We start from the raw sequence: 59,966 nt of genomic DNA on the forward strand, positions 1-59,966 counted from the left end.
TCCAAAAAATTTCTGCCTGAAACTCATCATCAAAGGCATTTCTAGATTTTTTTTTTCTTCCTCCTCCAGCAGCAGAGTCAATTGTTGTGCCCCCTGCTGTACAATTATGAAATATTCAAGAAAAAAGTGAAAAATGAAACAATGTCTTTCCGAATCAGGACCCTCAGCCTACAGTTTGAAGTCGGCTCAGTAATAAATACGAGTTCTTGCAAGAGTCTTCTGTATCGTTGAAACTAAAAAATATATGTTTTCTGCGAGACCATGTGTCGATCGGCTTTGCTGTGTCTCAGTTGCATCTCGTTATTTTGTTTACAACAGGAAGAAAGTGAGGGAAGGTGCATTGGATATGTGGAACGAATCCACCTAATAGACACTATAATACATGTGACGTGTGTAGAATTAGTGTGATGTGTTTCTCATACAAAGTCTCATACACATGATACAGATTATGCAGATAAGTCTGATGGCCTGAGAGAAGATACTGTTCATGAATGGGTCAGACTTGACTGTGCAGACTTTTTTTTTCTCCAAAATTGGAGGATTGTGAGATCCATGGGAGGGGTTTGAGGGAGAGATCAGTCACGTCTCAGTGTCCTCAAAGTCAGGAAAAACGTGAATTTCCTATTGTGTTTCTTTGGAGAACTAATGAACGTATAACATTTTTTTTTGGATCAGCAACAAAAATAGCATAATGAACAAAACTACACTAATGCAAAATCTTTTCTACATTTCCATGCATTTCATTGGGTTATTGGTTATTGGGGAGTTGAGGTAAGGAGGACTGGGGTGCAGTCAGGGTTCCAATTAGTCCCAAAGGTGTTCAATAGGAATCAGTATAAAGCTCCATCGCAGGCCATTTAAGATCTTCTACTTCAACCTATGTGAACCAGATGTTCATGGAACAGGTTTGCTCTCCTAGTTCAAGTGAAGGATACATTTCTTCCAAAGTTCATCCAAAGACACCCGATGCAATTTTGTGCTTTTCTGACAATCAAGTGCCAAAGCTTCCTTGTTTTAAAAACACACTTTAAGCAAAAAGGGATTTTGATTATCCGAATACGTCGGAAATCAAATACTAAATTGTGAGGAACTCTCTGTGAAACATGAGTGCACTGGTTTTAGCATCAGATTTGTCTGTAGCTTACGCGAACTCCTGCGAGCGAGTAAATGGAGTTTAGGAGATTATAAAACCCAAACGCGAAATTGTCTTACATAACCTATTGCGGCTCCGCCACACACAATTTAGCATCAGTCCCAAGAGGTCTGATTACATCAGCAGCTTTGACCTCATCAGGGTCACTGGCTCCTGTGCTGAAGAAAAAGATTCGCTGGGGATTACACTTAGTGCTTTATACAGGCACACACACATATACACACACATTCAACCACACACACACACCCATCACTCAGTGCACTGAAACCTTGGAGTGTTTCCAATCATCCAGGTTAAGGGTTATTTTATTATGTATGGTTTGTCAGCTCAGCCGCTGGAGGTTAAAGGTCATTCTGTTTTGAGACTGCAGCTCAGTAAGTGTGTGTGTGTGTGTGTGTGTGTGTGGGGAGATTAGTTTTGTACAAAGAACATGGCAGAACACTGCTGCTGGCTGTTCAAGAAAAAAATTGAACAGAAACTACAAGTTGTTATTGGGGCTCATTTAATCAAACTATTGTTCCTTTTATCTCATTATTTCAAGTTGTATGTTGGTATTTTTTGCCTATAGATCTTGTTATTTCAAGAAATAACGCTGCTACTTCGAATGACTTCAAAAATACACGATTTCCTACAATGTTGCTATTTTGCATCGTCCTATTAATTCAGTGTTATAACCTTTGAACTTCTCATTTTTATTTAGTAGTATCTCGTTCTTTTGAATGAATCTCCTGTTATTTCAAGAGATGTGATTACTCTTGATATCCTCTAACTGTTTATGGATATTACACTGCTATTTTGGTTGATTCCATTCTTTCAGGATATGTTGCTCCTACTTTTGACGTAGTATCTCATTATCTCAAGATAACATGCTGCTATTTTTTATTATTTTATCTTGTGGTATTGTGTTGTTACTTTGACTTTTTTCTTGCTGTTTTATAACACGAATATCTTAATATAATGTTTTTTTTTTTAAATATGATCTTACTTTTAATTATGATTTCATTATTTCAAGATATTGTGGTACTATTTTGACTTACTATCTCATTATTTAAAAATAAAGTATTGCTTTTATGACCTTATATCTCAGTATTATAGAATTTTATTTACTATCTCTATTTTATATTTATGCAGCTACTGTTGTCATTTTAAATTCTTTTTCCTTCATACTTTTTAGAATTTTGTGTTGCCTTATTATATATTTTGTTATTTTGACTTACTATCTCATTATTTCAAGATATCGTGCTGCTACTTTGACTTACTATTTCATTATTTTAATACTTCGTGGTGCTACTTTGACTATCTCCTTATATCAACATAAAATGTTGCTCTTTTGACCTCATATCCCATTATTATAAAATTTGCCTTTTACCTACTATCTCATTATTTCAAGCTAATAAGTTGTATTTTTACCTTCATATCAAATTATAAAAAAAGTTGCTATACTGAAACAAAGTCTTGCTATTTTATGTTTTTTGAACCCATTTTTCATTATTTCAAAATATTTAGCTATTTTTTTATTTTAATATTTTAAAATATTTTGGTGTTACTTTGACTTACAATCTGAAGGCAGTATGTTGCCATTTTGTATGTTGCCATGTAGTTAATTTATTTCCAATCAAATTTTGTATTTATTATATTTTATGATTTTAACTGATTGACTTATTTTGACTATCTCATTATTTCAAAATAGAACATTGCTCGTTTGACCTCATATCTCATTATTTATACCTACTAGGTTACTATTTTGACTTCCCATGAAATTATTTTGTATTATTACCTCGACGCTTCTAAGGAAATGTTCTGAAAGACTTTGGAGATGTTCATGTAGCGGACTTTGTGTACAGGGGCATTGCCATGCTGGAACAAAGTTTGAGTCTCCTAGTTCAAGTGACTTGAAGATGTAATCCTATACAATTGTGTGCCTCCAAATTTGTTGTTTGAGGAAGAACCACATATGGCTGGATAAATCACGTGTTGCAATTCTTTTTCCATATAGTGTATTAATAAAGAGCAAACTATTATAGTCCAAAAACAAGATATTATCATAATGACAATATTAACTTAAAATAACAGCATAATGTATCTATCTTGAAGATTAATAATATCTAACTATCTTGAAAATAATATTAACAAGATAGCATTTTATCATATATTGTTAAAATGTATTCGTTTTATATTAAAAGATATATATAAAAAAATTCTTGTGGCTCAAGGCTTCGGTTAAAAAAATAAAAATAAAAAATAAATAAATAAATAAATAAACCGTATGTTTTGCCCTCCGGCGAAAGCTTGAGAATTTCTATGTGGAACCATATAGAAGAGTTTCTAAATCAAAATTTTCTAGCACTTCAAACAGGGAATTTCAGCTCTTGCATCCGCAATCCGCTATGATTCGCACTTACATTACATGACAAGATGGGACCATTTTATTAATAAAGATCTTCTTTATTAATAGTACAAATAAACTTTTTTTTTTTTTTTTTTATGATTTAGCGCTTAATAAACAGTGAGTATAAAGAGCTGAACACAGATTTGTTTTAAAAATACTTCGTTTCAAATTAGTTTCCAACAAAAAACTACTGTCAAACGACTTAAATTAAGGCTTTGTATGTGACTATGTAAATCACACATATGAACGTTGAATATAGTGTTACAACAACAACTGAAAATTAGATATCAGTACTAAAGCAGTTATATCAGCATTTAACTAAATGCAAGAATTTCACACAAACCTAAATAAATATACATTTACAAACTTTTTAACTTCTACTTCCTTGTAACTGAATTTTTACTGTAACATTTCTTGAATGATATTTTACAACTTTTTAATGGGAAAACAGAAAAAAAAGGATATATACATATACATATACAGTATATGTACAGTATCTTACAAAAGTGGGTACACCCTCACATTTCAGCAAACATAGTATTGTTCCTTGAGAACATATAAAATGATTACTGAAATGTGAGGGGTGTACAAAATGTATTTATTTTAGATACTGTACAAATACTGTATATGACAGATATGTACAGGAGTGAAGTTTATTTTTAAGAGCAAAAGTAGTAGAAAAGAAGAGATTATAAAAAAAAAACGATGTACTTTCAACATTCGACTTTTTCCAAACATTTCTTTTTAAGTATTTTCTTTTTCAATCTTCAAGCTACAATTTATTCAAAAACAAACCCTGATTTCTCCCAATTGTAGCAAATAAATATAGGCTTTGTTCAAAATGTGTTCATTTTGAAGCTACAAGACTCAAGTAACTAACACTTAGGACATTTCTGTCAACTCTACACTAGTTCCAAATACAACACATTGCCACATGTTCTCCTTAACATTTGATTAATTCTGTATGTCAGATTTGTTTAAATTTCTAGCTTTGTATAACACTGATATCATTAAACCAGTACAAAAGGATGTCACCAGACTGAAAGCAAACATTGAGTATTTTAAAGGTTTAATATGTCATTAATCAGCAGTGTTTGCTATCACTTCCTGCAATAGAATCGCTTTTGAGCTCATATCCAGGGCTAAGCCGATCTTGTTTTTTTTCCCCAGATGCTAAAATGGTGGAAAAAACTTCCAAATGCTGCTTTATATCAAGGATTCTTCATCTAATGTACTTTCAGATCATAAACCATCTGTCAAGACATATATTATTATTATTACTATTATGATGATAATGATTATTAGTATTGTTATTGCACTGGTATATTTCTATTCCTTGTTCCAGCAGCCTTAAAAATAATTTCTGGTTCGACAATTACATTTAACTGTGCCTGAGAAAACAGTGATATCAATAATATTGTGATTTAGCTACAAAAAGATGACCTGACAATTTTTATAATTACCGCTCAATTATCTCAACTGTTCTGTGTGACTGTTTAGATGCAAATTACTTTTCTGATCCAGGCTTCAGCTGAAGCTAGACGGTACACTGGTAGCTATAAGCGTTCGTTAATCTTTGATCACGTGCCAACAAATTGATTTTTGTAGGTAATTCTCCTGAAATCAGTTTGTATATGGCAATTCAGTTGGAGTAGTCTCTAAAGCCACATGGACAAAAGTTTGAAGACACCCGAGTATGGGATTTGTATTTGCTTTTTGAAGATTTCATTCCACATTTAGTTCCTGTCGGCTGTTATATTGTCCTCCGCTTTTATGGGAAGATGGTCCACTATATTTTGGATTTTACAAATTCATAAAATGGTGTTCAATGATGTCAGAGCGCTATAAGAGCCCATGCAAACTCCTTAGCTGGCTTTGTGCTTAGGAGTTCAAGTAAAAAGAAGATGTAAAGGTAGCACATCCAAAACATCCTATACAATCGTGTGCCTGCAATTTGACTGGAAGAATCAGGTGTTTCAACATTTTGTCCATTTAGCATATGTATATACACATACACACACACACACACACACACACACACACACACACACACACACACACACACACACACACACACAATTCTTATCTTTTCTCTTAACATTAACTTGCATTACCCTCATCAATCTACTACCACCACACACTGAAAAAACTAATATTAATAAAAAAATAATGACTGATATTAGAAAATCTGATAACACACCCAGAATTAAAATAGCTAGTGAATCTATTTTGTATGAATCCTCTGGCTTGGTTTTATTCCTAACATTGTGTTTAGTCAGTGCTGCTGAGTGTGGGTCCCGTTCGGGACGCTCTGCTTGCTCCACCTCCTCTGGCTCCAAAGTTTGCGCTTCCTCTGGCCTTTCAGCCGCAGGTCGAACACTTCCTCGATGGCCTTCTTGAAACAGTGAAAGTTGTAGTCGATGAGTCCTAAAAAAATGGAAGAATTAACGAAGGTCGGGTTAACAGTTGTGGGGAAACGAACAAACAAAATAAAACAAGAATAAAGCCGGAAATTTCTGAAGTTATGCTGGATTTTAAACTGAAGGCTTTTCTTTTTCATCTAAGGACTGCTAGATTGCTTTTTTTTCATTTAAAGCACTGCAGTTTTATTATAACTGGAAATTAGCTTTAAAGAAAAACATACCCTCCCCCCCACCACTACCACATCTGAACACTAAACACTACACAAAATACATCCTCCTTTTTGTAATAACATCTGAATCAGAGTGTGTTGTCACCAAAGATAACGCAAGTCCTGATTAAGTTTGCTGAATAATTAACACTTCGATTAGCTTCAGACAACAAACCATTTCAGTGGCAAATATTCTCACAGTCAAAAAATGACACAAAATATTCCATTTATTTGGAATAAAGGCTCAAACCTGTCCCAACATAACAATGTCTATGTGCACAAACTCAGCTAATTAAAGATATGCATTACATGAGTTAGAATGGAAGATCTCCTGCAATAAATCTCCAATCCTATTGAACACCTTTGGGATGAACGTGAATGCTGACTGCACCCCAGACCTCCTCACCTCAATTGCATCAGTACCTGATTTTACTAACACCCTTGTGGATGAATGAGCACAAATCTAGAAAAGCAAACTCCAAAATCTAGTGGAACATCCAAGAAGATTGGAGGTTATTATAACATCATCATAATGTTGCTACGATTATGAACGATCGAGTGACAAAGCTATTCATGGCAATTGTATTTCTAATCCGTTGTAGTAAAACCATAAAAATTAAGCGCAGTCCAACTCTGTTTCACCTCATATTGGGTTTTGTTTGGGTTCTTATAGAAAGTCCAACCAAACAAGATTTTCCTCAGATCGTTTCCTCACCATTTTTAAAAAGCCACTGCCACTAACGTTTCAGAGAACATGTTCCTTTTCCTTCTTTTTGGTTATACCAAATACTCTGACCAAATACTTGACAAAAAAACAAACAATTAAACAAATAAATAAAAATTAGGTAAAAAAAAAAAAAAAAAGTACTACTTTGTTTTTTTTGTTTTTTTATTTATTTTTATTATTAATTAATTATTAATATTTTCTGCGCACTAAAACTAACAAATAAAAAAAATTTTTTTTTGGACCATTTGGTATCAAGTTAAATTTTGCGAGTTTAAAATGCAATTTCTATTAATTATGGATTTATATGCTGTTTGGCGTATCTGCGGGTTTGATTAAAAAACGAAAGCCAACCTAGCCTTTTTTTTTTTACATTGCAGTGATAAATCACCATCTGCTGGTGTTTACACAAAATATGCAAAAAAAAAAAAAAAAAGCTGTCAGTCAAAAAAAAAAAAAAGAAACAAACATTAATGGTCATATTGGTTCCCGGTTCAACCGTACCATATTTCTCAGTTTTTTTTTTTATTAACCTATAATTTTATTCTAAACCCTCAGATGAATCGTCCCGAAACGGATTTAATAATTAAAAAAGATAAAAGTTGCAGGTTGATGCTAACAGTAGCACGGGTGAGTATAATGATAAGGTTTTGCGTGCTTATATACAACACTGTGACCACGACCCCTCAACAGCTCAGCGCTTTAGTTCTTGGCAAGATTCTGCCGCCGCAACTTAGACTTTGCCTCACGGAAACGCATTAGCTAAATAATAAAAAAAATAGTAGTGCAATAAACTTTTAACGATCGACGAAGGGACGCCAAAACGGCGTTCAAAAAATCCTTAAATCCTACAATTTTAAAGATGTTAAATCAGTGAAGGTAAATAGTTTTAGTGAGAAATATTCTCTGAATATTGCAAGATCTATGAGCTATAAAAAACACGGCACTAAAAAAACGGATAAGAGCACTAAAGTGCCGCTGCATCGCTCTCTTTAGATAGTAATAAAATGAAGGCTAACTCCCAATGGAGCACAGCCTTCACGGCAGGTCGTCGAATAGTATTAAAGGTAATGTGACGGGACACAGGAAAAAAGAATGCATTCTGTTCTATTCAAACACTCATAGTCAAGGCAACTTAACTGGTTATTAAGACGTTCCATTAATGATCAGAAGGTTAAGATTTAAAATCGAAACACTACTAAGCTGCCACTGCTGGGCCCTTAAACAAGGCCCTTAACCCTGCTCAGATAATTCGCTCCGGATAAAGGCATCTGGCAAATTCTGCAAATGTAAATGTTCTCCCACGTCTGTGTTTCGCCAGGTTAAATTTCTTTTAATTATCTAGATTATGAGGAAGAGATGCAATTAAATAGCTGTATGATCCATAAAAGAAATACTACTAACAATAAAATAAATAAAATCTGTATTCACCTACAACAATATGTCTAAAGGAATTGGAATTTAAATCGAGAATAACTGGTACAACTCTAAAATCTTTCGTTAGCACCTCGCTGGCATGGTGTTAATTGAAGGGATCGTAATAAAAAGCAAAAAAAAAAAAAAGTATACAGATCGCGCCCTGAGTTTTGAAGGTGCAGGCGAATCAGCGTGACCATGAAACTTCCTCGATTCCCCGTCTCTCCTGCAGTGCTGCCAGATCCCCACATGAATATTTCAGCAATCATTAACTCCACCAAAATCCTTCAGCGATATAATACTTTTATTCTCGAATCTCAGCGGAACCACGTTATGCTCTTAGGTTGCAGCAGATCTACCACGTTTTTGGCCCAGATTTATTTCCACAAACAGCACAGAAGTCGTGGCTGTAACTCCAAACTACGGTCCCACAGGATAAGTTCGGAAGTATGCCACTTTCCAAACTATTTCAAACAATATTTACTGTACGCAACAAAAAAAAACTATGCTTTATATTCAAGGGCAGTGCATTATACTTCAGATATGTTGATTACCCAGGATGCACGGCGTGCCAAACACCCGACCGTGCATACTGATGCAATGCTGAGAACTTTTTCCACATTAATACCAGGGGGTGCTTATTGTATTTTCAGCTTACAAATGACACAAAAATAGAAATTCCTTAAGAAACTTTACACTATATAGACAAAAGTATTGGGACACCTGAATTTTACAGCCATATGGGTTTTTTTTCCAAAACTTTTACCTCAGAGTTGAAGGCACATAATTGTATAGGATGTCTTTAAATTTGCTAGCATAAAATTTTCCCTTCACTTCTGTTCCTGTTCCAGCATGACGATACCCCTGTGCACAAGAAGATATAGTGATGATATGGTGTACATGGATTGGAGTGGAAGATCTTGAGTGGCTAGAGCTCTGACCTCAAACCTATTAAACACATTTAGGATGAATTGCAACACTGACTGCACCCCAAGGGCTCCACAAACACACTTCAAAATCTAGTGGAACACCTTCCCAGAAGAGTGGAGGGAATTATAACTGGGACTAGGGACTAAATGTGGAGTGGGGTGTACAAAAAACACATTCCAATCTTCCAGTCAGGTGTCCACAAACTTTTGTTTATACAGTCTAAATCAGTAGCAATAATTATTATCAGAAGATTTTGTGCTCACCTTTCCTCTCGAAATTCTCTTCCCTGAGAAAACAGACGAGCGCCAGGAATTTGGTGACCTCTTTAAGATACATGACCGTGGTGTTGTTGAGGTGGATGATGGCCATGGATTCCTTATCATACGGAGAAACGGCTACATCCTCACTCAGACTGACATGGACAAAGAGGAAAAAAAATGAAAAGGTTTTTTTTTTTTTTTTTAATGGCTGGAATCACAATTGTGAAATCACTCGAATTATATAATTCAACATCACTAAAGGCACATTGTACAACAGATCCCGTCACTTAGCAACATTAATTCTGGAATTCTCTACACAATATAGAAAAGCGCAGGTGAATAATAAATATAAAATATATTATAATTAATTTTTTCCCCTTTCTGAGTGTGATGAGCAAAATGTGGCAAATGGAAAGAATGTTCTTGAATGTTCTAATATTAAACGTTCAATGTTCAAACATTCTAATATCTTCTAGCCAAACACTTGTGTTTAGTGATTAATTTAAAGCTAATGGTGCTATTTTCTTGTACTGAAATGTCAAGATTGAATGTCTACAAGTATGTCGTTTGAAATATGACACAGAAAAAAAAAAAGACACCTCTCTACATTTACAAGAGCACTTTTAGGGTGAAAAGAAAGAAATACTGAAGGCAAACACAAACCGACACTCATATACAGTACACAGGTGATTATTTAAATATATTCCCAAGAGCACAGTGGCCTCCGTTATGCTCAAATTGAGGGTGTGGTACAATCAGAACGTTTCTAAGAGCTGGTTGATGGTACAATGTTCCAGAAGGACAACCATCACTGCAGCCCCTATAACTGAGGGCGATGCGATTTGCATCTCAGGGCATAGTCAACGATACGATATATTACGATACATATAAAGCAGCTACCAATGTGATACGATTCCCCCGTTACAGTGCGATCCAATTTAGATTCGATTCAACACAATGTGATGTAATGGAAAAAATATGATACAATGCAATTTAATATGGTACAGAATGGTCGCTTTCAGTTCTTTGGGTCAGACAGCCAGCAAATCATATAATAAAAAAAAAAAATGCCTTCTTACTTCTAATACAAACAGGTCTTTGTAGTGCCCAAAAAAAAAAAAAAAAAAAAAAAAAAAAGATCCAGGAAGTTACAGCTCTACCTCTGCCAGGTTAATCTGTATTCTATGTGACTCTTAGGACACGCCTCGGTCTCGGAAGTGTTGCGATACGTCATATTCACGCAGAAGCAGCGGTGCTGAGGGAACGCGCTCGAGAAACGGTTTAGTGAGGTCAAACATATGTGGACACCTGACCAACATCCATAAATGTGCCTCCAACTTTGTAGTAACAGTTTGTGGAAGAACCACATGTGGTTGGAAAAGTCAGAGGTCTCAATACTTTTTTTTCATATAGTGTTTAAAGCAAAACAAGCCGAAATTATTCACTATAACTGATATTCAATAAGCAAAGAAAACATACAAAGAGTCCACGTGATCTATGCACCAGTTGGTGAATTTCAATGAGTTGTGCTTGTCAGAGTATGAGGAAAGAGGCTTGAGTAAACATATCAGTCCTTCTTCATCTTCTGAGATCCACCTCCACACCGAATACAAAGCGATAACTGGTTCTCGCCAGTATTAAACTCGTTGATGTGTTCAGCTCGATTTGACAAATGACAAAACAAATAAAAAAAACAATGCCATGGCTGGAACCCTATAATAAACATCGTTTGTTTGCTTTTTATGCAATTTTAATATGCTCATTAAACTCTTTCCAAAAAATTGAATGTGACTTCTCAATCCAAAGAGTCAAACCCAATTCCTGATCATTCTCAAGATTCTATTAAAATGACTGGTAGATGTGGGATACACAAGTTTGGTCCTATTGTCATCCAATTTGGCTTTAAATCTATAAAAGACGTTTATATATATGTAGACAGATAAACTTTGTTTTTTGGTAAAAAATAGTGCCACCATGTAATATGTTATTCATCCAAGGTTGTATTGAACTAATTTTAAGACCTGGTTAGAGGAGAAGATTATTATTATTACCTGATATGTAAAACTATAGACTTTAGATGTCTATGATTTAACTTTCTTTTTCAGACAACTGTATAAACATTGGTTAAGTGGCTTTATGTCATTAAGCATTTTATTTCAGGATCATGTTAAAGTGTGTCTGTAATTTATACGAATAGGAAGCACTGCTGGGTCTTTACACTTCGCTTTAGTTGTACAGCTTGTTGAAAAGTGAGCAGAACAGCAGGACTTAGATGATGTTCTGTATGGTCTCTTAAGCATAGGCCTAGACTCATCTGTTCTGCAGGTCAGCGTGGGCAGACAGCTGGCATGCCCCAAGTCTCGCCTGAAAGCCCACACCTTCCTGCGCGTCAGCGTCCAGATTGCACAGGGTCAACGGTGCCCGAGGTGATCCACTTCGCCCTTTTGTTTACAGATACTTTTCAAACACACTGCCAGTGGGGATTAAATTGAAATGAGGCCAGAGAAGAGAAATGGTCACTGCATACCAAATACTCCATTCACGTCGACTTCCACATTCATTATCCCCCAAAGAAGAATAAAATTAGCCTGGTGTTTATTTTTTTCATTAAAAACTGTATTTTAGTAGGGAAGAATATATTTTGTGTAAATGAGAGAATTGAGTTATTTTACAAGCCATTTTTTTGCCGATTTTAACTCAAGGTTTTTCATGCGACATCCAATATTTACTATGGTTTATTAGCATGCGTATATGTACTTTCTATTTTTTTTAGGGTTTTTGCATTTGTAAAAACTTGCCACATCAGCAGTCTAAAGTCTGCTGATTACATCAAATATAGATCGTTATATCATGGTCGATCAAAATACTGGATTAGGATTGGCTGGACGATCACACAGTGTTGAACATACAGGTGGGCTGTGGTCAGTTTAATCAGCGTTTCTAATGAATGTGCTGCTTATAAACAGTTGTTACCATAGTGACACACAATTCAAGTTCCATACAGAGTGATATATACAGTATATTTATTAAACATTTTCCTAATGACCTCATTGAGCTACTGTAAATGGAGGATTTTTGTGTGGGGTTTGATTTATATGGTGAATAAAATGAACAAAATTAACATGATGAACTGAAAAGAAAAAAATGTTTCCATTGAGAAATATGTTAAATAACATCACCAGGAGTTAACACCAACAGCATTCATTATTAGTTGACAAGACACACACACACACACACACACACACACACACACACACACACACACACACACACACACACACACACACTAATTCTCTCTTCATAACTATTTATTAACTCAATGCCATTTTTGACGGCACTAATTTATCTCTATGCTTTGATCTGATAGTTAATTTTATACATTTAGTTTCACTGCAAATTTCAGAGAATGCGTTAAATTATCCATAAGATGTGTATAAAAAATACAAATAAAAAACATTGCAAGAGTTTTTACCTCTCATGGTATAAAAGTAAAAGTAAAGATTTTTAATAGAAACTTATAATACATTGGACTGTTTAACTATTTGTATTAAACTATCTGGCATGTTGTTGAGGAAAATTTCTGTTATCTCTTTTTTTTTGTAGAAATAAAGTTAAAATAAAGCAGTTCACGTCATGAGAAAACTACAAAATGCAACAACTGACTGTTAAAAAGCATTGACACCTAAGACCATGTCCAGACTGATACGTTTTCATTTGAAAACGCGTATTTTTCTCTTGGTTTTGGCCTCCCGTCCACAATAAGGCGATATTTTTTAAAGAGCCGGAGACGTAACTAAACGGCAGGCGGAAATGACGCAGGTCCAAGAGGCTTGCGTTTTTGACGTAAACATTTTCAGACGTTTTTAGTGTGGATGAGCAACTTTTTTTTTAAAACGATTAAAAATGAAAGTGTGGATGCAGAAAACACTGTTTTGAAATAGATCTGGTTTAGTGTACACATATGAGCCTAAGACTCATTCATTTCTGCATCGCAACAGATTGAACTTATTAAAGCTTCGACTGAAGAATTGCTAGAAGAGTTCAAAAGCTCTCAATTCGATGAGTTCGCATATTAAATCCACTTACCCGTAGATGCAGGAAATATCAATGACGACATCGATCATGTCGCAGCACAGCTCGTACGTCTGCATGTCCACTGGACTGCTGTCTGTGGCAATGTAGATCTTGCTGACCACGTCGAACAGAAACGCCTTTTCAATCCCTGAATTCTGCAACGAAAGCCAACGAGAATTTATCTTTCACCTCAAAGCTTTTCCTTTAACAATGCACCTTTTCCATTTGTTTCAAATTTCAAAACTTCTGCTGGCTAACAATTTCCTGGCTTTCTTTTATCAGAATGAAGCGTTATTTAGGAGATTTAACGAAACTCATAAATAAAAAAAAAATTCAATTCACTAAATATTGAAATCAACAAAAGTTATGACTAAACATTTTGTTTGTAAAAAAATCTTATAAACAGTTGGTCTTATAATTAAAAAGAAGAAAGTACTTTGTTATATTTCGCCAAACAGTTTGAATAAATACACAAAGGGCCTCATGTAGGTAATGAAAATGATCAAATATAATGAGGCCTAAAGCAGAAATAGAGCTCCAAAGTTGGCTAAAATGCCCAACTTCCGCTACACTATTCTCAGACACCATGGTGTTATTTGAAAGCTCTTTTTCAGTAATATAATGTGGTCATGGAAGTGTTTTAATGCATTATGATTTATAATCATTGCAATCCAACATTCTCATGCTTTCGGACACTTCACAAGTACAAACAGGATCCTGGGGCAAAACAGTGTAATTGCATTATATGCATTAATAATATAACACTAATGCACATGTAATCAAGACAAGGTGAATATTTTGGATTGGGAAAAGACCAACATTTTCCAGCAAGGCAATGCACCTGTGCACAAATCAAACCCTATTAAGACAAAGTTTTCTAAGATCATGTGAAAACAAGTGTCTTATACAGAATCCTACAAGAAGCCTTGAAGTGAGTCCTGAATTGAGCACTAAGGAAGTAATAGCTCAGTGGTTAAGATGTTGGACTTCTGTTAAGGTGGTCACAAGTCATATTTCCCATGACTTCTCACCCATGATTGGAGCCTTCATTCTTCAATAGACTGAATAAGCACATTATAGTGTTATTTATGTCTGTACAGTGTCTCGAACAGCTGAAACCAAATTCCTTGTGTGCGTCAACACACTTGGCCAATAAACCTGATTCTGAACATAAGTCCAGTGTAAAGTCCTTCCAAAAGATTAATGTTGAATGTTTTGAAAGGAGATTTTTATCAAGCAGACTTGAATTTAAGTGTCAGGTGTTGTTAACTTTTTGGCCATATGTTAGCAACAACTTATTTCCCAATGGTAGGCTTTGATCAATCAATTCAATTCAATTCATTGTTATTTGTATAGCGCTTTTAACAATGAACATTGTCTCAAAGCAGCTTTACATAGATAATGTGGCGATAAAAAAATGTATATGTTCTTTATAAGTGTAAGTTTGTCCCTGATTAGCGAGCCGGTGGCGACTGTGGCAAGGAAAATCTCCCCGAGATGACATAAGGAAGAAACCTTAAGAGGAACCAGACTCAAGAGGGAAACCCATCCTCATCTGGGTTGCACCGAATGTCCATTATTTACAGATAAACGATGTTGCGAGGTACAGTGATGGTGATCAGAAGCAAACTGTAGTCCTGAGTCAGTGTAGCAAACTGCTGGCATTAACTACCATCCAAATCCATCCTCAAAGCACCCGTTCTTACTCTGGAATTTCATGGAACCACCCAAGGCATACTTACTAGATCACAGTCTGAAGGGTAGTGTACAGATAATAAAGATGGCTTTCCTATAGATCGATTACATTTGGTTTCTGTTTGTCTAATACTGGGTACCAATACAGTCTGCATTGAGGACCAAAATACTTAGAAAAGTACTCCAACATTCCATGGAGTGCCAAATAAATGGTACACTTTTCAGTATTTTGTTCCTACTGGGGTAAAGGATACACCCCAAAGGGCATAACAATGTATCCATGATTGTACCACCAATGCAGCAAGGAACACTACAGAGCTTTGTGCAATAAAATAAGTCTTATTGCTTTTTGTCTAGTGCTTTTCCCTGCACTTCCAGCCTGGCTTGGGTGGGTGGGCTGGCTGGTGCGTGAATAGATGGTGCCATTTAGTTGATGCCATTTACCAGGAGCCAACCATATGTGTACAATCTGTGTGCAAGTCTCATGTTTATCTCAAACATCGCCATCTGTCATCTGAAAATCTCAGGAAATGTGAATAAATAAAGATGCTCACGGATTCATATTTTTCCAGGTGGGCTTTATTAATAGGTTGAGAGTTTCATCTCATGGTATTTGTTTTTCAAACTCTATATTAGTTCAGAAGAGTCAGAGTTTTCAACAGGAACCGATTGGCTTTTTTCCTTTTCTTAATCACCACGCCAGACCCCAAAAAATATCTCAGAGAGCACAATTTGTTTTTTTCCACTACCATAATGAAATATTCATATTGAAAAACACTGAGCTTTGCTGAGGCGCACAGAAGAGCCAGAAGAACTGTTACTATTTGAGCATTATGCAACGTTTTTATGCAATCTTTTATATAAATTACACTTGAAGGTTTTTTCGTTTATGTTATGTATCCTTTCATTTTTGTTTGGCCAATACAAGATATCAATTACGATATTTAAGTTTGAAATGTAACTTTAACTCAAGGATTCTTTTAGATTATAATAAATTTTTCTGTGTACAATGAAAGAACATAAGCACTCATACAATTTAATACAAAATTGATTAAAAATGCACTATTTGGACCAGGGGTTGTGGACATCGGAGATGCTTTCTGAACATCCCATCCCACATTTAGTCCCCATTTGCTGTTATAATAACATCCATTTTTTCTGGGAAATTGTCCCACTAAAGTGGGGTATTTGTGCTCATTCAGCCACAAGGGTGTTTAGTAAAGTCAGGGACTGTTGAAGAGTGAGAAGGCCTGCTGTGCTCTCTGCATTCTGATTCATCCCAGAGGAGTTCAATAGGGTTGAAATCAAAGCTCTATAGAAAGTCACTGAAACCATGTAAAGCATATCCTTATAGAGATGGGTTTGTGTACCGGAGCATCGTCATGCTGGAAGAGGTTTGGGTCACGTAGCTCACATGAGGAGAAGCTGTAATGCTACAGAATCCAAAGCCTTCTATTCAATTGCATGCATTCAAATTTATGGTAACTGTTTGAAGAAGATCTACATATGGCTAATCATGTGTTCAAATACTTTTGTATGCACGATATCTAAGATAAAAAAAAAAAAGTTTTTTAATGATCTATTTGTTGGATTGCTCGAAATTTATTTTATTATTAATTACCAAATATCCACAGTAATTTGTGTAAAAAAAACAAAGATATAGAGACATGATTTTTTTCACCTTCTTTGAGTTCGTTGCTGAATTTTTGCTGCCATCAGCTGGCTGGTATAAAACATTTGATTCGCACACATTCAGCACATGCATACTCAATCATGACTATTCTCTACAGGTGGGATAAAGAGTCGGTGTGGGTTTTCAGGACTCACAGATATGAAAATGTTGAGGAGATTTTCCAGAGTTGGGAGCTGTGGAATGAGCTTCTGTACCACTTTGCTGAACGCCTCGAAGATGGAGTGATCGTAGATGCTGGTCAGGTAGAAGCTGAAACGAGAGTGAGAGTAAACAGGTTTTTTTTTGCAGTGCCAACCATATGATTTGAATTTATCTGAATTGTAGTTTGTTTATTATGGCCTGCAAAGCAATTGTAGTATTGGGACAACTCACGTTTCCAGTTACCTACTGTAACCACAAAGTTGGTGGCACACAATTGTATAGGGTCTCTATGGATTTCGTAGTATTACATTTTCACTTCACTTGAACTACGACAGTGATTCTTAAACGTTTTCCTGCCATTCCCCACTTTAGAGAGGTACCCTAACAAATGTACTTGCATTAATGACCTCATTTGACCTCATTTGGTTGTGGTTGCTTGAAGTGTAAGAACTTAATTTTTCTATAGAGGAAATTAAAAATGAAGATTAAGACCCTAAGTTAACATGTCAAAACTGTCTCCAAAGTGGAGATTCCTAAACTCCTCCACCTTCTCCACTTCTTCTCCCTGCAACCGCACCTCTCCACTGCCCTCCCTCTCATTCACACACATGCACTCTGTTTTCATTCCCCTTCTCTCCAGCGCTTACCTCCACCTCTCCAGGCTCTTCTCAACCTGCTCCCTACTTTTACAACAAATCACAATATCATCCACAAACATCATAGTCCACAGAGACTCCTGTCTGACCTCGTCCGTCAACCTGTCCATCACCACTGCAAACAAGAAAGGGCTTAGAGCCGATCCTTGATGTAGACCAACCTCCACCTTGAACCAGTCTGTCGTTCCTACTGCACACTTCACTGCTGTCACACTGTCCTCATACATGTCCTGCACCACCCTCACATACTTCTCTGATACACCTGACTTCCTCATACAATACCACATCTCCTCTTTCGGCACCCTGTCGTACTCTTTCTCTAAATCCACAAATACACAATGCAACTCCTTCTGACCTTGTCTATACTCCTCCATCAACATTCTCAAATCAAATTCTCTTGATTATACGTATGATTTGATTTGAGTACACTTATCTGGAACCGAGGTTCCACCGTACATACTGTCAGTATCAGTCTGATAGAAGTTGCCCTTTACCTTATGGTGCATTTTTTAATACAAAACACAAATATACACACAAAAAAACCACCATACACGAGCCCAACCTTAAGTGTATCCTCTCTAACCCGGCGTCTGCCAGGTCATCGTTGGCACGTTTGAGGATATCTCTTTGTTTCTCGATCTTGTGATCATCGGACAGGCCGTCCACTTTATGGATAAACACTTCGAAGTTGATATCCGGGTTGACTTTGTAGGCTCGGGTCACAGTGAGGTGGAGTCTGCTCAATGCTTCCACGTAGTCATCCTAAACAAAAAAGTGTCCATAAAAATTTTTTTAAATCGTGACAAATTCACACTGAAGATTTGACGAGTTCTGTGAGATGTTTATGGAACACCTATGGAAGGAGTCTCCAGTGTTGGTAGTTTGGGATAAAGGTCAAAGTATAACTTCAAATGACAAATGAGAAAGAAGCCACCGACAAAAAGTCGTGTTCTGTCTGAAAACCCTCTTCTTGGTCGTGTTTCTATTTAACTAATAAAAATGAATAAAATCGACTCATTTCATCTTTAACCATTTTCCTCATAGATACACTATATGAATGAAAGTTCTAAGTTATAAGGTCTGTGAAGATGTTCCACTAGATTTTGGAGTGTGCTTGTTGACATTTGTAGATATTCGTTCAGCCACAAGGGCAGCTGATGTTGTAAGTGAGGTGAGGAGGTTTTAGGTTCTGTTCCAATTCATACCAAAGGGTTGAGGTCATAACTGTTTAGCAGGCCACTCACATCTAAAGCATATCTTTATAGAGCTATCTTTAAGCACAGGAACATTGTCATGCTGGAACAGGTTTGGGTCAATTACTTCAAATGATTTTTTCAATAAAGCACCTGAGAATCAATGACGAAAATGAGTGCCCCTGTGCCCCGGAATATCATCTCGTAATCGAAGGTGGGGTCGAAGAAATCGATCTGCCCAGGAAAGTCCCAGATCTGGAAGCTGACGAACGAGCTGTTGGAAACGTCCTCTCTGCAGATCTTATTGGTGCTCTCTAGGAACAGAGTCTCGTTGGGGGACATCTTGTGGAAGACCACTTTTTGGATGGAAGACTTGCCGCTGCGCCGTAAACCCATCAGCAGGATCCGAGGCTTCACCTCGCTGCAGAAAGGATCTTGGAAGCCCAATACTACACACAAAAAAAGGTTAAAAATCTTCCTGACACGAGAAAACCAGGAAATTAAAGCTCAAGTGAATTAAAGATCACAACATGTATGGAATAACACATATATATATATATATATATATATATCCTGTACTTTTTTTTTATTTAAAACTTTGTTGTTTCAAAATGTCCGATACACACAGCCAGCACAAACACACTCTCTCCCGATCACATGTTCAGCCCTGGGATGTCCAGCAGCTCTTGGCTGAGGAATGTGGAGAGCTTTTCACAGACACTTCCAGGACCAAAATACTGCCCTTGCAATTCATGGTATGTTTGTCAGTGGAACACTTCTGGGAAAAGGGAGTAAACATACTGTACACCGGAGGTAGAAGAAGTAGAAACACAGTATAGCGTGTGTGTACTTTTACACCATTACATGAATACAGAACAATCCAGTTCGTCTTAATGCTGTCGTGATAAAAACAGCGGCGCAATAAAGGTTATGGGTTTCAGTGTGACATCCACAAACACATAGCGAAACCTTCTGTGACATTTTTGGACCAATTACCACTTCTTCAAAAAAAACAAAAAACAAAAAAAAAACCACAATCACTGATCATTGGTGTTTCCTAGCAACCAATCTTTAGCAATTGTTGGTTCCTAGTAACCAAATCACTAATTATTGTTGTTTCTTAGCAACAAATCGCACGTTATTGTTGTTTCCTAGCAACCAATCACTGACTATAGTTGTTTCCTAGAAACTAGTGAGTGATTATTGATTTTCCAAGCAAACAATCACTGATTATAGCTTTATCCTAGTAACTAATCACTAGTGAGTTGTTTCTAACAACAAATCAATAGCCAATGTTGTTTCCTAACAACCAATCACTGATTGTAGTTATTTCCTAACAACCAATGACAAGTTGTTGGGGTTTCCTAGCAACCAATTAATTTTCAATGTTGTTTCCTAACAACCAATCACTGATTATAGTTATTTCCTAACAACCAATGACAAGTTGTTGGGGTTTCCTAGCAACCAATTAATGATCAATGTTGTTTCCTAACAATCAATCACTGATTATAGTTATTTCCTAACAACCAATGACAAGTTGTTGGGGTTTCCTAGCAACCAATTAATGATCAATGTTGTTTCCTAACTATCAATCACTGATTATAGTTATTTCCTAACAACCAATGACAAGTTGTTGGGGTTTCCTAGCAACCAATTAATGATCAATGTTGTTTCCTAACTATCAATCACTGATTATAGTTATTTCCTAACAACCAATGAAAAGTTGTTGGGGTTTCCTAGCAACCAATTAATGATTAATGTTGTTTCCTAACAACCAATCACTGATTACAAACATTGTTTACAAACATCCTAACCTTCTAACCTAGAATCAATAACACAAATGTAATGACTTGATGACGTCATCTGGAGACATCTCGAGACCAGCTCGATGCTTTCCAGTGCAGCACGTGACACAGATTTCACGCTTTTCCCAGCACGCGACCCTCTACAACCGCGATTAAAATCAATCAGGGAAATGCAATGTACATCTCAGACCTGGTGGCACCTCCTGGTGTGGTTCCTCAGCACGTTACTGAAAGTGAGTGGGTGAAAAGTTCAGGCATGTAAGTTATGCATGAATGATTCTGACTTGGGAAACTTCATGTTGTTTGCATGCATCAAGGTTGTCCTTGAGGAAACACTATAACCTTGCAACAGACCTTTCCAGAGACCATTAGAAGTGTAAAAGCAGGGGGCTGACCTCCTTCATCGCAGCCACACACTCCATCCTCCACAAACGCCCCTAAATCATCATCATCATCATCTTCATCATCATAATATCCAAACGACATGGCTTCATCGGGCTCCTCCGCTGTGCTGTACGACTTCCCCTGGCTTGTCATCCTTTTCCCCCCTGAAGTTTAGTGCAATTTCGCGTGAAAAGTCTCCAAGCAGCCCGACTGTCACCTGATCAGCGAGAGCCATGGTGACCTTTCACCTCCCTCCCTCCTTCTTGCTCTTCTGCCCTCCTGCATTCAGGATCCATTTTACACAACAAACCCGCTATAAATAATTTTAAAACTTCCCTGCAGCACCGACACGAAGAGCTTATTCCCTGATCAGCCTGAGTTTCCTCTGTAAACAAGCTGCCAGGGTTGAAAACTCTCCGGAAACATGCACCCCACCCATTTCCCTCATTCTGGAATGCAGGGAATCATGGGAAACGTAGTTCTGGCCATCTCGCTTGCACATGGACGCACGAGATAAAAAAAATTAAATCAAACACTGCGTTAATTCATTTTTTCATCATTTATAAGTGTGTGTGACCAAATTATAAATAAAAAAATTATATTTGGGACTTCATTTAAAAGAGAACAAAATGGACAAGTTTCTGTCAGATGCTCCCAATCAGCCCAGAAGGTTCTCCTGGGTGTTCCTCAAGTTTTGCAGGTGTACAGACCTGGTCCACTGTTCCATCTCCTCAGTGGAACTTGTTCTAGTGAATTGTTCCTCTTATATCTTGACATAGACTTTTCCTGCGAGGTTAAGGAGTCTTATAAATCAACCACAGTCTCAGCTTGCAGTTCCTAAAATATCTATAGAATATCTATAGAACTCGTAGGAGGCTAAAGAAGATGCCCTCTCAAAGACCTGCAACACCTTACATTACTATTTGGTGCATATGCAGTCCAAGGCTTTCTTCTTGAGGCAGGAAATAGTGAGCCCCTCAAGCTTGGACTGGTATCTCTAGGATACTACACACCATCTGACTGGTAAGACATCAAGAAATCTTCAACTATAAGAACACGCATACTACAGACCAAATAGTTACAAGTTCACACACAGCCCAGTTTATAGAAACCGTATCTATTCCTCGTGTAGTAAAACTAAGAATTACATACACAAGATCCAGAAATAATCTTATTGCAGTTAAAACTGAAAAATGCCAGATAAACAAACACAACAAAGTTCTAAAGTTCGGTCTTTTAAACATTAGATCACTTGCACCCAAAGCACTGATTGTAAATGAGATGATCATAGAGAATAATCTCGATGCACTCTGTCTCACTGAGACCTGGATTAAACCAGGTGATTATATGGGTCTAAACGAGTCGACACCGTCAGGATATGTTTATAAGCATGAGCCCCGTCAGACTGGTCGTGGGGGGGGGTGTAGGAACCATTTATAGTGCTTCTCTTAATGTTAGTCAGAGATTAGGATTCAGCTTTAAATCATTTGAAGTGCTCGTTCTTAAAATTGCACTTTCAGAGATGCATAGAAAACTCGCTCTGGTCACCGTGTACAGACCCCCAGGACCCTACGCTGATTTTCTTCATGAGTTTGCTTGTTTTCTCTCAGACCTCCTGATCAGCTTTGATAAAGTGCTGCTTGTAGGAGATTTTAATATTCATGTAGATGATGAAAACGATGCCCTAGGATTATCATTTGTCGATTTACTAAACTCTTTTGGAGTTAAACAAAACGTCACCAGACCAACCCACCGTTTTAACCACACACTAGACTTAATAATATCCCACGGAGCAGACGTCACTGATATAAATATTTTACCTCAGAATGATGACATCACAGACCATTATCTCCTACTGTACACACTACCGGTAGAGCAGATTAACCGTGTTTCACCACGGTATCGACTTGGTAGGACTATTATTCCAACCACTAAGGACAGATTCATAAATAACCTGCCTGATTTATCTCAGTTTCACATTAAACCCATAACTGCTGATCATCTTGATGAGATGGCGAACAACATAGACCTTATCCTCACTAGCACTTTAGACACTGTTGCCCCCATCCGGTTAAAAAAGGTTCGAGAACAAGCACCTGCACCTTGGTATAATAGTCATACGCATGCCCTAAAGAGAACAACACGTAATCTGGAGAGAAAATGGAGGAAAACTAAATTGGAGGTATTTAGAATTGCGTATAAAGACAGTATGCTTAGCTACAGACAGGCGCTAAAAGCTGCTAGAGCTAAACACCTGAGCAAACTCATAGAAAATAACAAAAACAATCCCAGGTTCCTTTTCAGTACAGTCGCTAAATTAACAACAAATCAGGGATCTGAAAAATGTGTTCCATCACAGTTTAGTAGTGAAGACTTTATGAATTTCTTCACTGAAAAAATAGATAACATTCGAAAAACAATTGTGGCAGTTCAACCTCTGACAGCATCTCCCGACACAATCGTACTTACAACCCCACAACTACACTGTTTTACATGTATAGGACAGGAAGAGCTGTATGATGCTATTATGAAAGCTAAATCAACAACATGTCAGTTAGATCCAATTCCCACTAAACTACTGAAGGAAGTGTTATATACAGCTGGTGAGCCTCTTTTAAATATTATTAACTCCTCACTATCGTTAGGTCATGTCCCTAAATCCCTCAAGTTAGCAGTTATTAAGCCCCTCATTAAAAAACCTAATCTGGATCCAAACACGCTATCGAATTACAGACCAATTTCAAATCTCCCATTTATGTCTAAGATTTTAGAAAAGATTGTCGCTGCCCAGTTATGTAACCACTTGCAGGAGAACAATATCTTTGAAGAGTTTCAGTCAGGTTTTAGGCCCCATCATAGCACAGAAACTGCTCTAGTTAAAATCACTAATGACCTGCTTTTAGCTTCAGACCAAGGCTACATCTCCCTATTAGTTTTACTAGATCTTAGTGCTGCGTTCGACACTATAGATCATGATCTTCTCCTCGATCGCTTACAGAATTACATCGGTATTCAGGGACAGGCATTAAGCTGGTTTAAATCCTACCTGTCCAATCGTTACCATTTCGTAGATTTAAATGGAGAGCTATCCAGGATAATGCTAGTAAATTATGGCGTGCCACAAGGGTCAGTTCTGGGACCCCTGCTTTTTACAATATACATGCTTCCATTAGGAAATATTATTAGAAGGCATGGAATTAGCTTCCATTGTTATGCTGATGATACCCAGCTATATATTTCATCCAAACCAGGCGCTACAGCTCAATTAGCTCGCATAACTGAGTGTGTTGAAGAAATAAGAGATTGGATGACCCATAACTTTCTGCTATTAAATCCTGATAAAACGGAGATTTTGCTCATCGGCCCAAAAAATAGTACACAGAAGCTCCAGCATCTCAGCCTGCATTTAGACGGTTGTTCTGTAACTACTAGTTCAACGGTAAAAGACCTGGGAGTTATTTTAGACAGCAACTTATCTTTTAAAAATCACATCAATCAAGTTACAAAAACAGCCTTCTTTCACCTTAGAAATATTTCTAAGCTAAGAAATATGTTATCTATATCTGATGCAGAGAAGCTCGTCCATGCGTTTATGACCTCTAGAATAGACTACTGTAATGCATTACTAGGTGGATGTCCTGCATCATTAATAAACAAGCTTCAGTTAGTTCAGAATGCCGCAGCAAGAGTTCTTACTAGGTCAAGAAAATACGATCATATAACCCCAATCTTATCGTCCCTACATTGGCTTCCTATTAAGTTTCGAATAGACTACAAACTACTGCTACTCACTTATAAAGCACTAAATGGTTTGGCTCCCATGTATCTATCCAGTCTCTTAACACGCTACAATCCGTCACGCTCCCTGAGATCTCAAAACTCTGGGCTTCTAGTAGTTCCTAGAATAGCAAAGTCCACTAAAGGCGGTAGAGCATTTTCACATTTAGCTCCTAAACTCTGGAATAGTCTTCCTGACAGTGTTCGGGGTTCAGATACACTCTCCCAGTTTAAGTGTAGATTAAAAACATATCTTTTTAGCAAAGCCTACACATAACACACATCACGCACATCACATCACAACCTTGTGCTCCAGAACATCTGATCACATGCACATTATCAACTTGTGCTGTTAATATCATGAACAGCAGCTACGCTAATTCCTCTCCACTGCTTCTCTTTCTCTCCCCATCCCGAGGCTTCCTGAGGTTTGGCCAGCTCCAGTCACGTCCCACCTCGTGAAGATTATGGACCTATGGATGATCATGGAGAAGTAGATGCCGAGTGTTTAAAGGCCCTGGCATGGAGAAGCTGATGCTGGATCTATGATGATCACAAATTGTTCTGTATTGTTGAAAGATTTATGACCAAACTTTTGATGTCACCCATATGAGGATGGGTTCCCCTTTGAGTCTGGTTCCTCTCAAGGTTTCTTCCTCATATCATCTAAGGGAGTTTTTCCTTGCCACTGTCGCCACGGCTGCTCATCAGGGACAAACGCACACCATTCACCTTCACTGTTGTTTTCTGTAAAGCTGCTTTGAGACAATGTCTGTTGTGAAAAGCGCTATACAAATAAACTTGACTTGACTGACTTGACTATGTACCCCCAAACCTGCCTGAGCTTATTTTCTGGAGGTACTTGATCAGGAGGTTTAGTACCAGACACATTATTGTATATGATTATACACTGATCAGGCATACACATAATGATCACCTGCCTCATATGGTGTTGGTCCCCCTTTTGCTGCCAAAACAGTTCTGACCCATCGAGCATTACCAGCATTAACTTTTTCAGCAATTTGAGCTACAGGAGCTCAGCTGTTGGATCGGACCACACGGGCCAGCCTTCGCTCACCACGTGCATCAATGAACCCTGTCGCTGCAGTTTTGGAGATGTTATGACCTGGTCGTCTAGACGTCACAATTTATTTAAACTCACTTAAATCCTTACACTTGCCCATTTTTCCTGCTTCTAACACGTCAACTTTGAAAACTAAATGTTCACTTGTATAAAAAAAAAAAAATGTGTTATACATTTCACCAGTCATAATTTTATAATGCCATAATGTTACACCTGACGTAAATTGGATTATGTCTAATCCACGTACCATTTCATCTCGCACACCAATTCAGGTTTTCCACTTGGTGAAGTCACATTCCAAAATTTAGTTCTCCTTTGCAATGGTCCAGTTGGGCTGCACTGTCCATCACATTACATAAAAATGTATTAGTATTGTTCCATTTAATTGTGAACTGAAGCTGTATTAGGTGCACGAACATCAAACAATATTTGTGGTAGAGAAATATATGGTGTGCATATACAACGACCACCCGCCCCATTGGAGCTAATTTGTCTTTCAGTCAGAACCATTAGATCTGATACAAAGACAAGCTAATAGTTTTCTACAAATCTCTGAAGCTGTTGTGTAAGAGGTCATCCACTGTGACATCTGGCACTCGTGAGGGAAAATCAAATCAATTCTTCATTGACTCTGTCAGAGGGTGATGGAAAGCTAATTAAACGCCTTGGGCATGGTCGGTCGTTTTTTATGAGTGTGTATCCAACATAGGGCATGTCAGGATAACAGAATCACTTGCACACATTGATTTAATGGAGGGTATTCTCTTTTTTGTTGCATTTACAGTACATTAAGGTAAATTTGCTATGCTTTTAAATGCTGCCTGATTCAGTCTGGTACAAAGTCTTCATCCAGAACTGTTTACTGTGATTTATACTCTTCGAGTGAAAGTTTAACACCAAGTCGGATGATTCAGTCAACTATAAAAAAAACAGATTATACATCCGATGAATCAAATATATTTGAGCAATGCACAGAAATGAGAAGTCCTTTTTATATTTGAGCCACCATACTAAAATCTCAATAATAGGACAACTAGGTTTTTTTACGTTAGTTTTTGTGGGCAGTAACACTATGGTGTAAAAGCTACTCTGTTGGTTGTCATCTGCCATTGGGTATTGTCCAGGTCCTTGCAGATCAATTTGTTCATCCCGTAAACTCTGCATTCAACAAGCGTGTGGAGCATTCAGTGTGGCCAGTGTTATGCTCAGAGAGAAGTGTGTTCATACGACAACTTCATAGGAACATAACTTTGTTGTTTTTTTGCAGTAAACATGAGCATCTTTCTGGCAAGAAAGGTGAAGGATGCGCCCTGTTGAGAAGTAACTCGTTTATTTTTGTGTGAATTTGAATGCTATTATTTTGTTTTGAGATTTCTGAAACCTGTTAAAAAGAAGACCTTCGAAATACTTGGGGAAAAAATGGATTTGCAAATGCTGGTTGCAAAGCGACTGATCGTGTTTGGAAATTTGGGTAAAGATAACGACAAAATTCAGTTTTAAATCATAAATCAACAAGACACTGAAGCAAGGATACTTTTTACGTCAAGCTTCACTTGTGGTAGGCTTTATTTTAATATAACCTGAACATGTGGCTGTAAAAATGGGAGACTGGAACTTGTTAGGAAGCATCTTGGAGGAGGTGCACATTCACTCCACCATCGTGGGCAAAATCTGGCTCACCATCCTGTTCATATTCCGGATGCTCGTGCTCGGTGTGGCGGCAGAGGACGTTTGGGTGGACGAGCAAAGCGATTTCATTTGCAACACGGAGCAGCCAGGCTGCAAGAACGTCTGCTATGACCAGGCATTTCCGATCTCACTCATCCGCTTCTGGGTGCTGCAGATAATCTTTGTCTCGTCTCCTTCGCTGGTGTACATGGGGCATGCATTGTACCATCTCCGAGCTCTGGATAAAGAGAGGCACAAGAAGAAACTTCAACTGCGAGCTGAGCTGGAAGAGACAGAGTTCTTACTGGAGGAGCACAAGCGTCTGGAGCGAGAGATTCGCAAGCTGGAGGAGCATAAAAAAATCAGAAAGGCTCCTTTGAGAGGTTCTTTACTCTGCACATACATCATCCATATCCTTACCAGATCTGTGCTGGAGGTTGGCTTCATTGTGGGCCAGTATATCTTATATGGAATAGGGCTGGATCCTTTGTTCAAGTGCGACAGGCTGCCTTGCCCAAACACTGTGGACTGTTATGTGTCCAGACCAACTGAGAAGACCATCTTTATGGTGTTTATGATGGTCATTTCTGGGGTTTCTCTGTTCCTGAACTTCCTCGAGATATCTCATTTAGGGACAAAGAAAATCAAACAGGCTTTATCTGGCTTGCACTTCGCAGAGGACGACAGTCTTTACAAAGCAAAGCAGGCAGCAATGGCGGAATTAGCAATGAGGAAAACTGCAAAAATCAGCATTCATTCTGGCCCGATGAATCCTCTGTATTTATCCAATATGGGTACAAATACCATAATAGCCGAGCAGAGACATAGCATCTTTACAGGTACGACTCTTCCCGTGTCTTGCATAATCCAGGCATGCCAGGAAAGCCAAGGATTGATCCACAATGGACGCCTTCAAAGTCTTACAGAGCAACATAATGCTGAGGATGATCCAAATGATGACTTGCCTCCAGACAGCAGCACTGGTTCATGCAAAGACAGCAGACTTTCAAACTCTGGCCAACAAACTCTTGAAGGTCAGCTCACTCAAAGGCCAAGCCATAGCGAGATACCAGGCATTCGGAACATTATGCACCGACCAAGCCATATACCAGAACCAACTGAGGGCGATGCAGAATCCTCAGATAGTGACTTCTACCCTGCCCCTCGAAAAGCCAGCTTCATGGCACGGATGCCTTCAGACAGCGCCTCGGCCAGCCCGTCCTGCCCCAGCACAAGGAGCTCTGAGTCTGAACTCGGCTCACTTAATGACCTACCCATGAACACACCGCAAGGAGGAAGGAGGATGTCAATGGCAAGTAGAGCCAAAAGACACACGGCCTCTGACCTGCTGGTTTAGAGACTCAGTAATTCAGTCTTCTGTGAGTAGCTCGTAACCACTGTAAGACAGAGAAGTTTCATAATAGAAATTTTAGATACACAAACCAGTTATTGTTCAAATTCTCAAGGATTCTTTTAAAAGCCACAAAACTAGAATATTTCCTTTGCTACGTATAATGACAAGGCTACCTCGTTGTTTAGTTTCGAGGTTTTAGCCAAAGTGGGCCTTCACAAAGAGAAATACAGCCATAATCACTTGATATTAAAACTGTTTCACCAATTTTTAGATCTGGACATCCTTACAAAACATCATGTAGGCACGAGATAACAAATTGAGGTTATACAATCATCAGGATCAGATATCTATAATTACAGTGGATTTTAAAGGTCTCATGTGTTTAATACAGTTTGTTTAGTGTATGTACACCTCGGATTAGTCCATATTGATGGATTAACACTGACCCAAGCCCTAGATTAAAAACAAAAAAAACATTTTAGCTTCTGTTTTGTCACATATGGTTATATGTGAGTTCTGAATGGTGTGCAATTTTTGTTTGATTTCTAAATATCATGCAAACCAATGTGATGTAATGCACAAGTTGATAAAGCCACAAATATCTGGGTTACTTATGAGTAGAGGTATCGTTTTTTCCGATACCAGAGCTAGGTTGGATCCTGTTTAAAAAAGCAAACAAACTAAAAAAGCAGTATTTAATCATGAAAATGTGCTAAATGAAATAAATATGAATATATTCATTATATCAACAAATATTGAGGAAAATTAAAGATGCATTTAAACTAAAACAAAAAGTTACGCTCCAAATAAAAAAGTACAGTTACATCCTAAATAAATAAAAACCACTACAAATAAAATGAGATGTGGTGTCAGTGATTCGCCTCTAGAGGCCGCTCTCGTATTGTATAACGCAACCCGGAAAAACTGTCGGTATGGATTTTTGCCGATAGTTCCAGCAATTAACAACCATTGCTAATGAATCAGCAAAAAAAGATTAATTAGTTGACCTCTAGTTATGGTAAAGTAAAACATTTGTGAATTACAAATATGATCAAAATCTTTAGATTGAAGCAGATGGATGATGTAATGTATCTTGACATTCAAATAATTTGACTAATATTTCCAACACTGTTTTCCTTCCCTGTACACTACCTTTTGTCTTTCAGAGTGTATTCCTGGATATTTCTTCCCTCATGAAAAAGTAAAAATATACAAAAGATCCAGGGGAATACAGGACACGCTGTTGGGGCATCAACCTAATATGACTCTATCTTTTTTTTTTATAAAAATTGGTTCCAAAAGGAGAAAGTCTTCAAAGGAATATGCTGAAAAAGAGAATGGTGAAATACTATACATTTTATTCATTTATTATCCTAAACAAATAGCTTCATATATTATCTATGGCTGAAGATGGAAGAATGTGTGAACACCAGAAAGCTCTTTTCAATGCTCTGTACAGTTCTTGCAGTTCTGAACAGAATAAATTGGTTTAGTGTGTATGTCCTTTATAAATATTATTTTGTTTTACTGCTCATTAAAAAAATTATAAACACAGTTTCTTCACCTTGACACAAACAAATCTGGAAATAATATTAAGAATAACATAAGTAGAATTAACCACAATAAAACACTTGAAAATGTATTTAGATATGACATATGTATTAATGAATGCACAGTGTGAGTGTGTGCCATATTGATTACACAATATGTACGTTCAAATGCTATTATGACTGTTGACCACAAGATGGCGCTGCAGCCCGTTTTTGTACCTTTTTTCTTTTTTGAACAAGAAGCTTGAAAATGTGGCAAATTATGATCCTTCTTTGTATAAAAAAATTTTTTTTCCACTCTAAAAATACACTAATTGGACAAAAGTATTGGGACACCTGACTTTTCCAGGTATATATATTACACATATATACTGTATATTCTCCTGAAACACACAATCTGAGGCACACAATTTGATTGAATGTCTGGATGAGGTAGCATGAAATTTTGCCTTTACTTGAACATGGAGACCCAAAGCTGTTCCAGCTGCATGATATATAAATATGCTTTATATTAGCTTAATTGGAAGATCTTGACTGGCCTGCAATAGAACTCTGAATAGCACCCTAGGCCTCCTCCTGAGGATATATTCTTCTTTTGAGTCTGTTTCTTCTCCAGGTTTCTTCCTCATACCATCTAAGGGAGTATTTCCTTGCCACAGTCACCCTAGGATAAACACACATCATTCGATTCAATTTTTCAAATTCTGTAAAGCTGCTTTGAGACAATGTCCATTGTGAAACTTGAACTCCTCACCTCACCTACATCAGCACCTGACCCAGTATGTTTCATCACCCTTGTGGCTGAATGAGCAGAAATCTCCACAAAATCTAGTGGAACATCTTCCCAGAAGAGCGGAGGTCATTATAACAGCAAAGAGAGACTAAATGTGAAATGGGATCTCCAAAAAGATCTTATGATGAGGTGTCCACAAACTTTTGCTTGTATATGTGAATAGTGTGCAGTTTTCTTCTAGCCTAATGTGAGTGAAACATGCAGCTTGGAGATTTTATCTTTCCTTTTTTTTTTTCTTTTCTTTTTCTCCACCACCTCTCTTTCTCACAGTCCTCCGTTGTTGGGCTCGAGCTCTATATTTATTCTTTCCATCACTATAATAAGGTTCCTGTGACAGACTGGGGCTTTCAGTGACACAATTTTATGCCACTAACAGTCACTTCATTTCTCAAAAAAAAGGAAGTAGGGCTGTCAGACAGGAAGGTTGAGGTAAAGTCGATGAAGGCATATTGTCGTCATCATCATCATCACCATTATCATGAGCATCTGCGACTGGAGACCTGAACAACTGTTATCGGGCTAAAAAGCTTCTCTGAGGTAGGACAGTAAAATAATAAGATACTTTGTTTAGATTCGAGGCAAAGTGTCCTTTAAAGTAACCTGATAAATAAATGAAGGAATATACAGTATTTATTAAAATATTATCATTATAATTATAACGATAGAACGTCTTAATTCGTCAAGTTATGAAAAAACTTTCCCCGAGGTTCACTAGAATCATTACATGAACAATTGTACCCATAGTAAATATATGGAATATTCCAAAAGTCAGGAATACAACAGGAAATGAATAAACCAGATTTCCATAAGATCATGGAAAGTAAGAAAAGTGCATTCTTTGATCCTTTTTTCTATTTCATGACAAAAAATAAAGAAATACTCTCGAAGTGAATCATATAGTAAATATCATTTAAATACCAGCTAACCACATTTTGTGTAATTGACCAATGGCGTTGCTTAAAAAACGAGATAAATGATTATTGTTTTGAATGCGGAATGCGGGCATTGTTGACGATAATGATCCTGAAAGCTTCAGGAATTCTTTTCTTTTTGTTTTCTTCTTATTTTGATTTTGCTTCTTCATCTTCTAGGCTGGGATGAATCAGGCGGTCCATAGAACCGTCTGGTAAAAAGGGTTTGAAATTTGTAAGACTGCTTGGAAAGAGTTTGAAGAACATTTATACCAAATTTAGACCAAGTACTTCTTATGCTGTAGTGCCACCATTTGGTCAAATTTTAGACTAATTTGGAAGCAAGTTTGTGGTCAGAACTTGAATCGTGTGTCCAAAGGCCTGACATTCCTGCATTTCCATGGTCGAAATCAATTAAAAACACTATGACATCAATTTCCACCATTTGGGATTTTATCTGAAGTCACTACATATGCCAAACTCAAACTCTCACAAATCCTCAGGACAATAAAGCTGACAAAAAGCAAAGCCACCACATAGGATGTGAGCATCTGAAACAACTTTGCATGCTGATAAAATGTTAGAAATGCTTACTGCTAATAACTAATGCTATTTTGCTTCAAATCTTCATCATCAGATTTGGCTCACATCACGTTCAGGCTGTTTGAATGGAAGTTATTGAAGGAATTTCAATATTCATAACCATTCTTTTGTAAAGTGCTGATCAATAATAATACTAAAAAGAATAAACAGTGTGATTGTGTTCTTCAGAAATGCATCTATGTATGTATCATCACAATTATTATATACAAGCGCATGCTCAGAATGGACCCAAGCTGTTTTGTGATTGTGCCACCTTCTGGCCAAGAACTGAACTAACTTTCTTTTTTTCTTCCCTTGTACAGGAACTGTCAAAAATTTGGAAACTTGAAGTCTTTTATCGCTTTTTAGGGACACGTGCATGTCTTACCATGACCAAAGTAATATATATAAATGTTCAGATATTCAAATTTATTTTCAATGAAAATCCTCCTTGAAGAATGAAGAACAGCTTTACACACTATCAGTATCCGGACAGTTTGTATGATTGTATGATGAACACGATTCCAATGAGCTGCAGCCCAGGCGAGTTGCATGGTGTTGAAGTATAGAATGGTAACCATATTGGTTTCTTTCACCTGAAATACACCTTTGACCTTCCCTGCTTCAAGACAACCCCAAACCATTAAACTTCCACCCTCATGTTTGATTAAAAATATCATATTTAGACTCCTCTATCCACAAAGCATTGTTCCATTCATTCACTATCCAATTTTGGTGTTTTTTTGCCTGCCTAGTTTGTTGCATGTAAACAAAAGGAACATGCATATGTCTCAAGAAATGATAAAAGATTAGTTTTTTCCAAATAATTGAGGAATTTGGGATTAATTGACATGACCTAAAGTACGCCGAAGTAAAGAAACACCAACATTCGAAATTCTTAAGACGAATTTGTAGTGTAGATCTTAAAAGTCACCAAATTTACCTTATTCAATGTAAACATCACAAAACACCACACAGGAAGTAAGGCTGCATCTCAGGAACCACTGATCAAGTGTTTCCTGATTTAAAAATTTGAGCTGTAAAATCAAGATAAGTAAGCATTTGCATCCAATCAAACATTGGAAATGTGTATAAAATGAAAGATAAATGGAAGAAGGCATATTCATCACCTTCTTTAAACTGAAGGATTAACAGGGTTAAAGCACGTGTTTCACTGAAGGTTTGAAGCGTGGTTCAGGTGAATTTCTTAGTTAATGGCTTCTCTTTCTGGTAGTGTAGGTGTTATAATAAATGGTTCAACGGGTTAAACATCTACACTGGTCTCACCCCTGAACCTTGGTTCAAGTCCTGCATTGATCAATTTAGTTTTCAGGATTTGACCTGAGTTGTTGCATTACTCCTTCATACCTGGTCTTTCTTAAGTGATAGTAGTATAATAATGAAATATAAACATCATAAAAAATAAGACTAATGCTGTCAGACAACATGCAACAAAAGCTTGTTGCATTCTGGTGGCTGGGAAGTATGTTTCATGTCCCAATTTTGCTGGTATTCAAGCTTCTCTCTTTCTATATCAACAATTTCCTGGTCAGCTGGTTTAAAAAAAAAAAAAAAAAAGATAAAACTCACCAAGAAAAGATGTACTTGGGTGGCTTTGTGGTAAAAGTCTTGCCTCTGAGCTTAGAGGTTGTTGGTTTGAATCTAGCATGTCCATACATTGGTTGTGTTCCTTGAAGGATGGAATGGTGTGGTGAACGGATGGTAATGGTGGCTGAAAGCTAGTGAAGCCACTGCTTTACAACCCCACAAAAGGAATGGGTATGTGTTGGGGAATCAAATGGATATGGTGTCTCTCAGTGGGGAGAGAAGACTAGTTGGGTGAACAGGAGTCTGAAAAGTGAACCTCTGCTCAAAGGCTGTGATGTGATGGATATGAGGCTTGAAAGGGAATAGGTACTGTGTCTAAATATGTACAAAAATAAGTCAAAACTCTGCTTCTAATCACACCTTTGGAGAATCACCCACATATTGTGCCCTTCTTTCAAGTTACCATTAACAACATCTTTCAGCATTCGTCCAGGCAATTATTTAACTCATCGACCATTCAGAACTTACAGCTGTTTTGTTAAAAAGCCATTCCAAATGCTCCACACAACTGTTTCAGTGTATAGCTGTTTCATTAATCGTCCTTTCAGAACAGTGTTTCCTATGATATCCTGTATATATCCAGCTATGGATTTGAACCAGCAACCTCTCAATCCAAGGGCATCGTTCATCCTGTTGAACCATAGGATCTTGAATGGAGCTTTGCTTTTAGAGAACCTTTGATTGTTCTATTCTTCAATAATGATAATACTAATAAACAACACCTAACCCTCAGATTCAACCCAGGCACGATTTGAGCAAAAACCATGACACTAAGCACTACATCACAGAGGAAGAGGAGAAGCAGCAACAAAATCATACTTGTGTCATTCGAGAGAAAAAACAACAACACACAAATAAAAGAAACTTGAGTTAGCATTTCTTTTCTAACACAGGCACCAAACACACTCCAACGCACTTACATCATTAACCCACAGAGCTACCAATACTAGATATGCCTTTTTAAAACATTTATCTTGCACCAAATAAAAAGGTAAAGAATTCCAGCCAGACCAGGGTCCAAACCCCAGAAATCTTAACCACAACCATCATTAACGTTACTTAACCTGCTGTGTCACAAGCTCATATATAAGTGAGCTGTATTTTTTTTTAACATTTGAATAAATACATAAGGCAGGACCATCAAAATTAGCATGTTTTGGAATGCTCCAAACCCTCAGCATTTGTAGAGCAAACCCTCTTAAGTTGAGGCTTCTAGTTTTCCATTTATCATTTATATTATGAGCTTTGATGACCAGTAGCAGAGGTGACAAACATACACACATCCTTTACTTAAGTAGAAGTACAGATCCTCATGTTTTAAAATACTCGGGTAAAAGTTGAAGTTCTGATTATACTTTTTTACTAAAGTGAAAGTAAAGAAGTTTTGGCTCAGACAAGTAAAAAGTAGTTATTACTGCTACCTGTTTTAGCTGTTAACTGGACCTCACATCATATAAGATAGATAGATAGATAGCTCGATAGATAGATGTGACAGCCTAGTGGGTTAATGTCAGGGTCCCCAAAAGGAAGAGTTTGAGAGTTTGATTATTGCTTGAGCTGGTAGTTGCTGTGTTGGTAAATAAAACTTCTGGGCCTTGTCCACTCTGAAAACATTTCAATTCTGTCCCTTTTGTGTTGGATTAGTTTCTTGATTTCCTGGTCTTTAATCAAAGATAACCCCACCAAAAAAAAAAAAAAAAAAAAAAAAAAAAAAAAAAAAAAAAAAAAAGGCACTTCTGTGGTAGCTCAGTGGGTTAAGGCTTGTGCCTGAACATGGTCCTTAATATAGTCCACGCTGGTGATAAAGTTTCAAAGCCAGTCCTACATGCCTTCTTTCTTACTGCGCTGGCATGAAACAAAGTATGAACCCTCCAAAAAAGCACACATGCTTTTCAGCAGTGGTCGCTCAGTGGTTTAAGGCTTGTGCCTCATCTAAACATACATCCCAGTCTGATCTCTTCCATGGTTCATTGGATTAAGGCTGGTGACTTGCTGATGGTGAGGATCAGGGTTTGAATCCTGCTTTCTGCCTGCTAGTTGCGATGTTGGTTATGTTCCTGCTTTCTTTAGCTTTATATTCTTGTGTTGATGGTTTAAAGGTAGATAGACCTGCTCTAAACATACTTCCTGGCCTCTCTTTCCTGATGGTTCAGTGGGTTAAATCAAGTGTCGTGCTTTTGGTGGGGTTCAGGGTTCGAATCCTGCTTTCTGCCTTCCAGTCACGATCAGGATTCACTTCCTACATTTTTCTTTAGCGATATATTTTTGTTTTTAATGGGTTGAAAAGAAAGATAGACCTGCTCTAAACAAGCTTCCTAGCCTGTCCTCACCGATGGTTCATTGAGTTAGTGTTGGTATCTTGCTGGTGGTGGGGATCTTGGTTCAAATCCTGCTATTTACAGTGTGGGTTTAACTTGTGCTACTTACATTTGTGCTACTTCTGTATTCGCTTCCTACATCTTTCTTTAGCGTTAAATTATTGTGTTGATGGGTTGAAAAGAAAGATAGACCTGCTCTAAACAAGCTTCCCATCCTGTTTTTTCCTGATAGCTTAGTGGGTTAAGGCTGGTACTTTGCTAATGTTGGTGGTCAGGTTTCAAACCTGGCTTTCTGTCTGCTAGTCCTGAGGTAGGTTAAATTCCTACTTCCTACATCTTCATGTTCTTGTTTTGATGTGTTAGAAAGATAGACCTGCTCTAAAGAAACTTCCCAGGTTGTCCTTCCTGATGGTTCAGTGGGTTAATGCTGGTGCCTCACTGACGGTGTGAATCAGGGTTTAAATCCTGAATTGTCCCTGCTCGTTACGATATGGGTTTACTTCCTAAGTCTGTCTTTAGCATTATATTCTTGTGTTGATGGTTTGAAAAAAAAAAAAATAGACCTGCTATAAAAAATCTTTGCAGCCTGTCCTTCTGGATGGTTCAGTGGGTTAAGACTGGTATTTTGCTGAAAATGAAATAAAATTTTTCTACGGAGCCTAGTTTGAAACTTTTTGCTTTATAACCCCCTGTTTTCAGCTTCTCAGACGCCAGGGGGGCTGACGCCTGAATATTGCCACCCTGGTTCAGGATACGCCCTCTGAAACCGGCCACATCTGACCTTCCACACAGCCATTTCTGACACCTTCCTCACTATGGTGACCGGAACCTTCCACACTCTTAACTTTGAGCCCTGGCCGGGGTTTGAACCAGCAACCTCTCAACCTCTCAATTAGTGTGTGGTGAGCAATGGAGTGGGTGACTGTGAACAAAGGTTGTGAAGACCTGCTGGCTTACAGCCTCAGAAAAAACCCAGAAGCAAAGCTCTTCCAATTGAGCCACAGGATCTCCTGCAAGAACCTGATTTTTAGGACCTTTTTTGGTTCGTTTATAAAACTTTTTAAACAATTTAAAGGAAAGCAAAGGGGTAGGAATCGAACCGGGTGAGTCAGATAGCAGAGGCCACATCACTAACCACTACACTACCACAGGGGCGGCAAACAAGGCTTTGCTTATTGGACTCTTGGTTTTTTTCTATAGTTAAGAGACCACTGTTTTCTCTTAGATCATGATGGTAGAGGGTCAAAACTTCTCCTTCCTGTACATTCTCTCAGTTACTCGAAGTCTATGAGAAGTGACTCTGGTACAAGAACCACATCTCCAACACCTGCACCACTGATATACCATGATTTACCAGCAACCAATTTTAATGACCTTTTATTTTTCTGTTTTTAAAAACTTCTTATAATGTTCAATATGAAACTAGTGGTGAAAATCGAACCAGGAAAGTCTTTCATCATAGATCGCTAATGGCATTACTTCAAAACTCAAAACTTTGTTAGACATGTAAATAAGCAGGAAATACAGAGACAAAGACAAAGAGACACAGACACAGCTTTAGAAAGAGTGAGAAACAAATAGAGAGACAGCAAGAGAGAAACATATACAGTGAGACAGAGACATTTACTAAAAGAGACACAGACACACTTCGATAGAGAAAATAGAGAGACAAAGATAGTGAGATATAGCCACTTCCTGTTGGAAGTGTTTATCCCGAGCGACTCTTAATGATCCCATTTACTAAATGAGCAGTAGTGAGTTAAGGGCTTGCTCAGGTGCCCAAAACTGGCAGCTTGGAGGTGTTAAACATGTATCATATTTACAGCATGTGATATGTATGTAAGCATATGTACAGTGATTAAATATAAAGGCTATATCAGTGCAGAGATGTGTGGACATCATTAAGAGCCTTTGCTATGTTTCCACACGGACAGTTAATGAGGTGATACCGGAGAAACTGCACCTCTTCAAGTCAAGTCAGGAAGCTTATATATAGAAAATTATAGACATTTTACAGATTTGAATTATTGTTTTTATCAGTACGATCAATAAAGACAGTAATTTAAGTTTGTGTCAACATTATGAGGTAAAAACCCACAAAACGCCACCCAGAGGGTTAATTGTGTGAATGATGGCGGATTTGGTGTTTGATTTAAGACTTGGCGCAGAAATAAAACAAAAGTTTACTGATTAAAAATATTTTTATCTGGAGTTTATTTATTTATTTAATATCTAAGAAAGGATTAAAAATGTTGTTACCTAATGAATGTGTCCAGGCTGAAGATCCACATATAGAACACAAGTAGAGAAAAGATGATGATGATCAGGAATGTGTCTGTTCTCAGTCATGTTTACATCACTGACTCCCTCTGTCTCATCCACATTAACCCCAAACTTCTTACTGCCTTCTGCCTGCTGATTCTTAGCTCCGTAAACTAGTCTACATCTGTGGTGAGTGAGGGTCAGGACTTTATACACCAGTGGATTGAAAAAGACACGCAATGACAGGAAATCGGTTGTTCGTCTGAAATCGGCGCGCAGTGAAAATAAAAAAAATATTTCACCAAATCAATGGATTAAAACTAAAGTAACGAGTCTGTTTTTGGAAATGTAAGAAAGTACAGATATTGGTGTAAAAATTTAATGAGTAAAAGTAAAAAGTTGTCTGAAAAATAAATAGTGGAGTAAAGTACTGATACCAAAAAAATCTACTGAAGTACAGTAACGAAGTATTTGTACTCCGTTACTTCCCACCTTTGACCAGTAGTCAGTACACAGAAACAGACCCCTTGAACAGGTCAGAATTGAACCAGGCAGCTAAGAGTTATAAAGAGAAAGCTTTAACACTGAGCAATTGATTATAATACATTGTTGACGATACTATGTCTTATAAAGATAGCTGTACCTCTAGGGTGCATGTTGTAAGTTTGGGACATAAGCAGTGGACACTTCAAAAGTTTTCAATGGAAGTTTGTTGGTATCAGGTGGGTCTCCCTTCAAAAAAAGAGGGTAACTCTGTCATCTCTGGTAGCTCAGAGGGTTAAGGCTACATCTTTTTATTAGGTAGTGATCATGTTTTGAGTTGGGATGTTCAGATTTTACAGCTGTTACTGTGATTTTCTCTAGTTTGCTTGTTTAATTTTGCTCTTCTGTTATAAAATGGTGAGGTAATGGTGCTCCTCGATCACAGAAAATTGTGGTTGAAATTTTTTTGCAGCGTTTTCTACATAACGGAAAAACTCAACAAAAATCAAACATGCACACACAAACAAAACAACATGTTCATTGGAAGATAAGATGATAGCCTGGTTTCAGCTGTTCATGCTAGAGGTTTAGCACTTATCATGTTTTGATCTTTCAAATGATCTTTCAACAACCACAACTCCAACACCCATGCACTTGCTAAATGACTTTACAAAGAAAAGAAGGATGATGAAAATCGTGCAATGCGTTATTTTTATATACACAAAATTGAGTGGACACTCTCTGATCAGGAATCTCCTCTGACCCCTAGGGAGGCAGCTGCCCAGATATTGCCCCCCGCCCCGTCCTTCTGCGCTGGATCTTTGTGCTTTTGGCTTGCCATATTTTTTGTTGTTGAAATATCCTATATCCACGTATAAGGAGGAAGATTTATAGAAAATGTATAGACATGGGCAGTGAACCATCAACCTCCACTTAGATAAACTATTACAATGATGATTTTTTTTATATATACAGGGCCGTCAATTATTTAAAAGTTACAATGGAGATCTCAAATGTTTCTTTCTAGCTGCCATCTTTCAGACTGCGCCACTGTCGGTGGTCAAAACATCACAAATAAAAGTTCAAAAGAAGTTGAAGTAGTGCATGTGTGAATATGTGGCTCTGGGTGCTTGACCAAGAGTAAACAATGCTTACATGTACAGTATTTTTATTTTTTTTATATTGTATATGGACAATCCTTTTTGCACAACCTACTATACTGGTCTTTTTTTTTTTTTTTTCCAATCCCCTTTTTTTGCACTAAATGCTGCACAGGTGCACTTTGATTCTGACACTTGATCATGACTGTTTGAAAATGGTATCTCCTGTGCACTTAGCTGTGCTTGTCCCGTCTTGAAAGCGAAAACACCTTTTATTTTCGAGGCACTAAAGCACCAAAAGACGTTATACGTAAGTTCAGAGTTGAGAATTGTAATGGGTTTGAATTGGCTGCTCACCAATCTGAAAATAAACACAATAATGGAAATGATCATCCTTGGATAAAACTGGTCAGCCTTCATCACTGAACAGAATGAAAAAAAAAAAAAAAAAAAAACGATAAAAGAGCAGTTAAGAGCCGATTAATCCAATTAAACTCTTGAAGTGTACTTGTGTGTATGTATTTATGTGTGTGTGTGTGTGTGTGTTCTGCCAAAGACTTTTGGTAAGAAATATTTGAGAAGATAGTCTCCATGCCTATTACTATGGCAACCCTCACATCTGCCTCTCCATTCTCCAAGAATCGACAGAAATAAACTCCAATCTGCAGTGAGTCAGTGATTTCAAATAAATAAAAATGCCTTAAACACACTCTTGTGTTTAGGGTCTGCCATGCAGAACATAATCTTAATAAAAAATTAAAAAGATATAGAGAGAATAAAAACAGCACAAACTGGTGTGTGGGAAACTGGTCTGGATTTTAGGGTCCAGTTTAGTCCCAGACTGGCAGTTCTAATAAACTCCACTCATCTGGGAAGGCTTTTTATTGTAGCTGTGTTACTACAAGGACAATAATAAGGTTGAATATTGGATGAGGAGGTCTTGGGTTCAGTTTTCATTCCAGTTCATCTCAAAGGTGTTCAATGGGGTTGAGGAGGCCAAGTGTAGGACACTTCAGTTCTTCCAATCCAACCTGAACACAATATACATCTTCATGTATTTATGCAAAACAGCAAACAATTCATTCTCCATATTTCTTGTACTGGTGTTTTAGAAATGGCCAGCTGATACCTCTGTAGATGGTCTGACAACTTCTGCAAATTTGTAGCTCAGTCAAATCAGTAAAAGTGTTCATTCCTAGCATCGATTTGATTTGTAAAACAGGGCACTGTCGCAAAAGCAGCCTGACAGAACTGAACGTTACGATGACGAGAGCAATACGACAAAATCGTAAGAATATTTAAAATTACAAGCAACAGGCACAAGCAGCAGCAAACGATGTACTGAACTGAACTGAAACTAGATCTAGTTCATCTTGCCATTGGATTTGAATAGGATTTGCAATAATATGCTTTGATTGCATTTTTAGGTTTTGATTAATAATAATAATAAAAAAAGGTTGTAAATGTATACACTGGGTGGTAAGGTATTAATTTACTGAGGGTAATAAATGCTTCATAGGCACCAAATCAGCAACCGTAAAGTGAACAGGGGGAAAAGCTAAATAAAGTAAATTAAATAAAAAAAGAAAAGAACGAAAAAATAGGGGGTAATAAAAGAAAATAATAGAAATTCAAGAGAAATACAGGAAAAAAAACATTTTTATGACCAAAAGTCCTATAAACACGTTGCTTTATTCTTACCCAGTTAAACTAGTTTAACTAATCTACTTTATCCAAACCATTACTGATCTTAAACATGAAGGATATCAATATTATTTTGGAACAGGACATTTTAGTTTATGGAATCGACTCCAGGAATCGACTCCAGGAATCGAAGCCCCACCGCACACCCCTAAATCAGCAAGTTAGGTAGCTCTTTATGTGCCTGATCGTTAATATCTACACGTTTTTATACCGAATTTGAATATACGGAAATTTATATTTATTATATATTTGATATTATTTATAATTATTTCAAATAATATTTCATTTATGGCATATAAAAGAAATAATTTTTGTAGATTTTTGTAGTATTTTTTTTTAAACAAGCGAATATAAAGGATACCAAAGGGTCTTTAAATCAGATTCAGCCTTATTCAGCGTATTGTTTTTTATTGTGAGTCGGAACTCAAATCGACCCGTCCTCCCTACTTTCAAGTGCACTTGTTGGTTTAAATAACGATGGCTGTTGTAGACTATTTAGTGCCCTTGATGTGGAATTTGCAGCTGATTTGGATTCAGGGTCTGACACTTCCGGGTAAACGCTTAATAATACTGTCAAATCCAAACACATCAGATTCACATACCGCAATGTAACTGAAGGTACTCTTACTGTTATTTATTGCTTATTAATTATTATTAAATGTATGTGTGTACATGCTTAATTATCAGCCAAGCCGAAACAACAGTTTATTAAACTCACACGGTTACTATTCTTCAGATGATCAGTTACACGGGTTAAGACTCGTATTTGCATTTTAAATGTATATAATGAACCCTGGGAGTCCATGATGATGTTCATCCTGGTGTCGGTTCGGTGTCGGTTCACTGGTTCCAGTTGACACTAATCACTGCTCAGAGAGAAGAACACGCATCGTCAAACCATCACACTTTGTCCTTGGAGTTGTTCAAGTCTTTACACTCATCCATTTGTCCAATGACAGTAGTTACTTAAATCCATCCATCCATCCATCTATCCATCTATCTGTTTTTCCTTTCTTTTCCAATCTTAGTCTCTTCCTTATTTTTCATTACTTTCTTCATTCGTTCTTTCCTTTCACTTCCTTCTCACCTTTTCCTTCCCTTCTTCTTTCTTTTCCTCCTTCCTTCCATTCTTCCTTCCTTGTTTTCCCTCCCCTTTGTTTGTATGTTCCTTCCTTCTCCTTTTCACTCGTTTCTTCCTTCCTATTTTTTCTTTTACATCCTTCTTTTTTTTCTTTTATTCGTTCACTCCTTCGTTCCTTACTTATTTTTTGTTCCTTTCTTATCCATCCTTCCTTCTTTAATTTTCTTTCCTCCCTTTACCATTCTTTCTCCTGTCCTTTTCCTTCCTTCCCTGAGATCTTCCTTGAGATCTGACTGTTTAGCTGCTATATAATACAGTACCGAACAGTAAAGTTTGAACAGATTCGTCAGAGACGATGAGGGAAAGACATCGGGTCGATATCACAGCAGAGAGAAAGTAGATATTTACAAGGCACTATAAAGGAATGTTAAATGCCGATATTCGGCTGTGAATAATGAGAGAACACTGATGAGAATGTGTTAAAATCTCGTCTCGCTGGTTAAACAAATGTTTCAGCGAAGGCATACTGTATGCAAAAATGAGTTGCCAATGGCACATGGAAATTAGCCCAGTGTTCTTCTGTTTCCCAAGGATGCAGCATAATGACCGAGCAAAGACTCGAAGACACAGACGTCAGAATTAGCGCAGACCTCCTGACCGAGCCCCTGTCTGTGGAACGGGCCTGGTTCTCCGGAGAATGACGCGATTTCGCCGCAAAATATGCCTGGCCCTGTCTGCGCTGTCCCTCTTCATCCTGGTCGTTCTGAAACTCCTGTCTCCAGAAGACAGGATCTCAGGTGCTGGCTTTGGACTCGAAATCTTTCCTCAGGAAAGGCAGGAAGATGTGCAGGTCGACACTGACGTGCAGGTCGACGCCCTGCCAGAGCCCAGCGTGATCAAAAAGATCTGGCAGGAGAAGGTTGTAAGCGTGTTTCGTAAAACATCTCAAGATCAAGATCTTCCTCCTCCAAACTACAACGTGCACGTCTTTTACTACACGTGGTACGGGAACCCTCGCTTCGACGGGAAGTACATTCACTGGAACCATCCGCTTCTGCCACACTGGAACGCCAATGTAGCACAGAATTACGCGACAGGGACGCACGAGCCTCCGGATGACATCGGCGCCAATTTTTACCCGGCCCTGGGGGCGTACAGCTCTCGAGACCCTTCCGTTATCGAGGTTCATATGCAGCAGTTACGGACAGCAGCCATCGGTAAGATCGAACAACCTGTAGCATTGATGGAAGGAGTCTCCAGTGTCAGCGCTTTGTAATGTTTTGACGTTTGCGTTCCAGGTGTTCTTGCGGTGTCCTGGTACCCACCTGGCATGAAGGACGAGAACGGCGAACCGACCGAAAACATTGTGCCTTTGATTCTGGAAGTAGCTGCAAAGTACAAAGTGAAGGTAGGACGTTTTTTTTTGTTTGTTTTTTTGTTTTGTTTTTTTTTAAGAAAGAAAAGAAAATTCGGTTCATTTTTTTTTTTTTTTTATGTTTTCAGGTGGTTTTTCATATCGAGCCATACCAGGAACGCAATGACAAGAATATGTTTGAAAATATCAAATACATTATTGAGAAGTGAGTATCAACGACACAGACTTTATTTTCAAACCCTTTTTTTTAAATCCTGCATATCTGGTCTGGTCCGGTCCGGTCTGGTCCGTTCTGGTTTATTTTCACTCACGTATTCCTTCAAACACCAGGAGGTGAAGCATTCTGACCGTCTCAAACGAGCTTCGAAAAAGAAAGTAAAATAAAGGATAAAAAAAAAGGAAAAATTAAGAAATATAAAGAAAAACAAAGGAATATGAAGAAAAAAGAAAAGAAAGGATAATGAATGAAAATAAAGGATAATGATTTGAGATAGACGATCCGCTGTGGCGAACCCTAATGGGAGCAGCCGAAAGAAGAAGAAGAAGAAGATTTGAGATAAAGAAAAATTAAGGAATATAAAGGGAAAAAAAAAGAAAGGATGATAAAGGAAAACGAAAAAAAAAAGTATAATGAAGGAAAATAAAGGCTAATAAATGAGGATAATGGATAAGAAATGAAAAAAAAAGGATGCTAAGGAATAATAAAGGATAATAAAGGTAAATAAAGAAAAAGGAATATAAAGAGAAAAAAAGGAAAATAAAGGAAAAAGAAAAAAAAAGGATGATGAAGGAAAATTATGAAGTATAAAGAAAGGTAAAGAATAATAAAGGAACATAAAGGATTACTAATCAAAAAGCTTCCTTAAATCTAATCATTGTTATTTATTATGGGTTAAATCTTGAATCACCCCGTCCTCCCTACACGCAAGTGCACTCGCTGGCTGCTGTCCCAAACGAGCTCCGATTGGTCGAAGCAGCAGTGGCAGTTTGGTGATTCAGGGATTGGAACTCATGACCTTCCGATCATTTTAACCACTGAGCCGCGAGATTTCATAGATCTCCATTTATTTATTTATTTTCAGCAGACCAGTTTTACATGAGATAGTCGTAATAATGTAGATGATTAAGGTTCAGAATTGCAGGCAGATTCAAAGGGTTGGAGAAACGCAAAGTAAATCAACGAAACCAGCAGCGATCATGCAAAATGCACAAAAAACGAAACTCCGCTTAAACGATTTTCAGGCACTGAGCCAAACAAATCAATAGCAGCTTATGCAAAATCAAAATGGAAGCCCTGTGAGATCTATGTGCCTTTAATCAGGAGTCAGTCGAGGTAATGGAATTGAACCACAGGACGTTTGATGATAAAACAGGATACAGGGTTTTTAGTAATTGAACCAAAATGCAATCCAAGGTAGTGAAAAGCAGAGTGAGGCATGTGAAGTTGAATATATTAGACACTGGTACGTGGTAAAGGGGTTTACAGTTTGTTTGCTTTAGATCTGGGGTTTCTTTTTTGCATAAATTGCAGGTGCGCTACCAGACATGTGGTCATGTGTGGGCTGCTGTGGGTTATACGCAGGTTCTGTAGTACAGACACGGGTTTTCCGCTTTGAAGAGTTGGATGAAGGAAGCAGCAGGGGATGTGCAGGTTCAACTGAAGTTCGGATTTTGTATTTTTTTTCCACATGAGAGTCTGAAGGAGCAGAAAATTATTCTGGCTGCCCAGACATAGAGAGGAAAAGCACTGATTTCAGAGAAACAAAAAAATATTAGACACTGAAAAGGCTGAACTGTAGGTTCGTGCTGAGTAAATACTACCAAGCGCCAATCAAAACAAGTTCAAAACAGAGCTCCTTTGTGACGCTGTGCATTAAGGCAAAGTGCTATACACGTGTATTTAACTGAATGGAAAAATTTTATGGTAATAATGTTAATCACTGGCTATCAGAAATGATGCGATTTGTATACCAGAGTCTGATTTGTAACACCTGCACATGTGAAAATCCACCAAAATGATTTAGTGTTATGACGTTACAATGTACGATTTTTGCACACAGGTACGGAGAGCATCCTGCTTTTTTCAGATACAAGTCGCGCACTGGAAAGCTTCTACCCTTGTTCTACATTTATGACTCCTACTTGCAAAGTCCAAAGATCTGGGCACAGCTGCTCAAGAGCACTGGGAAGACCAGCATCAGAAACACCCCGTACGATAGCATCTTCATCGGCCTGCTCGTGGAGGAAAAACATAAATCCGAAATCCTGGCTGCCGGCTTCGATGGCGTCTACACGTACTTCGCGACTAACAGCTTTTCCTACGGTTCCTCTCAAAATAACTGGAAGTCCATCAAGGCTTTCTGTGATCAGAACAGTTTGATTTTCATCCCCAGCGTAGGTCCAGGCTACATCGACACCAGCATCCGGCCCTGGAACGGGCAGAACACGCGGAACCGCATCAACGGGAAGTATTACGAGACGTCCCTGAAAGCGGCGCTGGACACCAAGCCCCAGATCGTCTCGGTGACATCGTTCAACGAATGGCACGAAGGGACTCAGATCGAAACGGCCATTCCGAAAATGAGAGGAAAGAACGTTTACCTGGATTATCTTCCCTACAAGCCGACTTTGTATTTAGACATTACACGCAGGTGGGCGGAGAAATTCCATCAAGAGCAGGAGAAATGGCTGCGCTGACTCACTTGGAAAAAAAGAAACGCTAAATATTTACACAGAACTTCGCCAAGTATTCAGCCATCCCGCTTGGGTTAAGTCAATGGATGGTGATGTCACTCTCAGCAGATGTCTGTCAGACGTCCTTAATAAAATGAGAAAAAAAAATAGCCTTTTGTATAACATACAAACACAAACATCGTTGTTGATTCCAGTTGTGAAAGTAAAGATCGCTCACTCTGTGATTGTCTGATTATTCAACAATTTAGATGAAAGATTTCGGTTAAATCATTGCAAGAATTCATATGGGACCAGGATTTGGAGGTCAGAAATGTTTTCCTCCTCAATAATAGACTTGATGTACAGAAATCTAAATATATTATTAATAAAAAGATGATATGCAGATGTTTGTTTTGGGCTTCTACATTATTTAGACAAAAATTTGTGGACACTTGACCATATGATTATGTGCGTTCTGAAAACTTTAATTTCACACTTGATTTGATGTTATAATAAACGCCACTCCTCAGAGAAGATGTTTTGCTTGATTTTGGAGTGTGTTTGTGGAGATCTGTGTGAGATTTATTTAGACACATTTATGAGGTGAGGAGGCTTGGGGAGGGTAGAATGCAGTCAGCATTCCAATTCATCCCAAAGGTATTCAATGGATTTTAAGATTTATAGCTGAAGATCCTCCACTCCAACCAATGTAAAGCATGTATTCATGGAGCTGGCTGGTGCACAGGAGCATTGTCATGCTGAAACAGGTTTGGGTCTCCTAATTCAATTGAAGTGGACATTTCATTGTAGCGCATCCAAAGAAATACAATTGTGTCCCTTCGGCTTTGTGGAAACAGTTTGGAGAAGAACCGCATACGGATGGAAATATCAACTGTCCCAATACTTTTGTCTGCATAGTGTATCTTATCTCACCTTTGGCATCTTTTTTTGGGGAAAAAAAAAATCATGTCAGTCTGTCAAACAAAAGCCTCAGGCAGCGAATCAAAGCGAAAAACATTTTAGCATTTTAACATTTATTCCTGGATTCCGGAGTCCAAACAGGCTGAAAATTGTTTCTCTGAATATACACAAGTTTTAGAAACTCTTCTATACTCACATGGATACAGTACTCACGATGACACAGTAAATGCATGCAGTAGCCCACAAAACTCAATAGAAGGTCATGCGGAAGCAGAATCAATGAAAGAGCTGTGAGATTAAATAAGCAGAATGGTGCATAACCATAGGAAGTGAATCCCAATCATAGTAGACAATAGTGCTTGCATACTGCAGCATTAAGACGTGTTGCTATCATTAAAAGAAGATTTACTGACTTTTACGCCTCCAGAGCCTGTCCCATTCTATACAATGGCATTTGAAAATCTAATGAGATTTTTCAAATTGGATATTTCTTTAGTGAATTTGAATAGAAAAGGGTACACACAGTCATTATTTACCTGGTATGTATTAGTTATATTGAGCAATCCTATTTAGCCTATCATGTTGACTTTGTGCTAGTTTTTATAATGCCCGAACTAAAATGAATTCATGGAGGTTTAGAAGAGGTCTCCGATGTGCTCTACGAAGCCCGTGGTGTCCTGGCTGATATTAGGAAAGAACACACAGCACACATTGGTTTAATGCAGGAAACAGACAAGTATATATACACTCTGGACAAAACCTGAGGTAAAACGATTGCCGATTTGTTAATAACACATAGTAAACCATAGCTAGCCCAGATAGTATTGTCACATATACTTTGTATTCACATCGTAAAGATCTTACAGTCTTTACAACCTTCTACAGAAGGACCATTGAAAGTATCATGTATATATATATATATAATGTATATGTGACAAAGAAAAGGCTATTCTATTCTATCCTGAGCAACTGCTTCACCGCCTGGTTTGGGAACCCTACAGCGGATAGTGAGGACGTCTGAAAAGATAATCATTGTCTCTCTTTCTTCCATCATTGACATTTACATCACACGCTGCATCCGTAAAGCCACCAGAATTGTGGCTGATGACACACACCAATCACTCCCACACTCTTCACTCTCCTGCTGTCTGGATAGAGGTACAGAAGCATTCGGGCCTCACATCCGGACTGTGTAACAGTTTTTTCCCACAAGTCATCAGACTCCTCAGCATGAAGGAACTGGACTGATACACACACAAAATTTAATTTGACTTGACTAAACCCTATTCATGAATTTCACCAAGCAAGTTTCAAGTTCAAGTATTGCTAAGATTTGCTAGTAAACCTTTTCATTAAAACCCTAGCTCTACACAATGTTTTGGAAGTCACTAAAGGTTGTACTTCTTAAAAAAAAAAAAAAAGACTCAGGAAGTCATTATTCCATTGCTTATAAAAAGGCACATTTTTGAAAAACAAAATAGCTGTAGTTGAGGTGGCAAATTTAAAACACTGCCGAAAAGTAGTATAGCTAAAACATTAGCTGCTTGGACAGAGCCGACAGTATGCTAGCTAGCTCTGGCCTAGCTTGATAACTAGCTAGCCAAAGCTGTAAATCAATAACAAGAATGGAGCTTATTATAACAGCACATGGAGTCTAAATGTGAGAAAGGATGTTTTAAAAGTATGAATCTTGTGGTCTGGTTTCCACAAGATAAAGACACAAGGAAGATTTCATGTGATAATGGTGAAGTCGAATGAGCTTCCTCAAAATTTTCACAGCATTAGTAGAGAAAACCACATTTCACACTGGTCAGCATCAGCTGATGTCCTTTACTCTGTTTATTAAAAAAAAAAAATAAAAAAATTCAAATGAAGCACAAATGCAATCAGCTTTATTTCACAAATGACTGTGGGCTCATTTTCACCTGTCGCCATGTAGCTGTGATGCCGATACGCAGAGACGAGTCAGCTGAGTGTGCACCTTTTTTCTTTCTTTTTTTTCTTTTTTTTTTTTTTTTTTTTTTTACATTTGAGGAAGGAGAAGCAGACGTTGATAAAACTAGGTCGTTCTCTATGTGAGTTTCTGACACTTGTCAACCCACAATGTTTCAGGACCACATATGAGCAGAGCAAATTACAAAAGACAGTGGACAGAGCTGATTTGAGGATAATAATGTAACGAAAAAACGTCTCTGGTCCCTAAAATCATTGCTTGTGTCAAAGTCTAATTGACTTGAATAGGAAAGTTGTGGCATTATCTAGCTACAGAATATTATCTGGTGTACCTTCCATCTGTAACACACCAGAAGTGCTAACATTGTTCAGGAATATTTTTCTTAGATTGTATTAGATACAGCTGAATATTTAATGTGTGTGTTCGAATTAAGTCCAAAAAAGCCTGTAAATAAATAAATAACTAAATCATTATGTATTGGCACAGCACTCACTGCATTACAGCTCCACAGTCCACAGTTCGATCCTGAGTTCAGGTTACTGTCTATTCTCTCTAATGTTTGCATGGATTTTCCCAGTAGGTGGACAGGCCAAAAAGCACTATATGGACAAAAGTATTGGCACGCATGACTTTTCCATCCATATGTGGTTCTTCCTTAAACTTTTACACCAAATGTGCTGCATGTTTCAGCATGACAATGACTCTATGCACAAACTGAGCTTAATGATATGATTTCCATAGGTTGGAGTGGAATTGATTTTGAGTAGCCTGCTAAAGGTGTCCACAAACCTTTGTCCAGACAGTGTTAATGTTTCTAAATATAAATTATATTAAGTATATAAACATTATCAGTAAACATGAGAAAAAATGTAATGTTAGAAACGTGTGCGTGTGTGTGAATAGAAATGTGTGTAAAGCTTAAAGGGTAGCCACTGTCCTCATTGGATAAGAATTGATACATATAGATAGATACAGATGGAGTGTATTAGTTACCACCGGGTATTCTCGTTGATTTGTCATCCTAACCAATAAAATACGGCATTTTAATTCCTGAAAACCAATCATACGAGACTACACCCTACAAATACTGTGGTGGTCATTCAAAGGGCCATCTCGCCAGCTTTGAGCACTGCAATAAAGGGATCATTTGGTTAAAACAAAGTGTCTTACTCTGTAATGCGAATTTCCATTGTAATATGCGAGTGCCACGTGGTGTCCACGATGTTTTCGCTTGAATTTAGAGGATTTTTCATGACCCTGACCAGGAAAAATGAATTCATTAATGTCATTTATTAATTAAAAAAATACTTTTAATGCATTTGGGGTTTTTTTTTTAAGTGAAAAGTAAACAATACAATGCCACCACATAATTAGGCAAGGCTCATAAATGCATAAAGTTCCTATTCAATTTTGCACATTCTAACCAGAAAATGTGGAAATAATACTACCACTACTACTACTACTACTAATAATAATAATAATAATAATAATGCTCAAACTGCATTTATTCCATTAGCTCAAAACCATTATGTATTATTTCAAGAATTTTAAATGTAATGTATTTGTTCTATCCTAAATAAGAGACCATTCAATCCAATACCATTCAGTTCTAATGCAGGAAAACAATAATGATAAGAAAATGGCAGAATATTGATTATATTTTCGCCCAAATAGCCCAAAAAGTACTGCCATTTGAATGGAAAACAATGCAGCTCTTCAAGAGACCTCAACAAAACATCTCTGCTGTATTATGTTTATTTTATGAGTAATGCTGCACTTGAACAGTGACCTGTAATTATTTTTAAGCAGCAGACCCAGAAAACACGGTCACAAAGTAACTGGGGAATAGTACTAAAGAACCGCCAGGGCTTATATTCAGAGCAGACATAGAAATGACCAAATTCTTATTTCCTGTCCTCTGTTGGTGCATAAATCCTTTAAGAATGTGGTGATGGTGATGTGTGGTGTTGAATAGTAATGATTACGATAATCATCATTTGTTGGCCCTTTTGGATTATCCAAACCTTTTTGAACAACTTTTGTGAGGCTCACTGAGAAGATGGCATGTGCCCAATTTGGTGATGATTGGAAAGAATTTGTGGCAGGAAGGAGAATGGGGGGAAAATCCAAGATGGCAGAAATCCTAGAAAGGCAAACCTTATTTAAAGAATAATATAAATAATTAGACAAAAGTTGATGTCATAGTGTGCATAGATCCTTGAAGCCAGGCTTTTCAATTTGTTGTACCTGGTTCAAAGGTTATGACCATAACATTTACTTCTAAATTAGGTGCCAAACTTGGACCAGTGGTGGCATTAGGGCATTGGGCTTTTTAATTAGGTGTACCTGGCTTAAAATGTATGACCATAAATGTACAGTACTTCTAAATTTGGCACTAGGGCATTGGGCTTCTTAATTTGGTGTACCTGGTTTCAAGGTTATGGCCATAAAGTGCTTATAAATTATGGCCAAAATTTGTACCAGTGGTGGCGCTAAGGCATTTGGGCGCACCCCCTAGACCAGGGGTCACGAACCATTTTAAAACTGAGAGCTACTTCTTGGGTACCGAATAATGTGAAGGGCTACCAGTTTAATACACACAGTTTTCAGTTTGATCTGAAATAACAAATTTGCTCAATTTACCTTTTATTATATGTTATTATTAATAATTATTGATATTCATGTATGTGAAGACACTGATCATGTTAATGATTTCTCATAATAATTATCAACAATGATTTAACAAAGTAGGAAACAGCTATTTTTAGACTCCTCATGTGGTCCTTGCGGGCGACCTGGTGCACCATGTAGGTGACCCCTGCCCTAGACCCACCTAGATTTGTAGGAACTATGGTTGCTGTACCTAGGCTGTAGGTGTACCTAGGCTTCTACCAAGGCTTGCGAGACATCCTAGATAGAAGAAGAAAAAGAAGAAGGGCGGGTATAACAATAGGAGGCACCATTGGTGCTTGGTTTTCTAAAAACAAGCAACTCATATATACCAATATAGTGTGTATCAGCTTCTAAAGGACTTTAGTTAATGGAAATGATAGAATATCAGCATTTTTATGATACCTCGTGTTGGTGTGTTCCATTTTTCTTTCTTTCTTTAATTTCTGCATGAGAACGCATCTTCAGAGAGCCGCATTGGACACCATAAAGACACAAGCAACCGCGCACCAAAGGCAGAGGCACAACCCCGGACACCCTCCCCTCTCCTCCCTCCCCCCATATAGACGCATCGACAGCGACATGTCTGTGCATCACAATCCACATGTCCTGCTCGGAGATGCAGGGGAAGAGCATGGCTTGGAGATGCTGGATAAGGGTATGCACCGTTAATCCACCTCGCCTGATTTCTCACTCGCATGCGCGCGCTGTGTGGGAGAGAGCCGCAGAGATGGAAATGGACGGATGATGATGATGATGATGATGATGCAGCCTCTACTGCTCCTTTTCTCCTTTAGGCTTTCATTCAGACACAATCCAATGCGATGGTGAGTAGAGGTTTTGCGCCCATTATTAATAGTTACAGTATTATTATTATTATTATTATTATTATTATTATTATTATTATTTTGTTGTTTACGTCGCAAATAGAAAACGCGCACGTGAAGACGCGACCTTGTTTGTGTTTTTTTTTTTAAAGAGATGTAAATCGTTACAAATGAATTATACATAATATATGAATTATATATAATATTTGCTTTGTAGAGTAGAAAATATCCCCCCGTGCACGCGATACCTTCTCAGAAAATCATAATTAAACCCCGCATCTCGCTTTTCTTCTAACAATGTGAGCGTTGGCTAATGAAATGGTTCATGCACTTAGTGTAATGAAATGAAATGCAGTCGCTACCATGCTCTCCTGTCAATTTTCCCCCTGTCCCCCCCCCAAAAAAAAACATAAATAATAAAAAAACTCACGTGAGTATACTGCATGCACATCATTCCCCCCCCCCCCCCCCCCCACACACACACACACACACACAAAATTATGCATTTACACCACAATCAGCAGGGTTGATTTTCATGCTTTATTTAACACTAGTGAATTCTGGTGCACTTGATGCAAACAGGCTTAGTTACTGTTTAGTCTGAAAGGGAGATGTGTACAGCATCAACGCAAATGTAATCATTATTCCTTAATACATTTGCAATCATTTGATTTGAGTTGATCATCTGCAGTGCCATGCATGGCTTCATGTAGATTCAGTACAGGTGAAGTGCTTTAGTTGTTGATCATATCAAACATCAGACGGAGGAGAAAAAATGAGGTGATATGGTTGCTGGTGACTGATTTGTGTAATTCAAAACCAGCTGATTTTTTATCAAAAAAACCTACAGTATCTACAATGTTGGGGAAAAACAAACACACAAACCAAAATACCCCCAGTGAGTCAGTCCTGCAGCTGATGGCATCAACACCTCGTTGATGAAGGAGGTCAGAGGGAAATTAATTGGCCGGTCTGGTTCGAATCGAAGTGAAGGCTATGGCAACACATAATTCTTTACAAGCACGCTGAGCTGTAAAGCATTTAATAATGCACGGAACCGTACCAAATCAGTTTTCCCTACTTAGACAAGTGCAAAAAAGCAGAGTGGGCAAGGATTACCAATGTCACACTGGCTACCTTTTTGTGTGTGTGTGTGTGTGTGTGTGTGTGTGTGTGTGTGTGTGTGTGTGTGTGTGTGTGTTCATTAAGCAATAAAACAGGATGTATCACAACGCTGTATTTCAGTAAACGGAACCGTCTGATGCACAGGCACAGACTGTGGTTTTTGAGGTTCAAAGTCTTGCACGCTAATCTTAATTTTTTTTGCGTGTGTCAATGTTTGCTGCATTGTAAGCAAAGTAAGCTCCTGACAAAACCAAGCTAAATATATTAGACCTGAAACAAGCCATGGACAATATGCAGCATCATTTGTTTAATATATTCCATAAATTTTGGGAATGCATTGATGTCATTGCACAGTGCAAGCTGTCAGGACTTCCTGAAGATGGCAGTATTCCCATTTACTCAAGTGAAAACCCTTTTCATTGTCACCCATCTTGATGTGCAAGAAAATATTAAGAATCACAGAGTAACACAGCAGATCCAGGATGCACTGTGCAAATAGACACAAGCAGGGTTATGTATGTAATATATAAGGAATTAAGAGAAAACAGTCCTTGTTATTAGAAAGAAAATACAAATCACTGTTGGTTGGGAGCCAATTCATCCAGGGCTTGTTGTATTCTTCATGTCAAGTCAAGTCAAGTTTATTTCTATAGCGCTTTTCACAACAGACATTTTCAAAGCAGCTTTACAGAAATCAACAGTCAAGGTGAATAGTGTGCATTTATCCCTGATGAGCAAGCCATGGCAACTGTGGCAAGGAAAAACTCCCTTAGATGTTATGAGGAAGAAACCTTGAGAGGAACCAGACTCATTTGAGTGACATCAAGAGTTTGATCATAAATCTTTCAACAATACAGAACACTGGAGAGTGAGAACTAACATGAGCACTGGAGTATAAGATTATAAGAAAATGTTCTTTCTACAGTCTTTGGTATAAAAGTAGGAGCTATTGAGCTCAACATTTGTGATCATCACAGATCCAGCAACAGCTTCTCCATGCCATAGCCTTTAAACACTTCTCTTCATGTTATTCACCATAGATTTATGTATTATCTTTAATATCGTAAAGTTTTCTGTGTGGACTTTTAGTGAACACTTGTATTGCTGTTACCGATATGTATGGAATTGCAGAGAGCCATCAGGGTTGCAGCCTTCAGGAGTCTGAAGATTGCGACCAAAAAAAGTGCATGAAAGATATCAGTCTGTGGCATCTACTGAGGGTCAGTCTAGACTAATTTATCCTTTACTACTGCTGAGTCAAATGTAAGATACATTCAATCCATCTGATTTTGGTTCTGGCCCAGACTCTTCATGGTCTAACTGGCTATGGGGGCATCTTGTACACGGCCCCATAGGGCTAAAAGGACCTACCCCTGGAGCCAGTGCTTGGGGGGGCGGTAGTGCTGAAAGCAAATGCCTTGTGACCAGACCAAAACGGGCGAAACGGTATGATTGCGCCATATTGTGTGCCATTTCACTATATGTTAGGGATGTGCATCTCTGTAACTGAAGCCGATCCGATTCGCATCTCGATGCATCGCCAACGATACGATATATTCAAGATACATATGAAGCGGCTACTGACGTGATTCACCCCAATTAAAATGTGGTGTAATTCAATTATTCGTATTGCGATTCAATGCAATACGATGCAATGGAAACAATATGAGGCTATGCAATTTAATAAGGTACAGATGGTTCGCTTTTATTTTTTTGGTTCAGACGGACCTTCTAACACATGGCCCTTTCATAAACAAGTGTTTGTATACATAAATATATATATTTATTAAATAAATGATGTGTTTAGTCTAAGTTAACTATTTGATGGTGTACTTTTGTGTCACGTTTTCAATAGAGACCTACACTGAGAGAACTTTACACACCTTTTCCAAGACTGGGCCAAATGAAGCTTCAAACTCTCCCTAGCTACATTTTGCTTTGTTACTGTTAAAAAGGAAAGAATCGGCTGAAGCACCTGCTTTGCAAAAGTATTTCTGAATGACTGCAAAACTACCAGGTAAACAGTTTTTATTTGCTCATTTCTTATTTACCACACCTTCTTCAATATTAATTTCATTTCGTTTTTCTTTTTTTAAAGGCCAGAGTATGCCATCTGCACCTACACACAGAATCCTGCGACCGCTCCTGATTGGCACCTTCTTACTGGGCTGTTTTGTGACTCTATTTTTGATGTACTTCAAGCCGTCCACTAGCTGGTTATCAGGCCCGGTAGAGTCGGAAACATCTACGGCTCGAGTAAAGAGTCTCCTGTCCAACAGAAGTGAGCAGAACCAGACCACGGTGCTCGTCTGGCTCTGGCCATTTGGGGAAACCTACGACCTGAACGTGTGCAGCTCCCTGTTTAGTATAGACAATTGCTTCATAACTGCTGACCGCAACCTTTACAACAAATCCGATGCAGTCGTCATCCACCACAGGGACATCAGCACCGATCTGTCAAATATGCCGCCAGCGTATCGACCTCCTCTGCAAAAATGGATCTGGATGAACCTCGAGTCACCATCGCATTCATCCCAGTTACCCGGCATCGAGAACCTGTTTAACCTGACCCTGAATTACCGCCAGGATGCTGATATCGAAGTGCCTTACGGCGCCATTGTCGCCTCGCAAGGCGAGGAAGGTTTCGTGCCCCCGAGCAAGAGCAAGTTGATCTGCTGGATAGTGAGCAACTGGAACCCGGAGCATGTCCGAGTGAAGTACTATAATGAACTGTACAAGCACGTGGAGATCCACGCCTATGGCCAGGCGTTCGGCGAGTACATATCGGACCAGGACTACTTCCCCACCATCGCAAGCTGCAAGTTCTACTTGGCGTTTGAGAACTCGATTCACAAGGACTACATCACGGAGAAACTCTACAACCCCCTCTCAGTCGGCACAGTGCCAGTAGTTTTGGGCCCACCTAGAGAGAATTATCAGAATTTCGTCGAGGGCGATGCTTTTATCCACGTCGATGACTTCTCGTCCCCCAAAGAGCTGGCTGAATACCTTTTATTTCTGGACAAGAATGAGGAAAAATACTTGAGGTACTTTGACTGGCGTAAACACTTCAAGGTAAAGAAAGCCTACTTCTGGGCTGAACACACTTGTCTTGCGTGTGATTATGTCAGAAGACACAACGAGTACAAAGCTTTTAATAACCTCGACAAATGGTACTGGGGTTAAATCGGGTAATGTGTTCATTGGTCGAGAGTGAAATAAGAGTGAAATAAGGTTGATACCATATTTTCCAGGCTATAAGACACATTGTTTCCCCTTTAATAAGCAAAACGAATACAACAAACTGCCATCTGTTATTTTTTTAGGTGCCAAAATTGGAAAATTTCTATAGTAGACCTGATAAGGTTTTGATTTGTGCTTATCAGGGGTAGTTATTAGTAGGGGTGGGATATTACTAGCCTGAGGTTTTGTTCATACTTGATCATTTATCATAGTTGCCTGTCAGACAATTAGGTTAAACAACCAGAATTTTATTCATTTAAAAAAAAAAACTAACTGATTATATGGTTTGATAATTTTTTTAACAAACTGACTATATGGCATGTTTTGTAATCTTACTGCCTGCTGCACTAAACATGTCAGAATATCAACTACAGTATTGTGTGGTCATAATCAGTTACCTTGCGGTTAAGCGTATATCAGGACACTAGACGGACGCGAATAACCTCTGTTATTGAGAGAATTTGTTAACATTTTAGCGTCTTATTTGCTGAATTTTTTTCCAGAGTGTAAACGCAGCATGCCACATTTCAAACATTTCTTCATTCATTTTCTGCCGAGCAAAAATGTCAAAAATTTCGGACCAAATTTGTGGAATATGACCAATGCTGAAAAAAGCAGAACATCGTCTTGTAAAGTCAATACATTGCACGACTATTGTGCGACTAAAAATCGCCATCATATCACTGATATCTTAAACTATGAAGGATTCTATTGCCGTTTATAACCTTTATATCCATTGTCAAATTAGTGAAATGCAAGATATATTTTTAGATATTAAAGAGATCAGGGCCAAAGCAAAACAGCTCAGATTGTGCAACTGGATTAACACAAAGTGTTGTTAAATATTATTAAAGGTCCATTTAAAAAACAATGTATTCACAATAATGAAAATATAATTAGCTTGCTAATTTGACGCCCGCAGAATTTCAGGTATGTCCATCATTCATACATTAGTAAGTGGAGCTTATTGTCCGGAAAATATGGTAAATCCACCCCGAATGAGGAGTGGCATGATCTGATTAGACAGCTCTGGTTTATTTTTGTAAAAAAAAAAAAAAAAAAAAAAAAAAAAAAAAAGAAGGAACAAAAAAAACAAATGAAGCGGTTGAATTAATTTATTTTGATAGTCATGCTGAGCACTTTCCATATTTATTCATTTTGAATGAATGCAGAAAACATATTTTATTATGTGATAGCCCTTGCGGTGGACCGGTTTGTTTTCTTAATGCCTTATTTATCACATTTGGTGATTTGTTTCAAGTCGTTATTCCATCTCGTCTCACATCCAACTCACCGAATCATAAACGACTCCGGCGGGAGAAATTATGTGTCGAATAGGATATAGTCGTGTATTATTTATTTCAGTACGGTATAGTGTAGATATCGGTGTATGTCAAGTAGGCAGTGTTTTACAGACCTATGAATCGTGTACGTGTTTGTCCTTCGCAGTTTATAGTGTAGTGACTGAATTCGGGTTACTTTTCAGGATCTTTTGCGGGAATTTTACAGAAAAGCTCATATATATATATATATATATATATATATATATATATATATATATATATATATATATATATATATATATAAAGTTATGTATGTATGTATGTATGTATACACATACACATATCATACACATCCAAAAGGTCTGATATTTACATTTCTTTGGAATAATAAGTGTAACAATGTCATAAGACCCAGAGACCAGTTTTACTCTCATATCTGATGACTATGATATCAAAATATCATAATAGCAATATC

The 59,966-nt window shown here is 37.9% G+C and overlaps 4 protein-coding genes across 9 annotated transcripts; 3 read left to right on the forward strand and 1 right to left on the reverse strand.

Moving 5' to 3' along the window:
* Positions 1 to 3,577: 3,577 nt before the first annotated feature.
* On the reverse strand, positions 3,578 to 21,591 carry rragd (ras-related GTP binding D). Of its 4 annotated transcripts, none has more exons than XM_083550321.1 (7): positions 21,157 to 21,591; positions 19,110 to 19,405; positions 18,326 to 18,525; positions 17,101 to 17,215; positions 13,591 to 13,733; positions 9,508 to 9,656; positions 3,578 to 5,969 (listed from the first exon to the last, which is right to left on the reverse strand). In XM_083550321.1, the coding sequence occupies exons 1-7, from the start codon at positions 21,296 to 21,298 to the stop codon at positions 5,818 to 5,820; spliced, it is 1,197 nt and encodes a 398-aa protein (XP_083406447.1). In that variant the 5' UTR covers positions 21,299 to 21,591; the 3' UTR covers positions 3,578 to 5,817. The 4 variants fall into 4 exon arrangements, with proteins under 4 accessions (XP_083406447.1, XP_083406449.1, XP_083406446.1 ...); XM_083550323.1 differs by having other exon boundaries at positions 21,116 to 21,559; XM_083550320.1 differs by lacking the exon at positions 9,508 to 9,656 and having other exon boundaries at positions 21,157 to 21,564.
* Positions 21,592 to 26,881: 5,290 nt separating this feature from the next.
* On the forward strand, positions 26,882 to 30,376 carry gja10a (gap junction protein alpha 10 a). The gene is made up of 2 exons (XM_083550317.1): positions 26,882 to 29,053; positions 30,195 to 30,376. Exon 1 carries the CDS (start codon positions 27,607 to 27,609, stop codon positions 29,029 to 29,031), a length of 1,425 nt encoding a protein of 474 aa, XP_083406443.1. The 5' UTR covers positions 26,882 to 27,606; the 3' UTR covers positions 29,032 to 29,053; positions 30,195 to 30,376.
* A 12,389-nt stretch (positions 30,377 to 42,765) lies between these two features.
* manea (mannosidase, endo-alpha) lies at positions 42,766 to 48,002 on the forward strand. 3 transcript variants are annotated; one of them, XM_083550326.1, is made up of 5 exons: positions 42,766 to 42,957; positions 44,019 to 44,637; positions 44,719 to 44,828; positions 44,924 to 45,000; positions 46,856 to 48,002. In XM_083550326.1, the coding sequence occupies exons 2-5, from the start codon at positions 44,118 to 44,120 to the stop codon at positions 47,490 to 47,492; spliced, it is 1,344 nt and encodes a 447-aa protein (XP_083406452.1). In that variant the 5' UTR covers positions 42,766 to 42,957; positions 44,019 to 44,117; the 3' UTR covers positions 47,493 to 48,002. The 3 variants fall into 3 exon arrangements, with proteins under 3 accessions (XP_083406452.1, XP_083406451.1, XP_083406450.1); XM_083550325.1 differs by having other exon boundaries at positions 42,766 to 42,892; positions 44,012 to 44,637; XM_083550324.1 differs by having other exon boundaries at positions 42,767 to 42,957; positions 44,012 to 44,637.
* A 5,494-nt stretch (positions 48,003 to 53,496) lies between these two features.
* On the forward strand, positions 53,497 to 58,748 carry fut9a (fucosyltransferase 9a). Its single transcript, XM_083550329.1, has 3 exons — positions 53,497 to 53,840; positions 56,821 to 56,982; positions 57,064 to 58,748. The coding sequence occupies exons 2-3, from the start codon at positions 56,964 to 56,966 to the stop codon at positions 58,149 to 58,151; spliced, it is 1,107 nt and encodes a 368-aa protein (XP_083406455.1). The 5' UTR covers positions 53,497 to 53,840; positions 56,821 to 56,963; the 3' UTR covers positions 58,152 to 58,748.
* Positions 58,749 to 59,966: the final 1,218 nt, after the last annotated feature.

This window comes from Silurus aristotelis, assembly GCF_946808225.1.
Source record: "Silurus aristotelis genome assembly, chromosome: 9".
NCBI lineage: Eukaryota > Metazoa > Chordata > Actinopteri > Siluriformes > Siluridae > Silurus > Silurus aristotelis.

What these genes read in the sequence shown, in the direction of transcription:
- rragd (XM_083550320.1), bottom strand. Translation starts at nt 21,298, where the DNA reads ATGACAAGCCAGGGGAAGTCGTACAGCACAGCGGAGGAGCCCGATGAA. An exon ending in GTGTGGCTGCGATGAAGGAG is followed by an intron (nt 19,406 to 21,156) that starts GTCAGCCCCCTG and finishes TTTTGTGTGTAG; the next exon opens with TATTGGGCTTCCAAGATCCT. An exon ending in GATATTTCCTGCATCTACGG is followed by an intron (nt 5,970 to 13,590) that starts GTAAGTGGATTT and finishes CCATTTTTTTAG; the next exon opens with GACTCATCGACTACAACTTT.
- gja10a (XM_083550317.1), top strand. Translation starts at nt 27,607, where the DNA reads ATGGGAGACTGGAACTTGTTAGGAAGCATCTTGGAGGAGGTGCACATT.
- manea (XM_083550326.1), top strand. Translation starts at nt 44,118, where the DNA reads ATGACGCGATTTCGCCGCAAAATATGCCTGGCCCTGTCTGCGCTGTCC. An exon ending in GTTACGGACAGCAGCCATCG is followed by an intron (nt 44,638 to 44,718) that starts GTAAGATCGAAC and finishes TTTGCGTTCCAG; the next exon opens with GTGTTCTTGCGGTGTCCTGG. An exon ending in ATCAAATACATTATTGAGAA is followed by an intron (nt 45,001 to 46,855) that starts GTGAGTATCAAC and finishes TTTTGCACACAG; the next exon opens with GTACGGAGAGCATCCTGCTT.